This window comes from Lissotriton helveticus, chromosome 5_1 (genome assembly GCF_964261635.1).
Source record: "Lissotriton helveticus chromosome 5_1, aLisHel1.1, whole genome shotgun sequence".
Classification (NCBI taxonomy): domain Eukaryota; kingdom Metazoa; phylum Chordata; class Amphibia; order Caudata; family Salamandridae; genus Lissotriton; species Lissotriton helveticus.
This window is the reverse complement of record NC_136065.1, coordinates 151,316,340-151,388,428: the sequence shown is the minus strand read 5'-3', so window position 1 is coordinate 151,388,428 and position 72,089 is coordinate 151,316,340.

The window sequence follows — 72,089 nt, the reverse complement described above, 5'->3', positions numbered from 1 at the left end:
GTCAGGGAGGAAGATATGATGAGCGACCTCATCAAATTCCTGCTTCTGAATACCGGACTTTGCGATTGTATGCAGGAGATGCTAGGTTTCGACAATGTATTCCCTATTTGTTTCATCTCCTGTTTGAAAGCGATCTGTCTGGACTGTCATATGCAGTGAACCACATCTTGAAAAGTGGTATACACATGCAAAACATCTCGGCAAGTGACTTTATGGATACAGTCAATGTCCAAGACAGTATTTTGGATTCTCACCTGGTTAATCTCATGGCGTGTCAGCGTGGTACTAATGAGTACTGGTACCGTCGTCATGGTGATTTAAAATGTATGCTGAGGAACTTAGGAACTCCCACATGGTTCCTCACTCTGAGCTGTGCCGAGTATGGCTGGGAAGACTTACTTGAATTTCTACGAGAGGCAAATGGAAACATCGAAAACATCGAATTCAAGACACCCGGAGAACTGTGGTCTTTGGATCCAGTCAATGTATGCCGGTACTTCAATCATAGATTTGAAGCTATGATGTCTTTCATCATGAATAAGAAGAATCCACCTCTTGGAGAGGTGTTGGATTTCTTCTGGAGAAAGGAGTACCAAGCAAGAGGTGCTCCTCACATACATATGCTGTTGTGGATCAAGGATGCACCTAAATTTGGAACAGATCCAGAAGACTCAGTGATGAGTTTCATACAACAGTATTCTACGTGTGCTGTTCCAAACGCAAAGGAGAAGAAAAGCCTAAGAGAAAAAGTTCTACGTTTCCAAAGCCATCGTTGTGGAAAGTACTGTCGTCGTAAATTCCGAAACAAGGACAAGTTCTATACCAAATGTTGTTTCGGCTTTCCACGACCGGTGATTTCTAAAGGAAGAGTAAACAGTTTGATGTCTTCGCTGCGACATAATGTGATGAAGAAATCACCTGAAAACACATACAATTTGAAGAGGAACGAAGAGTCCAAGTACATCAACGACTACAACCCGGTGATTTTGTCCATGTGGAATGCTAACATGGATATACAGTTTGTGGCTGATAACTGTATGGCTGTGGCTCGGTATGTGACATCTTACATCACCAAAAAAGAGAAGACAGAATTGAAGGATATTTGGGAGGACATTTCCCATGAAAAGAGCCTCAGTAAGAAGTTGTACAGTTTCAGTCTGAAGATGTTGTCGCATCGAGAAATCGGAGCTTACGAATGTTCTGACCGGTTGTCTTCAGCAAGTCTCTATGCCAAATCTAGGAGTATCGTTTGGGCGAGTCTTGGTCTTGCTGCAACGCGTAATCGAGTTCTGAAACCTGTGCGGGAAATTGAGTATTTGGCGGAAAAGGAGCCAAACAGTACCGACATTTTGAAGAGCAACATGTTGGATACATATTATCCAAATCGAAGCAGTCACCTCGAGAATGTTTGTCTGTATGAGGTTCTTCATAATTTCATATTCAAGAGGAACATCAAAAAAGATACTGAGAAAGGAGTGTATGCTGTAATTGGAAGTGAGGGATGTCTGGTCAAGCAAAGAAAATGCCACTTGGTAAACCATCGAAAATTGAGTGGCGAATCTCCTGAAAAAAAGGAGTTTTTCTATTTAGCACTTTTGCAACTTTTCAAGCCTTGGCGTGCAGAAGAGGAACTGCTTGGAGATTTCCTCTGTTACGAAGACTCTTTCACTGCCGCCAAGGAGACCATAGAATGTCCTGCTTTTCCCAAATATGTAGAAATGTTGAATGTGGAAATCGAGCAGGAAGCAACGATTGCAGCCGAGATTGCCAGAGACAGTTCTCAGGACAGTCAGAGTTCTGCTTCATTGAGTCAGGATCCACTAGGAGGACCTGTTATAGAAAATGAAGCTGCCACTGCTATGAATGAAGTGGAAAGAGCCATGGCACATGCTCAGGAGGATGCGGTTAACTTAGAAGAGTTGGAAAGACAACTCAACGTTGAGCAGAGGAAAATATATGACGAAGTTACCATGCAAATTGATCATGGATTAAGTCATGAGAAGAAAGAGTGCTCATGTACGTCGTTGAAGCCTGTCCGACTCTACGTGAGTGGAGAAGCGGGAACTGGAAAAAGTTTCCTTATTAAAGCAATTTCATGTTATTTGCAGGAAAGGACTGAGTCATCGCTGTCTTGTGTTGTCACCGCTCCAACTGGACTGGCAGCACATAACATTAAAGGGATTACTTTACATCGTTTACTGATGCTGCCAGTGGAGCATGACAACAAATTACAATATCACAAGCTATCTGGAGATGCTTGTTGTGAAGTTTCAAGAATCTTGAGGAAAATGAAACTTCTTATCATTGACGAAGTAAGCATGGTTTCCAATGTCATGCTTGCCTTTGTGCATTTGAGAATGCAAGAAGTTCTCAAAACAGAGTATGATGTGTTATTTGGTGGCAAACACATCATTGTTTTCGGAGATCTTCTGCAGCTGACACCAGTGAAAGGGCAACCTGTGTTCAAAATGCTCACGCATGAAGATACCAGGAAGTGCCTAGGGAGCATTGGCAACGTCAATATATGGTTAAACTTCAATTATGCTGAACTGCATGAAAATATGCGTCAGGCGAAGGATGAAGTTTACAAGAATATTCTACAAGATGTTAGAATAGGAAAAGTGACCAAGCATGGGAAAGAAGCTTTACATGCACGATTACTGTCAAATTTATATCCAGAACAAGATGTTGTGCCTGAGAATATTTTTCAGAAAATTACTGAGAAGAAATCTGGAATATGTTTGATGCCAACTCTTGCAGAATGTGCCATCTTCAACAACAAAATGTTGAATTTAGAAAAGCAAGAGATTGTGAAACTGGAAGCTATTGACAGAGTAGAGCATATGGGATCAACAATTATTTTGTCTGAGAATTTGAAATCAAAATTGGATTCATTAGAGAAGACTATATCTAAAACTGCAGGTTTTGAAAAGAGTCTGAATGTGTGCTTGAACTGCCGTATAATTTTAAGAAGGAATTTACATGTTGAAAGAGTTCTGGTAAATGGATCAATGGGTAATGTTGTTGATTTTGTGAAATACAGAAATAGAGATGGAATTGAATTTTTAAAAATTAAATTTGATGGCATTGAGGAAGTACAGCTAATTGGTCGTTGTTCTGCTAGATTTTTGCTTGTAAAAGACTTATATGTTCGCCGTAAGCAGTTTCCTGTTTGCTTGGCATATGCGGTGACAATCCATAAATCGCAAGGTTTAAGTGTAGACAGTGCATTGGTGAATATTGGCAGTTCTGTGTTCAAGGAGGGTATGGCATATGTGGCATTGTCAAGAGTTAGAACTTTATCGGGATTGTACTTGATTGAGTGTGATGTCACAAACATTTGTGCGGATCTAGATTGTGTTAAGGAATACAATAGGTTGAGAAGAGAGTATGCGCCACATTTGCCTCAATATCCTTTGTTTGAGAAACGTGTGGTAGGCCGGAAACGAAGAAATGTGACCAATACTGGGGAGGTTGTAGCAAAAAGACGAAAAGTCGATGAACCTGAAATTATAAGCAGAAACAAAAAGGATTCTGTTGAAGATGTTGTTGGTTTTCAATTTGAAAACACTTCTGGTGTCAACTGCTATGCTAATGTAGTGGTTAATGTTTTGTTTTCTCTAGAAAATGTAAAAGAAGAGATTGTGGTCAATTCTGATCAAAGATTATGCAGTTTGTTAAATTCTGTGTTAGAGAAATGTAGCACTGATAGAACAAAAATAGAAAGTGTGTCTGAAATTCGAAATCTGTTAGACAGATGTTCAGGCCAAACACAATTCTCTCAAAATATTCAGCAAGATTGTCAGGAGTTTTTAATGTATATGCTTGATGTATTGCATGCTGAAGGTGTAGATGTAGATCACCTGTTTGGGCTTTCTTATCAATGGCAGCATGACTGCGAGAACTGTAGGGTATCAAGTACTACTAGTGTAGACTCAGAAAGATTTATATATTTAACTTTGCCAGACAGTAAATCAGTCTCCTTTAATAAGCTAGTAAAAGCAGCTGATCACAACATGGAATGTAGCCAATGTAAATCTGAAATGATGTCAACATTATTTATACGAACATATGGCCAGTATGTCATTTTAATGTTCCAACGATGTAGGCCTGATGGAACAAAATTGACAACTTTAATTAAAAATGTTGTGGCTTCACAGTTGTCAATATCAGGAAGGACTTTTGTAACTGTAGCAATTATATATCATGACGGTCCTTCAATAACATCAGGACATTACACAGCTTATTTAAAGTCTAGAAATGGCTGGTCATTCTGCAACGATTCTGTTTTAATTTTCAAAAAAAAATTGCTGTATGACCTTAAAAATTCTTACCTGGTGTTTTTAAAACCAACATTTTAGGGAAAGAATCTCGGGATGTGCTCTGAGGAATTTCAAGAAGTTCTAATGGCTCCTACACGATTTGGCCTTGAGGATAAGTGTAGTACAGAGACATAACTTCTTACCATAACACTGGACATCATGGAAAAATAACTGCACTTTGAATGAGTTCAGAAAAACTATTTCTTTTTATAAGCTAATTCAAGCAGTCAATCAAAACATGGAGTAGAGGGAATGTAAGTCTGCAATGCTGTCTACTGTTTTATATTGCTTTGTGATTAAAAGTGATGTAGAGAATTAAATAATTGTAGTAGTCATAGAGGTAGTGTAAGTCTGCTTCATAGTAAGCAGTATCAGTGTCATAGGAAATGTAGAACATGAGTGAGCAAGAAGGGTAAGATATTAGTAGTCCAGGATTGTGAAAATGATCTTCAACATTTTAATTCTGAAAGTTGCGGAAATACAACATGACGGGATTGGCTTACAAGAATTCCAAGAGTTATAAATGGCTCTGACATGATTTGGCCTTGTGGAAACGTGTGGTAGAGAGCGAGAAGTCATTTATTGTATGTAACATATTTTTCAAAACTATGGAGGTTTTCTTTCAGAAAGTGGCGGGCTGAAAGTAATAACAGCACAACAGAGTGTAAGCTGTTCATAGGACATCCTTCGACGTCATGGAAAGTAAGTTAACTTTAAGGAGTTCTGAATTCTGATTTGTTATGTTGTATGGGTTTTTTAAACACAATCATTTTGATTGTGTTTTTTTTCCCCGCTGTTATATGATGAATACCTTCAAGTCACTGTTTTAGTGAAATTTGATACATTCTGAGAACAGCAAAAATAAACCATTTAACATGTATAATTAATTCTGTACTGTTTGCATTTATGATGTACATGTAGAACTGTGTAGGAGGCATGGAGAAGGTGAGGCTTCTGTAAGTGTCAAAGTTGTTGCGTACAGTGCTCATATTCTACGTAGTCTTTCATATGATAGACTACATTTCCACAATGAGATACCTAAGCAAAGGAAACACAGGTGATATGATTGTGGAATGAGCAAAAAAAATTGCACGTTTTTCAATTATATTACCTGTGTTTCCTAACATTACACATCACATTGTGTAGATGAGGTTTAGGCCTGTTCCTGGAGACAGAGGAGGTCTGACATTTGTTCAAGAGTGCAGTGGACATGACTCACTTCGTTGGTAGGCCTGCACATGTATTATCTCCTCTGTATTCTTCAACAAACCTAAATTTCATCTGCAACTCTGAGTAGGACTTACCTGAAACAAATCTGTGGATAGGTTACACCTTATCGGCATCTTGAAACAATCATTTAAAATGTTAGGGTCAGATTTATGATGGCCGTGCGCCTCTTTTGCTCCGCTGTGGGTCACTTTTGTGTAAAAGATGCACCATGTTGCAAGATAGGTTTCAGTTCATCTCCAGCAAGATACCATCAGTTTAAAATGTATATAATTAGCACTGTGTAGGGGGCATGCAGAAGCTGAAGCTTTTGTAAGTGTCAAAGTTGTTGCATGCAGTGCTGCACTTCTGGGTACTGTTTCATATGCTGGACTACATCTGCACTATGAGATACCTAAGCAAAGGCAACACAGGTTGCCCTGCAGGAAGAGCGGTTAGCGCTCTAGTGTTGTACTTCCTGGAGGCTACTTAGGCTGAGCAGGGCTGCAGCGCGCTGCGGGAAGGAGGCAGTGGCAGTGTCCCCGACCCGTTTTGTGTTCAGACCTTGGGCAGTAAGATAAAGAAAGCGCTCGTTTTTAAAACTTACTTATTGTATGCTGTTATTCTAGAAAACTTGATTTGCGCCTGTGATTATTGTGACTTTTTAAAATACACTTTCCCCCTGCACCACACGCCTTACTGACAGTTGCTGGAGCCGCCTCCCTGCATCTCCTCGTAGGGGCACTTCCGGTTGCCCTGCAGGAAGAGCGGTTAGCGCTCTAGTGTTGTACTTCCTGGAGGCTACTTAGGCTGAGCAGGGCTGCAGCGCGCTGCGGGAAGGAGGCAGTGGCAGTGTCCCCGACCCGTTTTGTGTTCAGACCTTGGGCAGTAAGATAAAGAAAGCGCTCGTTTTTAAAACTTACGTATTGTATGCTGTTATTCTAGAAAACTTGATTTGCGCCTGTGATTATTGTGACTTTTTAAAATACACTTTCCCCCTGCACCACACGCCTTACTGACAGTTGCTGGAGCCGCCTCCCTGCATCTCCTCGTAGGGGCACTTCCGGTTGCCCTGCAGGAAGAGCGGTTAGCGCTCTAGTGTTGTACTTCCTGGAGGCTACTTAGGCTGAGCAGGGCTGCAGCGCGCTGCGGGAAGGAGGCAGTGGCAGTGTCCCCGACCCGTTTTGTGTTCAGACCTTGGGCAGTAAGATAAAGAAAGCGCTCATTTTTAAAACTTACTTATTGTATGCTGTTATTCTAGAAAACTTGATTTGCGCCTGTGATTATTGTGACTTTTTAAAATACACTTTCCCCCTGCACCACACGCCTTACTGACAGTTGCTGGAGCCGCCTCCCTGCATCTCCTCGTAGGGGCACTTCCGGTTGCCCTGCAGGAAGAGCGGTTAGCGCTCTAGTGTTGTACTTCCTGGAGGCTACTTAGGCTGAGCAGCTCTTCGGGCGCGCAGCGATCGCGCGCAGCCCGCCGAAGACCCGCCAAAGAGCTGCCCGTCTGCGCCCGTCCGCGCTAAGGCAGCGCCAGGTGCCAGTCATCCTGGTCTTTCCCTCTGCTGGTGTAGTGGTAAGATGTGCTATTCCAAAGCTGAGCTCTTGGGTCTTCAGCACCCTACTTGTTCCTGTGCTAGACGCAACCCGGCCCATATACGACATCCCCTATTAAATCCCTCTCAATTATGCTCCACTATAAAAACTAAACCCAAACTTCCCAAGATCCACACTTTCAGGATAGGTCATCTTAATGTTAGATCTATGCATAAGCATCATTCCGAAATTTCTGACCTTCTTACTGACCACTCTCTCGATGCCCTGTTCATGACTGAGACGTGGCTTCTCGATGAAATGGACTCGGTCTGCAACTTAGCGACCCCCACGGGATATACCATTCACACGGTGAATAGGAGCACGAGAGGGGGGGGGTTGGCGCTTATAATCAGATCCCATCTTGATTGCCAGCTTAGCAAAGTGGACATTAAAGGCAGTGAAAGCGCACGGTTCTCAATCAAAGTTAACCCACAGTTCTGCGCAACGGGCCTTTTGATCTATAGACCCCCTGGCGCTGATACTCCTTTTATTAATTCACTTTTACAGTTTTTGGACACTAACATTCTTAAAACAGCTAATTTTACGATCATAGGTGATCTCAATCTTCATCTTGACAGGGAATCCGAGCCCAAGATTACCACTTTTCTTGCTGATCTTGCGGCCTTTCAACTTAATCAATTTGTGACTGGCCCCACCCATAGAGCGGGACACCTTCTTGACCCCATATTTTCCAACATCACTAGCTGTTCCGTAGGATTGCCAATCCCTATGACCTGGACTGATCACCATCTAGTTACTCTGTCCATTTCTTGTAACCTGAGACCTGTAGCGGTGCCTACCCCATTAGTCCAGAAACGGCCATGGAGAAAACTTCGTCTTGAAGATCTACACAATCTCCTGGTATTAAATCCCCCACCCCCTAGTGAAGATCTGGACGTAGGTTATGATCAGTTCTGCCTCTGGATCACCCAGGCACTGGATACCTTGATCCCAGCTAGATGTACCAAGGTCCGCACCCATACAACCAGCCCTTGGTATAATATCGAATTAGCAACTCTGAAAAAGGAATGCAAAAAGGCAGAGAGGTGCTGGAGAAAAAACTACGATGTTAACCTCAAACAGGATTATGTCCTGCTCCAAAAAACTTACCATCGTAAGGTTTGCAGAACTAGGGCGGCATATTATGCCAATGAAATCAGTAACAGCTCCAACACCTCGAAAGCTGTATTTAAAATCCTGAAAGACCTTACTGCAAAAAAAAACGTTAACACCACTATCATTTCTCCTGACCTTTGTAATAATATGGCTAATTTCTTCACTAATAAAATCAAGAAAATTTATGACACCTTTCCTAAATATCCGCAGACATTGGCTAGCTTTGACCCTACCAGGCCCTCTCTCTCCTCTCTACCTACGCTCGAGCGAGAGAGTTTCCTCAAAATCTGCAAAAAGATTAAATCTGGCTCCCCGGCCGATCCCCTAAAACCGGATACCTTTTGTGAAGCCCACGAATTTATCATCGAACACATCCGTGACATCATCAATATGTCCCTTTCGACCGCTAAAGTTCCCTCCAAATGGAAGCAGGCTTGGGTTTCCCCCATTCTAAAAAAACCCACTTTAGATCCCTTGCTTCCTGAGAACTTCAGACCCATCTCCTTGCTTCCCTGGCCTGCCAAAATCATCGAGGCACATGTCAACAACATTTTATCCGACTTCCTCCTCACCAATAACATCTTGGATGACTCCCAACACGGGTTTAGAGCGGGTCATAGCACCGAGACCGCCTTGCTCAGTGTTTCAGAGGATCTCCGTACCATTCTCGACACCGGCGGTACGGCAGCACTGGTCCTGCTGGACCTTAGTGCTGCCTTCGATACGGTGTCGCACGAGGTCCTCTTGACGAGATTGGAGGAAGTCGGTATTACAGGGACAGCTCTGGGATGGTTTAGAGACTTCCTCGCCAACAGGTCTTTCAGAGTCTCTACCCCCCCTACATCTCTGAGGAACATAGCATTGGACAGGGAGTGCCGCAAGGCTCTTCCCTGAGCCCCACCCTGTTCAATGTATATGTCCGCCCTTTGGCGGAGGTGGCTAAAAGAAACGGTCTGGCACTTGTATCCTATGCAGATGATACCCAGTTGGTGGTGTCACTTAATGACAGCAGTGGTCTGGAGGCTCATCACTTTAAACAGACACTTACTGACATCACCGACTGGATGACGGCGAATTTCCTTCAATTAAATGCCGGGAAAACGGAGATATTGCTCCTGGGTAAAAACACTTCGACCTGGGGTGACAACTGGTGGCCTGATGTCTTAGGCCCACCCCCTATGCCGAAGGAATGCGTCAAAAATTTGGGAGTCTGGGTGGACTGTGCTTTAAAGTTCACTCACCACACTAAAAAAGTAGCTGCCACGTGCTTTGGCATTTTGCGTAACATCAGGCCCATTCTGAAGTTCTTTGACTGCCGCACCCGCCAATTAATTGTCCAGGCGACCATCCTTTCCAGACTGGACTATGCCAGCTCTCTTTTATTGGGGGCAAATCTAGCTGAAATCACTAGATTGCAGAGAGTTCAGAATGCGGCAGCCAGGGCTCTGGTAGGTCTCCCGCGCTATTCTTCGGTATCTGGAGCCTTGAGAAAACTGCACTGGCTCCCGGTGGGCAAAAGGGTCCAGTTTAAGGCATTGTGCCTAGCTTTTAAAATTCTTAAAACCTCCTCTCCCCCAATGCTTTGCCCGCTTTTGTCAGAATACATCCCTAGAAGATCGCTCCGTTCAGAGGGGCAGCATCTTGCAATCATTCTCCGCACCAGACTGGCCAGAGTGGGCGGCCGTTCCTTTAGCTTTCTGGCGGCCAAGTTATGGAATAGCCTGCCTGAAGCTATCCGTGGGATACAGGATCTCTTAGCCTTCAGAAAGGCTGTCAAAACCCATCTTTTTCAATAACTTTTCCATTTTATAACTCATCTCTTCTTTAACTGTTCCATTTCTGCGCCTCTCTTCTTCTGTAAACTGTTTGTTCACAGCGCCGGGACGCCCCTTGGCTGAGGCAGCCGTGCGCTATACAAATCACCATAACATTAACATTAACATTAACAGGTGATGTGATTGTGAAATGAGGAAAAGAAACTCCACATTTTTCAATTACATCACCTGTGTTTCCTAAGTTTACGAATGACATTGTGCAGATGAAGTTTAGGTCTGTCCACGGACACAGAAGAGGTCTGGCCTTTGTTCAAGAGTGAAGTGGACATGATTTACTTCATTGGTAGGCCTTCACATGTATTATCTCCTCTGTATTCTTCAACAAGCATAAATTTGATATGCAATCCTGAGTAGGCCTCACCTTAAACAAACCTCTGGAGAGGCCACACCTTATCGTCATCCTGAATCAATCATTTCAAATGTTAGGGACAGATTTATGATAGGTGTATGCCTCTTTTGCGCCACTGTGCGTCACTTTTGTGATGCAGCGGCGGTGCAAAAGATTTGCTATGAGGCGACAAAATTACAAATTGATGCATCTAGGCAGATGTGTCATGCTGTAAAAAACCCGTGCCACATGAAACCGATGCAGCAGTGATGCAAAAGATGCACCATGTTGCAAGACAGGCCTGACTTCATCTCCAACAAGATAAGAAGCTAAGTCTTCTGTAAATGTCAAAATTGTTGTATATACTGCTCAACTTCTATGTACTCTTTGATATGCTAGACTCCATCTGCACTATGAGATACCTAACCAAAGGCAACACAGGTGATGTGATTGTGAAATGAGGAAAAGAAACTCCACATTTTTCAATTACATCACCAGTGTTTCCTAAGTTTACGAATGACATTGTGCAGATGAACTTTAGGTCTGTCCACGGACACAGAAGAGGTCTGGCCTTTGTTCAAGAGTGAAGTGGACATGGCTTACTTCATTGGTAGGCCTTCACATGTATTATGTCCTCTGTTCTCTTCAACAACTCGAAATTTCATTTGGAACCCTGAGTAGGCCTCACCTCAAACAAACCTCTGGATAGGACACATCTTATTGGCATCCTGAAACAATCATTTAAAATGTTAGTGTCTTGCGACACTTTTGTAAGACAACAGCAGTGCAAAAGATGCACCATGTTTTAAGATAGGCCTCACTTCATCTGCATCAAGATACTGTTAGTTTAAAATGTATATCTTTAGGACTGTGTAGGGGGCCTGGAGAAGCAGAAGCTTCTGTAAGTGTCAAAGTTGTTGAAAAACTGTTTGTCCTTCAATCTTTTCCCTTGTCTTTTCTAATTTTTAAATACATGTTTTAATATTTTTCAAATGTTTGTTCTCTCTTTCACAGATTGAAAGTATAAAAATAAAAAGTGAGTAAGTTAACGACAATTATAAGGTAAATGTTTTGTACTCTTTTCGTTACATTTCTATCACATTCACCTACTATTAGTTCCACAGCTTCATTTCTTTAACCCTCAGTTTCCTGCCTTTGCTACTTTCCTCATTCCTTTCTCTATTACCTACTTACTCAACTCCTTCCACTCTTTTTCTCAGTCCCTCTCTTCTCATAGTTCCTCACTCTTGTTCACTCACTCCGTCTCTATTACTCTTAGTGTCTTTGACTGATCACTCTTTCACTACTTGTTCATAATGCTTTCTCTGTGTAGTTGAAGCACACTAAGGGGCATATTATGAACACAGCCAATAAAATTATTGCTGTTTTTATTGGCAGAAAACTCTGCAAAAGTGGTTTTAGCGGCAGTTTTCTGCCGCAAAAGCGGCTTTAGCGACACATTTCTGCCGATAAAAGCTGCAAAACTTTTATTGGCTATGTTGATGATATGGCTCTATGTTATTTACATTTCTTTGCTGTTTCAATTAATCTTTTTCTGTTATTTTTTCTTTTCTGTTTTCTGTTTTTTCTCTCTGTTATTCCACATGTTTTAATCTTATTTTGAACATTCACTCACATTCTCCAAGAAACTCTTCTTTGTTATTGTTCTACTCTCTTTTTTTTCTTTCACTTCCTTTTTTATTTTGTTTTTCACAATTATACCCTCTTCCATCTTTTCTTCGGTAAATAGATCTATTAAACAGTATCTCTGGTTTACTCCCTATAGCTGTCTTTCTTTTAACATTACTCTCTGTTTACTTCCCTTATACTAACTCTTCTTTTTTTTTTTTTTTTTGGTTCGCTCCCGGTTCGCGAACCGGGAAGCGAACGGGGAAGCGAACCAAAAGAAATAGAGCTTGCCAGAGTGCTAAACATTCTAGCAATTTTTTTTGAAAGGGGAGGTAGTTCTGAAAAGAACTTTTTTTTAAATGTTTTTGTTGTTTTATATTTTTTTTTTATTTTTCTGAACATTTTTTGTTTTTTTTGTATTTTTTGAACAGTTTTATGTTTTTTTTGGTTTTTGATGGAGGGGAAACAACAAAAAACAGGCATTGGAAAGGGCTCAACAGGAGCAACAAAAAAAATTACTGTCTGGGGCGTTTAGGGCAATTGTGATTTTCATAAGCTCGGTTGATTAAGGTAATACTCATATTGCCACAAGACAGTAATGCACCACAATACAAGCAGGTAAACTTCATATGGACAAAGTTGTCCTGAATGTTTGGCACGGTTTCCCGTGCCTCTGCTGCTGTCAAAGATATCTGTGATGATGACCTGGCCACAGGAGTTGTTGGGTTGTCCTGCTGGTCACGCATCTCTGCCCGGCTGTAGTTTAATGGATGCCACCTGCTCATGTGACGATGCATGGTGTAGTTACCGAAGCTATACTTTTTTAAGGTGCCTCTAGATAACTTCTCCTTACATATGAGGCAGGTGACATATCTGGCATTTACTTTCTTCTGCCCTTCAGGGATCGAAAAAAACTGCCAAATAAAACTGGTTTTCTGATGAGAAACCCGGGGCTGCTCTTGTAAAAATTGTGGTCCTTCTGTCTCCTCTTCCTCTTGCTCATCCTCTTCCTCCTCTGTGTTGCTGATGAACTGGGGAGGTGGTCCTCTCTTCCCATGAGGAGGTGGTGGTGGTGGTGGGGGTCCACCAGCTGAAGCTACCAATGAAGCCATTGCTGAAATATCAAAAAAGGTCTTCCTCTCACAAAGATGAAAGTCAGAGTGAGGAAAGAAGGAGGGGTTTTCATCATTTGGGAAAAACAATAGTTCTAAACCAATGAAAAGTGTTATTTTTAGGTCACCTGACCTAGCCGTACATCATTATGAAACCAAAAGTGAAATGAACCAATGAAAAGTTTTATTAACAAGTCACATGACCTGTTACGCTTATGTTACGTGCTGCGGAACGCGCCCCTGATCGCTTCCGGGGAGCTGCGCTTTGCGTCTCAGTTCGCGTACCGGAGCACTTCAGGGTGCGCTAACGCGGCGCGTCATAAGACGCATTACGCGACAACGTGATACGTCGCGCTTCCGCGACGCGTCACGATGTTGATTTCTAACGCGGCAGTTGCGCAAACGGAACGTTTACCGGTTCGCGGACCGGGTCGCGGCATCAAATTGAGCTAACGGGAAGCTTCCCAGTTCGCGAACCGGGAGCGAAGAAAAAAAAATATTTAAAAAAAAAATTATTAATAAACATATAACATATATTTTTGGATTTAAAGAAGAATACATTTTACCGCTACAGATATTAGCTTTTAAAAAACCAATGAAATTCACTGAAAAAAACATAGGTTATAGACCATATATAGTTAGGAATTAGCATTTACAAAACCTTGAAAATTCACTGAAAAAACCATAGGTTATAGACCATATATAGTTAGGAATTAGCATTTAAAAAACCTTATTTTACTCACACAAAACCATTGAAATTCCATATATAGTTAGTTGTACTAACTATATATCGCGCACCCGCAATCCACTGCTGATCATGTCACATATTACATCATTCATGACATGGTCAGTGACATCACTGATGACATCACTGATGACATCTCAAATGACATCACTGATGACATCACTGATGACATCTCAAATGACATCACTGATGACATCACTGATGACAACATCCAGTGACTGTATTTTTCTGTAAAGTTAAAATATGTCTTACATATTGAAGAATGAGTGGATGTATAAGTGTCTTGATGAAGGATTTAGTAGGGGCATGACTGACTGTATGAGTGACTGATTAAATGTGTCTCACTGAGTGCATGGGTTAGTGACTAAACTGTCTTAATTTGTGCATCATTATGTCTGTTGTTCTGTAAACTGCTGCATGTGTTGATCAGTAGCTATATGATTAACTATATGGGTTATTGATTGGTTGCCCAAGCATTTGTATGGGAGACTGAGTGTGTGTGTGGGTGGCTGGGAGGTGTATGACTCTCTGCATAGATGTGTGAGCAGTTGATTCACTAGATGTATGGGTTCAAAAGTGCATGTGGAAACAGCTGTATGGGCGGTTGACTGTGTGCATGAGTGTATTGGTGAGTGAATGGATATCTCAGTGCTACATGTCAAAGTAAGTACATATGTAAAATACAGTACATGTGAGAGTTGACATATATAAATAACTGTGCATAAGAGCCAGTGAATGTGTGAGTGGCTGTATGGATCATTGTGAACTTGTATCCAGGATTGTATAAGTGAGTAAATATGTTTTAGTATATGTTTGAATAAGTAAGGTGTGTATAACTGTATAGTTGAGGAAATGGAGGTGTGATTGATTCTTCGCATGACTGACTAGGTGTGTGAGTAACTCCATGGATGAGTGACAGTCTGTGAGTGTATGTTTATACTGAGTGTATCTAAGATTATATAAGAGTCTGAAGAGGTTCATCATAATATCACATGAATGATGACATCAGTGATGTGATCAGTAATGTCAAATGAGATGTCATCAGTGATGTCATCAGTGATGTCATTTGAGATGTCATCAGTGATGTCATCAGTGATGTCAAATGAGATGTCATCAGTGATGTCATTTGATATGTCATTTGAGATGTCATCAGTGATGTCATCAGTGATGTCATCAGTGATGTCATTAGTGATGTCATTTGAGATGACATCAGTGATGTCATCAGTGATGTCATTTGAGATGTCATCAGTGATGTCATCAGTGATGTCATTTGAGATGTCATCAGTGATGTCATCAGTGATGTCATTTGAGATGTCATCAGTGATGTCATCAGTGATGTCACTGACCATGTCATGAATGATGTAATATGTGACATGATCAGCAGTGGATTGCGGGTGCACGATATATAGTTAGTACAACTAACTATATATGGAATTTCAATGGTTTTGTGTGAGTAAAATAAGGTTTTTTAAATGCTAATTCCTAACTATATATGGTCTATAACCTATGGTTTTTTCAGTGAATTTTCAAGGTTTTGTAAATGCTAATTCCTAACTATATATGGTCTATAACCTATGGTTTTTTCAGTGAATATATATATATATATATATATATATATATATATATATATATACATATATGCATCAATCAAACGGACTGTAAAGCTGAGCCATGCATGTGGTCGTAGCGATTGATCAGAGGTTTTTCTCGAACTTTACTGACTACTTGAATACATTTGGATTATACTGGCTGAGCATGATGGAATATTTATATGGTGGTCAAAAAAATATATTTCTGTTTTGGAGTAATAAGATATACGATTTTCGATTTGGAAGACTTGTCTGGAATATAATATTAGGCCCTGATAAAGTCGCTGGTTTAATTACCAGCAGACGCAACACATGTTGGCTATATGTTTGAACCTTTTTTGGAGATTTTTAGGAATTGGAAAGGAAACATCAAATTTGTAATATTTACTACATGAACATTTGCAACAAACAAAAGAAAGAATCTTTACAATGACGAACTTGTGTGAAAATCTAATTTAATAATGAGCGCTCAGGGTTGCCTTTGAGCAGATATTAGTTTATGCTTTCGAACAACAACTGTTTAATTCAGTATTCACTTGATGGACGGGATCATTAGATGACAGGAAAAGTCCAATTTCTTCTGCCAAATGTGTTAAGAGTTATATCCAAAAGGAACATAGCCACAGCACTAATGTCCCACAGCTTTTTTTTGCAATGACTGCAGCTAGGAAATTTTAACACTCATATTTCATACTTGACTAAAACATTTTGATATCAAAGGCTACAATATCAAAAAATGAAGTATCCTGCACGTGCCCACTCTGATCATGAACAACAGGGGAGCTGCACTGCAGAAAAGTGCACCGAGGTACAACAGGTGTGTGCTTCCAGTTAATGTGCCCTCAGGGCATTTTGATATCATAGAACAGGCCGAAGATGTGTGTGCAGTCACTTCTATTATATGGATTATCTTAGTGCACATGAAAATTGTGGCATTCCATCATTTCTTTGGGGTGTGACACCACACAAGTGAGCAAACACGTTATGGTAGATTTACTAAGGTTTCAACTTTTACATCATTGTTGTATCCCTTTTATGGTGAAGCCCTGACACAAAATCCTTTTTGGCATTTACTAAGTCATGCAAAGCCACTTTGTGTTGCTTTGCTTGGCTTTGCATGGCTTAGTAAATGCTTAGTGTGCATTACATTCCAATAGGGAGGCAAGGATGGACTTTCACATGCACCCACCCAAGGATTTTGCCACATTCCCAAATTTACTCAGACCAGTAAACTTGGGAATGCATCAAAATGCTCCACTTCCCTGAAGCAAGCATAACAAGGTGAACACCTGTATTTATTCTCATTGCTTCCCCTTTGCTATGTGTGCTGCATTCTGCATCATGCATAGAAAGAAGAAAATTGAAAAGATATGGGGAGAGGATGTGGCCTAATAGCTAGAGCGGTCGACCTCCAATCTAGGGACCTGAGTTCGAGTCTCAGTAAGGACGCGCAACATCCTGTGATTCTGGGCAAATCACTTATTCTCCCCGTGCCCAACAAAAATAATGTGCCCTCATTTAACACAACTAGTGCTCGTGTAAAGCGCTCTGACACCTTCGGGTCAAGTTCACGCTATATAAAAAGCACAAAAACAATCGTGCCTGTAATACAAGCACCCTTTTGCACTAATGTGCAAGGATGCCTGTGATGAAGCTAGGTAGTCACAAATGTGCCAGTGCAGGAAGAGAGCTAAAGAGTACCATATCTTGGTAGATATGGCACTTAGGGTGCCCAATGCAGAATATATGCCATGGAGATCAGGTATAACTGCCAACCTTTCAATGTGGTCTCCGAGCCACATCATCGGCCTGAAGATGAGTTCCCCAGAAACTGTGAATCCTGCACAAACACTTTTTTGTCCTAGGATCGCAAATGTAAGTGGTGCAGTACTAATCATATCAACTAGTTATTGGGACATTGGAATTGGTCAAGTACAATAAAGGCTGACTTCCCCTCTCTGGCACATGTAATCAGGTCCACTGAGGAAGACTAAAGTCCTCACAAGGATGGCTAAGTCCTCTGAGAGTACCCTGAAAGGTTAGTGTGTTGCAGTGCTTGATTTGTAAAAAAAAAGTAATTGTGAGGGACCTCGTCAGGAGCTACTGCAGCTCGCTCCCCCCATTGCTTCTGCCAGCAGTATCTATGACAATATAAACACAACTACTACTCATAACACTCCTACAAGTGTGACAATTCAGATTATTCCAGGCCCTCAAAAGTATAAGAATGGATTGGGCATCAGGTATTACTCATTTTGTGTGTATATTGAATTAATAAACAACTTTTGTAAATAAGATAAACAGGGCCACCATGTGGCAAACTGTCATAGGTGGTGGTGTGGAAAATTAAGTGTTGGGGCTGAGCGCTGGAAACCCCAGGCTCAAATTGAGCACTGGTGTGTTGGTGTACATGAACATATCTTAACCCCTTCCGCGCTCATGACGAGCTCAGATCGTCATGAGTGACGACGCTTGTACGCTCATGATGAGCTGAGCTCGTCACGTAACGCGGTTTTTAAAAAAACGCAGCGTGCAGCGGGAAAACCGCTAGTGCGCATGCAGTTAATAGGGGCCCCAAACATGCTAACAGTATCTGGAAACACCTGCACTCCCAGCTGCACTTTCTTTGCACCTTGGACTCAACCTGCAATAAACCCCACCCCTTTTTGTAATACACTTTCTCCTGCCTGCCTACTATGGTCTTTCTCCACTTCGACCTTAGGATAATTGTTAGGTTTCCAACTTATGAGAGTTTTTCACATTCTTTTCCTTTTACTCACAGACTTTTAACCCTCACTTTTTTGGCTCATTCTTCACACACCCATCATGTTCTTCAACCCCTCAATTTCAATACCAACCATAATTTGTTTCTTCTCCCTGCCTCTCTGCAACTCTCACCTTCATGCAGATCTAGCTCTTCTTTTGTTATATCTCTGTTTGCTCTCAGTAATATGTAGCTGGCGCAAAAGTAAAACCTTCCCTTATAAAAACCTGCTGATCTCGAAACTGCATTAATAAAGCTGGGCAAGGTTCTCTGGATTCATCCAAATTTGCACCACACAACAGGGTGTTTCCATCTTCTAGGCAGATCATTCATGAATACTTATTTAACTAAGATGTCTCTTTTCCGTGTAAACCAAACCATTACAGCATGTCTCTCAGCCATCTGATCTGCAAGAACAGAGATCTCAAGTTACCCAGTTCCATGCGTGAGCAGAGCATTCGGTCCGGGTTTTTTCGCTTCTTGCTGGGATTTGCAGTCATGTATAATATATTATGAAACCAAGACAAAACATCAAAGAATTTAAATTCCCTCAGGCTCCTTTAATGTTTTTGAGGCATAAGGCACCACCCACTCCTGGGATTTATCTCCTTGCAACAGAGTGCCTCTTAATCCACAACCACTTGCATCCACAGCAATGTTACATTCTCAGACCAACTCAAAATTTAAAAAAAGGGGCATTGACCAATTACACTTTGAGATCAGCAAAGGGATAGTTCTTCTTAACCCCCTCCCACATTTCTTTGTTCTTGTTTACAGTAATTTCTCTTTTGTATCCAGAACTGGAGCATTCACCACTGCCTTTGCATGATCTTGCTTTGGTTTAATACCACTGTTGGAAATACAGAGTCCCAAATACTCAACTTCATCGCACTTTTAGTCTGCATTTTGACTTGAATTGGATAAATGTTCTTTCTCATCTCAACGAAAGATCAAAATATCAAAATCAAAAATATCATTTTGAAATAGGAATGCTCTATTGCTACCCTCCAGCAGCGCTTCCTTCATTAAAAACTGGAACACTAATGTCGCACTGGTAAACTGAAAGGCATCTTGCAAAATTGAAACATACCTTCTGGGGTCACGAATGCCGAAACATGGCGAGATCCCTCATCCAACTAAACCTAGTGATAAGCACTGGCTTAATCTAATGTGGAAAACAGTAGTACCAGCCAATGTGGACAATAAATTGTGCAAATTTGACAAGGGATGTCTAGCTATTCAAATCTCATTATTCAGAGTTCTAAGGTCCACACACAGTCTGAGCTCTCCTGAATATTTTAATGCGATGACAACTGGTAAAACCCATGGTGGCAACAGGTTTAATACATTTTTTGTCACATAAATATTTCAACCTCACTTTCTACTTTCACCTGTATGTGAGGGGCACAGTACAAACTGTGGGCCTCATTTATGAGAAATGACACATGGCTGCGTGAAAGCAGTGATGCGTCACTTCTCAGTGCGCCCTCCTTGTGACATACCTGATGCGTCATATTTAATGTATGACGAATCATGTCTCATGGAGTTACAGATAAAGCGCAAAAGTGACGCATTGCTTGAGTGTGTCACAAAAGTGACACAACTCCAGCAATGCTTCCTTTCACATGGGGCAAGCCCCATGTGAAAGGGCCTGCATCAGCCTTATGCCTGCTGTGCGGCAGGCGCAAGATTTTGACGCAACGGCGTCCTAGAAGTGACACAGTGAAATCTCATAGATTTCACTGCGTCACTTCTATGAGGCTTTTTGCGGGGGAACGCCCCCCCTTGCATACATTATACCTGACGCAGGTATAATGTAGCGCAGGGGTTTACAAGGTGACGCATCTGCTTGGATGCGCACTTTGTAAATAGTGCGCAACTGGAGGCATGTTTTACGCCGCCAATGCGTCACAAAAAGTGACGCATCGGAACGGTAAAACTGACACACGGCCTCATAAATGAGGCCCTGGGTGTCTAAATGGAACAGCATTGGCCAGTAAAACCACTTTGTTCGTCATTCACATTTCGCAAAGCATAGACTGATGGTACAGCATTGGGGACTAACTTTATATTTAAAACCTGTTAATGAGGCCATTCAAAAATGGGATTACCTTTGGGGCTGACAGATCTTTCCTTGAGTTAGTCTATCACCAAATCGAATGTCAGCCAATAAGTAACCCTAAGATTCAATGTTATGACCCGCATATTCCCAAAGATGTACATTAGGAGGTATCAACCTTTTATCTTTACAATTGTTTTCCCACAAGGCCTTACTAATTATGCTGTACCAAATGCATAAATCCACCATGACCTCTACGCTTTTCTTATTAATGTCAATTTCACAATTAGGAAAAATCTTTATGCCTCCAGCCCCCCCAAAAAGTATTGCATTATGATTAAGTCCTTCATCATTATCCACTTCAACACAGTTAACATTCTTTTCAGCTTTGTCCTTGCAAACTCTTCCTAAGTACTCATTTTCCCAGAAGCGTTTGCAGGATTTCTCAAATGTGGGACATCATTTAAAATTACCCAAGTGTAAATTGCTTACACATCAATAGCATATATATTTTTTTAAATTCCTGCTAGACTCAATTTTTTCTTTTCCTTATCATTCTTGATAGAATTAATGCTTGCACCAGATTCTGCATGGTTCTAATCCCCACCACCATTGACACCACTTCCTCTGATTTCTTGTACAAACTTCTCCTATTCCTCAATTATCTTGACAATACTGACAGTAGCATTAGGAGTAATTTCTGATCCCACCCAAAGTCTCTATTCAACGTTTTTGCTTTTAGTCTTCATCATGACCTGTTCTCTCAAAACCTGCTAATAGGTTATGGTTAAAAATTCACAGGATGCATCAAGTGCCCCAGGGGGCAATACAATCTCCTCAATTCTTTCATCATCCCTCTGTGCACTTTGGTAAAATGGGAATCTTTCCATGACAGTATTGACCTTTCTGCCATACTTGTCACTGAGTTGCTTGACAGCATAATCAAACACATTAATATTGCCCAGGTTACTTAAAGATGGTAAGTATTAGAATTATTTTAGTCCCAGCCCATCCAAGGTATGTTTCAATAGGGGTAGTTTTCTTTGGGGTCGACAATCACATCCTTCCAAAACATCCACATAAGTTAAAAACACTGGATACCAGAGCTCCCAGTTTATTGGCGGGTCACCTTTTCCTTACAGGAATAAAGGTGGTGCAGCAATACTGGCCATTTTGCTTATAGATTTTTAATTGTGGGATGGAAATACAAAAATACCAGCACTCAAATATATAAACAAATGTTACCCAAATACATTCATCAACTGACACATCACCTGTCTGAGTGTCAAAACTAGTTTTGAAATCTATAAAGTATTCCCGCATCGAATTGATGCACCCTTAACAAACGGCTGGTAAAAAAGTGCAGAAATACTTTAATTAAGATTTCCTTAGAAAATATATTTTTTTAAATGGCCATCACGTGTTCCATGTGCGTGTGTTTTTTTAAGGTTGGTTGGGCTGTCGGCTGTAGTCTCGCAACGATCCCATTCAAATAAAATGCCCTCCACATCTGATCATTTGTCTTTAGAGTTGGACAGGCTTGTTTCGAAGCAACAAACCCAACGTAAAATGGCTGTTGAAGATGAAGCGCACTGCCATCAGGAACATTTCCTGGCAACATAATTTATCTACATAAGCGCCTAGGACACACATCCACACATGAATGTAAGGCCCAACAGATTATGTTTTATCATTTCTTTGTGATTTCATTGTTATATTTCATCAATATTTTACAAATGCATCATATAGTACTCAATATATAGTGTATTTCAGTATAAATATACATCTTCAATATTCTGAATGCAGGTCAACATGAAAAACTACAATGATAAATTTAAAACACACTCCATTGAATCCTCACTCATAACAATTTGTTTTCTTTCTTTCTTTGGTGGGGGATGCTGTGTTTAAAAATATTTTTTGGTTTAAACACACATGAACTTCCTTGTGCATCAGGCAGTATTCAGGCTACAATAAAAATGTAAAATGAACTCTGGTGAATAATGTTCCTACTGGTGAGAGTTTGGAGTATTGTCTAGGGGCAGTTTTGGCTCATCGTAAAGTAGCACTGAGTGTTAAGGTGCCTGCTGTAAAGAACATGTACAATGCGTGAATAAACTATAAATAGCACTATAAAAAAATTAAATGTATGTAGGAGAAAAGCTATAGAGAGATGAGGTGCAATTTTGGAGAGTGGTAGTGAGGGAATTCATGAAGAAGGAGGTTATGAGGGAGGAGAGCACCCAGAAAAAATATTATAATGGCCACCACCAGCACTTGAACCTGCCCTTGCTGGGAGTTTTAGCCCCCCCGAAGTTTGAGTCTAGTTACGCCCCTGGTCATTGCTACCAAAGAGGCGGGGCTCACCCAAAACTCTTCATTTTCTTAGGTTTAAGCTGATCCAGTGCAGGTTTTAATTTTGCATGCTCAGACTTTTAGTCCTGCTTTTATTATGCACATACAGGAGTACAATTCACAGATTGAAAAGAAAAAAAAACACGTATGAGCTCCTCTTATATGGACATGTGAAAAGCTCTTACCCCTACACCAGCGTGGAAGCGTATGATTTGCACTCCAAAAATCACAAAGAAATAGGAATTTTTACCATCATTCTGCAATTTCAAACTTACTTATTCCAGCATTAGGTGTATGTTCTCGGTAATTTCTAGTTCCAATGGCTGAGTAAATTATATTTGGCCTATCTCTTCAAATACAGAGGTCAGTCTGACGTTTACTTGCATAACTGCTGAGTTTCACAAGTCTGTGAGTGGTGAGCGGCTCTAGTTCCGTTTTTTTCTTTATTCTGGGACTCGTAGTTCTCGGTTTCTATATATATAAAAAAGAATGTATGTCTGTCTGCCTGTTTGTCCTTTATGCATTACTACACCATTCATCCGATGGCCATGAAACTTTGGGAAGTAGTTGAGTACACGCCCGCGAAGGTTTCTAGCATAACATTTTTTTAAATATCGGCCCCCCAGGGCCCTCATAATCTTTTGAATACTGCTGTACGCACCAGACGGAAAAACAACAAATTGCGTATCCACAAGCACTTGAATAAATAAATAGAATTAAAACTCCATTCATCCGATCGCCATGAAACTTTGGGAAGTTGTTAAGTACACTCCCGCGAAGGTTTCTGGCATACATTTTTTTAAAATATCAGCCCCCCCAGGGCCCTCATAATCTTTCGAATACTGATGTACGCACAAGACGGAAAAACAAAACATTGTGTATCCACAAGCACTCGAATAAATAAATAGAATTAAAACAGCTTTCATCCGATCGCAAGGAAACTTTGGGAAGTTGTTGAGTACACTCCCGCGAAGGGTTCTGGCATAAAATGTTTTTAAATATCGGCCCCCAAGGGCCCACATAATCTTTCGAATACTGATGTACGCACAAGACGGAAAAACTAAAAATCGTGTATCCACAAGCACTCAAATAAATAAATAGAATTGAAACAGCATTCATAGAATCGCCAGGAAACTTTGGAAAGTTGTTGAGTACACTCCCATGAAGGTTTCTGTTATACAATTTTTTTTAAATATCGGCCCCCTGGGGCCCTCATAATCTTTCGAATACTGATGTATGCACCAGACGGAAAAAAAAAATTGTGTATCCACAAGCACTCGAATAAATAAATAGAATTAAAACGATACTTTGAAATGTTTTCCATATTAAAATGAATACGTTTCTTTCAATAAATTTGACACAATGTAAATTGAATGTTATCATAACGAGTTTCCTTGAATTTCCTTTCTTCGGAGATCACAGCAACGCGTGACGGGTAAGCTAGTTTATTTAATAAAATAGACAAGACTACAAGTCCCAGAAATAAAAATAAAACTTAAGTTGGAGAAGTCAGTCAACCACAGACTCGGAAACTTGGAAGGGCTCAGGCTGTATTTTTCAGACCCTAACCAATTGATCGTTCCCAAGTGAGCACCTCGCATCAACTCTAGGACTTCACTGGTCGGTGAAAAGCCATAGCTAAAGCACAACGGCCTAAACCTCTGACTTCTCATTCAGCGTAAACTAGTTCCAACTAGACTTTAAAGTACCACTTCCCAAGCACAGGGATTTAAAACAGGCCTCTGTATACCTTGTGGTGCAAGGGGGCCACTCTTTAGGGCAGCCCCACTCAAAGTCAGGACTATGAATATCTGTGACATATGGTAGTTTGATGGGCCCTTTAACACATTCTGCAGTGGGGCCCCATCGCTTTGTGTTACATCACTGCTGCAGCCTACTTGGTATAATGGGGGGTCAAACTTCCAATATGCGGTAAGCACGTTTCTTGTAACTGCCTCTGTATTCATTCTGACGTTACACTGGTCAGTGCTGAAGTCCCAGGGCAGCAAAGGCATTTTTTGAGGTGACTTGGGTAACTCTCCAATAACCTTTGCTCATGTGTTTGATTATTTCCCAGGAATTCTGCTTTGTGAATAAAATTCTCACGAAAAGCCAAAGAAGGGAATATATTTACCTAGCTGCCAAGTGACCCCATGATGCAGGTGGCACATCCTAGCCAGCCCTAACTTTTCAGCTAGCCACTCTTTGTATTCTGGGGAATACAGTTCCACTTTCAACATTGTGTAGTCTAACAAATTCCCAGTATAAAAATTGATTTTGGCTCAAAAGCCAGGATTTCTTGGCACACAAGAAGCTGGGCCATATGACATCTATTTTTGAACCATCTTAACATCAATCAATCAATCAATCAGGACACTTGTAAAGTGCTGTACATACCTGTGAGGGTCTCAAGGCGCTGAGGGGGGGGGTGGGGGGCGCTGCTACTGATCGAAGAGCCAGGTCTTGAGTAGTCTACTGAAGGCCAGTAGGTATTGGGTCTGCCGTAGGTTGGTGGGGAGGGTGTTCCAGGCCTTGGTGGCAAGGTGGGAGAAGGATCTGCCTCCGGCTGTCGTTCTTCGGATGTGGGGGACAGCGGCGAGGGCTAGGTCGGCAGAGCGGAGCTTGCGCGTAGGGGTGTAGAAACTGAGTCGTCTGTTGAGGTACGTTGGGCCGGTGTCATGGAGGGCTTTTGGGCGTGGGTGAGGAGCTTGAAGGTTATCCTCTTGTTGACGGGGAGACAGTGTAGGTCTCTCAGGTGGGGGGTAATGTGTTTGCAGTGAGGGATGTCAAGGATCAGACGTGCTGAGGGGTTTTGGATGCGTTGCATCCGTCTCAGGAGTTTGGTCGATGCTCCTGTGTAGAGGGCGTTGCCGTAGTCCAGCCTGCTGGTGACGAGGGCCTCTGTGACTGTTTTTCTTGTTTCAGTGGGTATCCATTTGAAGATCCTGCGTAGCATTCGGAGGGTTTTGAACCAGGAGGAAGAGATGGCGTTGACCTGCTTGGTCATGGTGAGTGTGAAGTCGAGGATGACCCCTAGGTTGCGTGCGTGGCCTGTGGGAGTCGGAGCGGTTCCCAGTGCGGTCGGCCACCAGGAGTCATCCCAGGCCGAAGGGGAACATATAGTCTACATGTGAAAAAAACATTTTCCTTAGTTGGATGAAAATGTTTATTGGTACTACTTTTATAAACAACATAATAATCAAGTAGAGTGCATGCACAATAGAGTTTTTTGATTACTGTGGAATTTCATGGCTGAACATGCATTTATTCTGTTTGGTTTGCATTTCATTTGCATTTATTTACGTTGGTCACATAGCTCGTAAGTGTTCTTATGCCATGTATCATACCTTCAAGTCCTGGCTTTTTAGTACATTGCATTCTAATACTTGTCCTACAAATTGTAATTTTGTCATTACAAGTTTAAAAGCTGGTGTCTGCAAAATAACGTAATTTGACAAAAAAATGTGAAACTATGCAATGGTGTGAAAGGAGGTTTTTACGCAATCTCAAACGAGCATTTGAGACAAAGGCATTCATTGTTTAAAACAGTCATGGGGTTTACTGGGAGAATGCTCATTTGAGGAAAAAATAGGTCAGAGTTTAGAAAATGTATGCTTGACCCATTCTGCTCGCAAAGAAAAGGTGCCACACAGTGTTATGCAAATTTTGTTGAGTACCAAACACACCTCTGTCAAGAGTCCCAGCTCCATGTGACTAGTTGCTCCATGCAGGTTTTTTCCTTTGCATTCTAGGACTTTGGTTTTATTTAAATCTTTATAAAATCAAGACTTCAGTTCCCGGAATGCAATGAGAAAACTTGTTTTGGAGCAGGTAGTCTTATACAGATATGTGCATCCTGACAGCTAAACAAAATCGGTGAATGAAACTAACATTAATGTCCACAAGCACACTAATACAATTTCAAAATCAATTTAATACAAAAGAGGAACGTTTAATAAATGAAATTATTCACAATTGAATTAAGAGAAGAGGAGCAATGAGTGCCAAGAAACCACAAATTATATGTAAGTGTAATTGCATTTATATAGCGCTTACTACCCCTGATGTGGCATCGGATTGCTTTTTCTGCAACTAGCACGCTACTCTGGAACCCATAAAAGATTAGTGGTGAATTAGTATAGTGAACATATGAAAGTAATTTGAGTGGTGGATATGTTAGTCAGTTATTTGGATTGAGAAGGATAGTGGAGGGATAGAAGAGGGAAAAAAGGATTGCATTAATATAGCACTTGCTACCCCTCATGGGGTGTTGAAGCACTTTTTCGGTGAGTTGCACGCTACCATGGAACCCAGAAAGGATTAGTGTTGAATTAGTAGAGTGAAAATATGAAAGTAATTTGAGTACTGGATATGCTACTTAGTTATTTGGATTGAGAAGGATAGTGGAGGGATGGAGAAGGGAAAAAGATTTGCATTTATATCTGGCAACCGAGTTGTGAATCCACTGTAGTCTTTTCATGGTTGTTAGAAGGTGAGCAATAGTGGAGACTGTTGGCGAAATTGAGTTTGGACAAAATACAGAAGATGGTAGCCTGGACCTTGTGTGGAAAATCATAAATGGGGGAAGATTTGACGTAGATTTTTATAGTAACAAAGCTTGAGCTTGCTAGTTTGTCCACTTGGGCATTCATTGATAGCTTGCAGTTCATGGTCATTCTGGAGTTTCTTACTTCCTTCAATAGTTTAGGCGGTTTTCACAGATCTTCAGTCCACATAGTGAGGGGGTCATATTGTTTCCAATTGTCACATGTGAGTATTTCCATTTTGGAAGCATTCATTTTGAGAAGGCTCCACGTCAGTCATTGAGCCACAGCTCTGAGACAACTGAAAATTGGCGAGTTTCCATTGTTTTTGGGGCATTGCAGTTGAAGGAGCATTTGAGTGTCCTCTATATAGTTATAGCACGTGAGGTGAAATTGAAGAATCAGTGCCAGTGATGACTTCATATAGATGTTGAAAAGCATGAGCGAGATAATAGAGCCTTGAGGGACCCCTGCTTTTCTAAAGTACGATCTGGACAAGAAAGGTGGGGTATGCATGATATTAGTCCTGTTGCAAAGGTAGGATGCAATCCAGTCCAAAGCAGTCCCCTCTATGCCGGCTTTGTGGAGTCTTTGTATCAGAGTGTCATGATCATTTGTGTCAAAGGCAGCCGAGAGGTTCAAGAGAAGTAGGGCAGCAATCCAGTTGCAGTCAACTGTGTTCTTCTGATTCTGTGCTCCTCCTGGATAGAATTCCATTTGGAAATCTAAAAGTATGGCATTGTCTTCAATATATTGTGACATCTGGGCGAAAGCTGCTCTTTCTATCAGTTCGCACAGGACAGGTCCATTTGAAATCGGTCTGTAGTTGTCAGGGTTCAGCAGGTCCAAGTTTGTTTTCTTCAGTAATTGGTGTATATATGACTTTCCGTGTTCTTCTGGAAATATTCCCATAGTTAAGAAGTTGTTGACAATTCTCCTTACTGTAGTGGCAGCAGAGGTTGTTAGAAGAATTGTCTTGAAGGTTTGCGGTGGACACGGGTCAGATGGGAGACCTGTTTGCTTTGAGCAGGTCCATAAATTCATTGTGTGAAATGTGTTGGAAGGAACGGAGAGGTTGAGTTAGAGTATTCTTGGATTGTAGCTTTGTAAATTGGCTAGGTCTGATGCTTTGTCTCCGTTTTAAGTATGAGTCCAACGTGTCTGCTTTGTCCGTGTGATGATTTGCCAGTCTGTCTGTGAACTCTTGAGTAACGGTATGAGCTGCTTCTAGGAAATTTGGTTTACGAAATTCATTGAGAATTTTATAGAATTCTTTATTTGCACATTTAGCATTTTGAATTCTTTCTGAATAGTATTTTCTCTTCGCTTTTTTAATAGCTGACTTGTACAATCTGTTAATGTTTTGTAGACGAAGTTTGTCTTGGTTGCCGTTTCTTTAGAGCCAGGCACATTGCAGCTTTCTAATTTGTTGTTTTATCTCTTTTATCTCTGTATTTCTCCAAGGTGCTTGTTTTCTTTTGCTCTGTTGTGTGACTTTTAGTGGTGCATACCACTGCTGTAGCTGCAGACATGGGAGCAGAAAGGATTTGGATGTAGGCATTGAGATATCTTGTTTTTTACTTTTACAGTAGTTAAGGTGGGTTGCTAATAAGTCCAAATTACCCCATATGGCAAGGCATACAACAGAGAATGGTCTAAACTGGATAGTTTTGCAATTCACCAGATTCCACGTGCTCGAAATCTTAGAAAGACCAAACATGGGTATACCTAATGAAGGCGTGGTTTTTCACCAGTGAATGTTTTAATGCATGAATTCATATCTGCTATGAGGCCTGGATCCAGCAAATCAACCACAACAGATACTCAACATAAAAATTGTTCCATAAGAGGCATTCAATTGTACTTCCATGTATTACATGCACAATCTTAACTTACTGGAGGTCCTGAAGGGAATGATGGTGGCCATCCTGATAAAAAAAAGATGGAGTATCGCTCACCTTAGACCCAGGCCTTCCTATGATTATCTTTGAAAAGGGACATAGGTGGGAGTTCAGACTGACCAGGAGTGAATAGGTCTCATGTAGGTGGACGGGTTGCACCAGTGATATGTTTACCTTCTGACTCAAATTTTTTTCTTGAGGTACAGCTCCTCTAGAGACAGAAGGGTAGGATGTTGAAACTGGCAAGGTCTTTACAAAGTTTGAATCTTGGGGTCTTGGTGAAGCCTTGAGTTTTGGTGCTAAAAGCTTTGAGAAGAATAAACGTGAAAACCACAGCTGCCAAAGCCCCCCTCAACTTTGACCACTTGTGTTTTTAGGTCTTGAAGAGACATGTTGTATATAATTTGCATATCATTTGTGGGCTTTAGCCTACACATACGCTCCAATTTGCTGGCTCCATCATCGATTTCCTATTATTTCTCCCCATTTGTCCATGGCATACATGTGTTATGCATCTTCCTGTGTTTAGCCCTCCCCGAGAGCATGGATCAATTACTACTATCCATCCACTACTCTGATTTTAGTAGCTTTTTTAGGAACCCCTTTTTTCTTTGAATTTGAGCACTCTACAGGATTGCTTGTGTTTTCATTCACTCCGAGTGCTGTTTCTGTAAACAGGCCTGTAAATCTTGTTCTTATCTGAACACATTTGCTGTGCATTAAGAGACCGAGATCAAATGTCAGATGCTGTTTTCCGAGGGTGCCTGTTCTGTGCTCCAAACCCATTCTGCTTTGCTGCTTGACCTGGCACCCCTCCATCCTCCCTTATTGCTGCTTGCCCTCTCTGTCCACCATTGCTTGTTATTGTTGTCAGCCGCTGTATACAGCTCCTCCCATCTGAGTCACGCGTTCATCCTTTTATTCTTTCTTCACCTCTCTGACTCTTTCCTCTTTCTCTTTTCATGACCAGGGAGTGCAAAAAGACTTGTGCCCTGGTTGTAAGACTTCCTCTTTCGATCCATTTTGTACAGAATTTTATGTGTTCTTGATGTATTTTGAAGGCCCACCCCAGTTTCTAGAGCCACAGTTTTGAGGATTAGTCTTTCTGGTTCATGTCTTGTACGTGAATATTTTTATAGTGAAAATTTAGCCAAGTTCAAAGCAGTCCTGCATGAGGCCAGTAGCCAAGCTAACACAGTCAGTGAACGCTGAAGGATATTGCAGAATTATGTAAGGAGAGCAACTTTCTGTGGGTCATCTGTCTTTGGCATGCGTCTATTTATTGGACTTTAAGGTGAAATCCAGTACTCATTGTTTTAACCTGCATGTTCAGAGTGTAGTGGCGGACTATGTTTGTGTCTCCTGTGTGCTCTAGATCCCGTAAGTTGATTCTAATGGGCCTAACAGGTGTAAGGAGGTGGGTGATGGTGGCAGGGTCCTTATACTGCAAATTAAGGGGTTTATTACGATGTCACGCAGACTTGGGTTCGCACAACTCCGACACAGAAATGGGCCCGGACGACCTCCGGTCGGTGGTCCTGACCACCTAATTATGATGTGACCGCACATGGTGCATGGTGCATTTACATACTTACAGTTCCCTATCGGAGCATAAGCTACGGCCGTAAACCAGCCATAGCAAAAGCTCCCATAGGGAAATGGGAGGTTGTGTTCATTCCTGCACGGGGTGGATGGCACTCCAGGGTGCCTGCCACATGGTGCGGGAATCAACAAAGGGACACCTTATCACCCCCCAACTGGAGGTCACAAACAGAAGGGGGCCCTGCTAGGGCATCGTAATCCGGACGGCGTAAAACACCATCCATATGGATTACCAGACGGTCTCTGACGGACCGACGGGCTCCTTGAGCCCGTCGGAAGCCAGCCGGAATGATGGGCCGGTTTCACTTCTAACCACCTTAATTGTAATTAGACAGTCAGAAGTGAAACCGATGATCTCAGTCAGAAAGCCTAAGGTCGGAGGCTTTCCCAACACAATCGACTCAGCCCCTAAGACTCAGAGAGGGCAGGTGTTTATGTGAACAGTTTCTTTTCCTTCGAGTGTGTGAGGTGTAATTATTCCTGCTTATGCAGAATAATAGTGTATTAAAATATTTGCATGTGTAGAAACTGCCTATTTAAGTATCTCTTAAAATAAATGCCCGTTCACTCCAGCACAGCTGCTGTCATCACACGCATCTCATCTTGCATAGTGGTGCACACTACAGAGACAAATTCAAATAGTTTCTCCAGTGTAAATATTTGTGTTTTTCCTGGGCTCGTCATTGAGGGCTGGTGTGAATTGTGGTTTCCTTTCACACTGCAGGAACTCATTACATGATGATGAATAAAGAATCTGTAAACAGCTGCGGTTGGAACATAGAACAACTTTCACACCATTGAAATGGGTGCGTGAGCAGTGCAAAGACCGCGAGAGGCTTGCAGCATTAATAATTCAAAGTATATTTAATTCAGTCAGTCAGTAACTTTATTTCGGCCAACTGGCACTATAAAAGTGCATCGTTACAATCATCAGCTAACAAGTAGAAATAAATGACAGTAAAATGTACAATCATGTATCTACAGACTTGACAGTAAAAAAATAATGGAGAACTACTATCATAAAATCGGTTAAAAACAGATGTCAAATTCATTGAGGCTAGTGATTATTAAGATAAAGCAAAGGGTAAATCAGAGAACTAGGGCAAAGCTCCCAATTAGCTGGACCCACAATGGTTTGTTAAAATAGCGTACATAAAACACTCCACAGAGTCACTTAAGAAAGCCCCTGCGCCTGTGCCACATACTGTTTAAGAAGCGTGAAACGGCAAAAACAATTGGAGAGTGGGTTTCATATTTTAATATTCTATAGGCCTCTTGATAGTGCCTAAACCCTAGGTTTCTGCATATTGGAGCTAGCCATCGTTTACGTGGTAAATGGTATTCAGGGCAAATGAACAGCACATGAGTTTCTGACTCTACCCTGTGTTTACATGCCTGGCAGTCTTCCTTTTACTCTGTAGCCCATTTGCTGGAAAACCTCATTAGTGGGAGGGTCAAAATTCTGAATTGAATGTACAATTTCCTGGCAAGTGTGGGATAGATCACATCCAGGCAGGGTTCTTTACTATATTCAGCCTTTACTACTGTCAACCGACCACCGGCACCCCTTTCCTGCAGGGTAGATAGATTGTAATACCTGTAATGCCGCACAAGGTCTAACCTGGATATTAGTGGGCACGCTAAGTCTGGCGTTTTCCAGAGGTCGTGCCTGCCTAGCCTAGCGCAGAGGTCCCTTATATGAACAAGCCACGATATTGTCTTGTTGGTTAAATTAGTTAGGACCTCCCTGAGCTCTGCTCTGTAGCAGGACAATTCCGGTGTCGCCCATACCCTACGCCAGAATGTAATAGGCCTAAGTGCAATCCCTTCATCAATGGGCTGCAAGCCTAAGTCCATGCGGAGGGAGACTAAGGAGATACTACGAGGAAGGCCCAATAGTTGCCTCATGAAGTTGTGCTCTATTTTCACGAGGTTGGGGGACCTACAGTGCCCCCACAGTTCAGCCCCATATCGGGTGGCCCCCCCTGGCTTGAGCTTTATATATTTCAAAAACAGGGGCAGCTGGCTTGAACCTGGAGGTTCTGTGTATTTTCATGCCCCCCCACCATCTGTGTTAACTTGAGACTTGCCTTGGCCAGTTGAGTTTTCCACTCAAAATGTTCTGATAGTGTAATGCCCAGGTACTCGAATGTTCTCACTCTTTCCAGGGGTGTACCATCTAGGGAGGGGTTTAAGCGGATAGTTTTGGGGGGATTGAAGATCATAAATTTGGTCTTGGTTAAATTGATCTCCAAGCCCCTCAAATTGCAAAACTCAGCGAAACCATCCAGAGTGCGTTGTATACCTGTTGGTGTGTTGGACTACAACAAAGTGTTGTCCGCGAACATCAACATGGGAACCTTCCCCGAGACTAACCTTGGTGCATCGTTGTCTTTAACACTATTTAGGTGTTCGATGAGCCCATTGATGTAAAGACAAAATAGAGTGGGGGCAAGTACGCATTCCTGGCGTACCCCCTTTTTAACAGGGAAGCATGTAGATAGTTCACCATATTTTTCACATCTTACTTGTGAATAGTTACCTGCGTGTAGTCTCTCTAACACGTCAAGGAGGTAAGGTGGAATCCTAAGGTCGTGTAGTACTTTCCAGAGTCTTTCCCTGGGAAATAAGTCAAAGGTCGACTTCAGGTCGATGAATATGAGGTAGAGGCTGCCACCCTCTATACTCACCGTCTTCCAGTAAAGTAGTTGGAGTCTGAATATCTGGTCGACAGTTGACGTACTTGCCCTGAAGCCAGCCTGCTATGGGCCTAATATCTCCATCTCCTCTATCCACCCCTGTATTCGGTTTAAGAGGACCCGTCCCATCAGTTTTTGGGTGGTGTCTAATAAACTGATGGGCCTATAGTTTGAGGGTAGGAGAGGGCAACCTTTTTTATGTATGGGGACTATCTCAGCCCCACGCCAATTGTCCAGGGGGTCCATACCCTTCAGGGTGGCGTTAAACAGAACGCACAGATAGGGGACCCAGATTTTGGGCTCCGACCTGAAGAGATCCCCAGGTAGTTTGTCTAGGCCGGGTGCTTTGTTGGGCTGCAATTTAATAATGGCATGCTCCACTTCGACCAGGGTAATCTCACACAACCCCTCCGGTTGGAACTCCTGGGAAGGCCTTGGAGAGTCTGTGAAAGCACCCACTTCATTCTGCTCATCATACAGTGCCCCAAAGTATGTTTCCCAAACTTCGGGTGCTACATTGGGTGATAGGGCAGGTCGCCCTCCCCTGTCCCCAGAGCTTACTATTGACCAAAATGATTTCAGATCTTTGTCATTCAGAGCAATCCTAAGGGCTTCCCACTTCTACGCTTCCCAAATTTTCTTCTCTGCTTGAGTAATCCCCTTATACCTCGCCTTGTTTGATTACTGGCCTAACCTTTGCCTTTACTGCGTTTAAAAGATCCTGTTTGGCTTTGCAACAGTTTGCGTTAAACCAGGGACATTTGGGGCAATTATTTTCCCTTGGTTTTGTCAGCGGGTGAAAGAGATCAAGCAATTTTGCCGTTAGCTGCTCCTGAATTTTTACTGGCCTGTCCTGTGACCCTGCTTGAATCTCACCTCGTCCTACCTCCCACATTTTAGTAAGCAATGGTAGTGCTAGCTGATATATGTTAGCTAATTTAGGCAGGGATTGCTGGATGTGGCTCCATCTAACTCTCCGCCTATTATTAGATAGCATTAGTGCATTAAGCTCTCTAATAGATGCTGGTGGGGGGTTGGACATGCCCATGCTCCCTACTTTCAGAGTCATTATCAATCAATCAATCAATCAATGAAAGCATTTATAAAGCGCACTACTCACCCGAAGGGTCTCAAGGCGCTAGGGGAGGGGGGGGTTCGCTACTGCTCGAACAGCCAGGTCTTGAGCTGCTTCCTGAAGGCGAGGTGGTCCTGGGTCAGGCGGAGGTGGGTCGGGAGCGAGTTCCAAGTCTTGGCGGCCAGGTAGGAGAAGGACCTTCCTCCTCTGGTGGCTCTTCGGAAGCGGGGGACGGCGGCGAGGGCGTGGCCGGTCGATCGAAGCTGGCGTGTGGGAGCGTAGAAGTTGAGGCGGCTGTTGAGGTATCCTGGTCCTTGGTTGTGAAGGGCTTTGTGTGCGTGGGTGAGGAGACGGAAGGTGATTCTCTTGTTGACCAGGAGCCAGTGAAGGTCTCGCAGGTGTCCGGATATGTGACTGCGGCGGGGGATGTTCAGGATAAGACGTGCTGAGGCATTCTGGATCCGCTGGAGCCTCTTCTGGAGTTTGGCGGTGGTACCGGCGTAGAGGGAGTTGCCGTAGTCCAGATAACTGGTGACGAGGGCCTGGGTGACGGTCTTCCTGGTTTCGGTGGGGATCCACCGGAAGATCTTGCGTAGCATGCGCAGGATGTTGAAGCATGACGAGGAGACGGCGTTGATTTGTCTGGTCATGGAGAGGGAGGAGTCCAGGATGAAGCCCAGGTTGCGTGCGTGGCCTGTTGGTTTGGGTGCGCTGCCCAGGGCGGGGGGCCACCAGGAGTCGTCCCAGGCGGAGGGTGAAGATCCCAGGATGAGGACTTCCGTCTTGTCCGAGTTCAGTTTCAGGCGGCTGTTCATCATCCACTTGGCTACGTCTGTCATCCCTTCGTGTGGGTTGGCTCTGGCGGTGGCGGGGTCGTTGGTGAGGGAGAGGATCAGCTGGGTATCGTCGGCATAGGAGATGATGTTGAGGTTGTGTTGGCGTGCGATGGCTGCGAGGGGGCTCATGTAGACGTTGAAGAGGGTTGGGCTGAGCGAGGAGCCTTGAGGGACGCCGCAGATGACTTCGGTGGCTTCTGATCTGAACGGGGGGAGGCGGACTCTCTGTGTCCTTCCGGCGAGGAAGGAGATGATCCACTCCAATGCCTTCTCCTGGATTCCGACGTTGCTGAGGCGCTGCACTAGGGTACGGTGGCAGACAGTGTCGAAAGCCGCGGAGAGGTCTAGGAGGATGAGGGCCGCTGTTTCTCCGTTGTCGAGCAGAGCTCGGATGTCATCGGTGGCTGCGATCAGGGCGGTCTTGGTGCTGTGGTTGGCCCGGAATCCAGACTGCGAGAGGTCGAGGGATCCGTTTGTCACGAGGAAGGCGGCCAGCTGTTTGTTGACGGTCTTCTCGATGACTTTTGCAGGAAACGGGAGCAGCGAGATGGGGCGGTAGTTCTTGAGGACGGTGGGGTCGGCTGATGGCTTCTTGAGTAGGGCTCTGAGTTCGGCGTGCTTCCAGCTCTCCGGGAAGGTAGCGGTGTCGAAGGAGGTGTTGATGATGTCCTGCAGGTGGGGTGCGATGACAGCGTCGGCTTTGTTGAAGACGTGGTGAGGGCAGGGGTCGGTCGGAGATCCAGAGTGGATGGAGTTCATCGTGCGGACGGTGTCTTCGGTGCTGATCGGGGTCCAGGCGCGGAGGGTGGTGGTGGGGGGCGGTGGTTCGGTCGTGGCGTGCGTTGGTTGAGTGCTGAAGCTGTTGTGTATGTCCGCGATCTTGTTGTAGAAGTAGGCGGCGAGGGAGTTGCAGAGGTCTTGTGAGGGGGTGGTGTCGTTGATTCCGGCGTTGGGGTTGGAGAGCTCTTTAACCATGTTGAAGAGTTCCTTGTTGTTGTGTGCGTTGTTGTCCAGTCGTTCCTTGAATGCAGTTTTCTTGGTGGCGTGAATCAGTTGGTGGTGTTTTCGGGTGGCGAGCTTGAGGGCAGTCATGTTGTCCTGCATTGGGTCTCTGCGCCAGGCTTTCTCGAGGGCTCAGCAGTTCCTCATGGAGCTCTTGAGTTCGTCGGTGAACCATGGGGCTTTCTTGCTGCCGGGTCTGCTAGGCGGGGTCCTCAGAGGGGCGAGGTCGTCTGCGCAGTTGCTGATCCACTTTGTGAGGTTGGTGGCCGCCTGGCTGGGGTTCGATGCACCGGTGGGGGGGTTCTTGCTCAGGGAGGTCGCGAGCTGGTCGGCAGTGATCTTGTTCCAGCTTCTGCGTGCAACCTGTTGCTGGTGGTGGTGGATCGTGGTCCTTCTGAAGCTGTAGTGGATGCAGCTGTGGTCCGTCCAGTGGAGTCCGGAGGCGTGGCTGAAGGTGATGTCCTTGCTGGATGAGAACACGGGGTCGAGTGTGTGTCCGGCGTAGTGGGTGGGGGTGGTCACCAGCTTCTTGAGTCCGAGGTTTGCGAGGTTGTCCAGCAGGGTGGTGGTGTTGCGGTCGTTGTTGTTCTCCAGGTGGAAGTTGAGGTCCCCGAGGAGGATGTAGTCAGCAGAGGGGAGGACGTGCGGGCTGATGAAGTCGGCGATGTCTTCACTGAATTGAGTGCGGGGTCCTGGGGGTCTGTAGATGAGGGTGCCTCTGAGTGTGGTCTTGGAGTTGATGTTGATCTGGAAGTGCAGGTGTTCGGCGGGTGCGAGGGTGTCGTCGGTGTTGGTCGTGATGCGGATGGTGTTCTTGTGGATGATGGCGATGCCTCCTCCTGTCTGGTTGACGCGGTCCCTTCGGGTGATCTTGTATCCGTCCGGGATGGCGATGTCGGGCGCTGAGCAGGCGTTCATCCAGGTTTCCGTTAGGAAGGCGACGTCAGGGGCTGTGGTATCGAGCAGGTTCCAGAGCTCGACGGCGTGTCTGTGGACGGAGCGGGTGTTGAGCAGGATGCACTTCAGGTGGCTGCTGCTGGTGCTCGTCTTGGTCGGTGCTGGTGTAGTGCAGGTCCGGATGCAGGTGAACTTGCAGGAGTGGCAGCAGAAGGGTCCATGGGTGCGTCTCGGGGAGGCTCGGTAGCACTTCGGGATCCGGCCGGCGTCGAGTGCGTTGAGTTCGGTGGCGTCGTAGGTCTGGCGGGTGGGCTGGTGTCTGCGGGGGCAGGGGGTCCTGGCACTGGGCGCGGGCCAGGCGCGGACGGGCGCAGACGGGCTTACCTTTGGCGCACCTTCGGCGCTCAGTCGGCGCACCCGCTGTGCGCGTCCGCTGCGTGGTCGCTCTGGGGGCGTCATAAGTGAGGAGCCAGGAGGGCGGGTCAGCTGGGTGGCGGGAGCGGGGCGGCCAATGGGCAGGAGGGGGCGTAGTCGGTGGAGGACTGTGGCGGGAAGGAGGTCTGAGGGTGGCTCAGCGGCGGCTGGGTCGTCCGGCGGACGGGAGGAGACACAAGGATAGCAGTGGGGGGGAAGGGATACACAGAGGGCAAACAGGCAGAATAGGAGGGAAAAGACGAGTGTAGCAGCAGAGGGGAGAAGGAAAACGACGAAGGCAACAACGAGGCAGCAGGAGGGGGGGAAGACACAGAAGGCAGCAAAGAGGCAAAGCAGCAACGAGGCAGCAGCGAGGCAGCAGAGCAGGGCTCAGGCAGGCAGCGGGCAGGAGCAGCGGAGTGGGGGCGACCTCGCCTGGTGAAGGCATTGTGGTCACTATCTTGCCTCTGGTGGACGTAAAAGTCAAGGAGCCTATCCCAGGTTCTAGTCTCGACCAGGATATAGTCAAGCAAGGAGGCCTGCCCCTCTCTATTAAAAGTGAGCTGGGCCAGCCTGTCAGATTTGGTCCTCCCATTGCAAGCCCTCAGTTAGAGGGCCAAAGTGAGCGAGTTGAGTTGCATAGACAGTGGTGTCCAGGTTTTAACCGGTGTGATCTGTGGGTCGGGTATTGACCAATGCTGGTCCTCCTCAGTGGGCACACCTAAGGATGGATCAATAAAAGGCTCAAATTGGCAATTAATATCGCCTCCTATGATCAACAGAACTGCTGAGTCTAGAGTTGTCATAAAACATCCCAGTTGATCTATAGCACCGATTCCTGTCTGTTATTCACAGGTCTGGAGTTAGTAAAAGATGGAATCTGTTCGGGTTTAACGCTGAGATGTGTACCCACCCAGATGGTTAAGCCGCCTGACGGTCTCCCTCTCCCCTTCGTTGTGGCCATAATATTAAAAGAGGGAAAGCCTACTCTCTGATATTCTTCCCTGGCCCATGTCTCTTGAAATATGCAGATATCATGGTTATCCACAAAGCGTCCCCAATCTGGGCAGGGTAGTTTGTTCTTGAGTCCAGCCAAGTTCCAGGACAGGACCCGCATGCTATCACCCTGTGCTCTGGCTCTACACTGTAACTCAGTGCTGATTGCACAGAGGTCCAGAGGATCACTGGCATTGTCAGATGCCCCACTTAAGTCTCCACTCCGGCCCCTCTGAATCGCTAGAGGTGGGGCAACCAGAGCTCCTCCTCGTTGTATGGTCACTGATGGTGAGCCAAAGCACAAAGCACTAGCCGTACTACTCCCCCCAACCAAGTAAGTCCCATTGATCTCTAATGCTACCCTTTGAGCCTGCCCCAGGATTAAGGGGTTTTCCCCTTCCTGAAGCCCCTCCACCTCCCAGTCAGTCCACCTCCTCAAGACCTTCATACCTATTATTCACCCTGATGTTGAATTGGGGGCCCCTGCTGTACAGATCCCAGCTGCTCTCCTTTACGGACTCAGGGCCCATCTTTTGGGTTCTTGGTGCTACACTCTCTGCTAGCATTGTATGTTGCTGGGGATAGAAGAAGTCGAGGGAATGGAGACTGACACCTGTTGAAGCATTGTGATAGTTGGTCAGAGGGTGAAGTAAATTTCTAACAGAGTTAGGATTTTTAAAATGAATAACAACACACTCCCCTGGGTCTGTTTTCCTACGGGTTCCCACCCACCCTACTCTTCGAACCATTATTATTTCTCCTGCTCTGGCGTGCTCAAAATAATTGTATCTTGCAAGCCAAAACAGGCATTTGTTTCTAAGTTCAAGTGGGGTATCTTTTGCCTTGGGTGCAATTGGCATGGTTCCTGTCAGTATGACAACATATGTGTATATATATAGGTACATAGCATGCCGGGGGGAGATTTAGGATGCCGGGGGGAGATTTATATGGGGTAAGTGATTTTAATCAGGCGCAGTCCTAGCTACTTGATGAGCATGCTCTGGTTGCCTACTCCTGTTGCTATTGGCATCAAGGATTGGAGGTGGGGATTATCACTGTGTCTTGCAGCGGGGGGAGTACGCTCTACTCTCAGGGCCTGGCTGGGCTTACTCTTTCTCTTCTCCTGTCCGCCTATCTCTGCCCCTCCGTCTCGTTTAGTGGATGGTCCCTCCCTGGTGCACCCCTATTGTGTGTGTGTTGGAGGTGGAGTATCCCCCTCACAGCCACTTTCAGTCTCTCCCCTTAATTTCTTGGCGGTGATGTTAAGTTGTGCTGCAGATCCTACACACCCTACTACCATCGCTTTCTCAAATTTATCTAATCTAATGATTAGAGGGGCTGGTCCAGCTCTAAGTGTGGCCTTCACTTTATCGTGTAGAGCATCCATCAGGTTACATGCCCATGGTGGATAGAGAGTATCTCCACTAGCAGGTTGGTGGCTTGCCTGTTCGGGATCTTGCTCTATGCTCCTCTCATCGTTGGCCAAAGTCTCTCCACAGAGTTTTTTTTTCCTAGGGCCGACCTCAGAGGTTAGCCATTTTTGGGGTCTATCCTTGCGCTGAGCCTTTTTTGGTGGGATATCCCGGGTGGGCATCTTGCTTTGTTCGGTCTCCGGTGGTTGGGGCGTAATTACTGGTATAAGTGGGTCCAGTGTTTGAATAAATATATCTGGAGTGAGTGAGAGCCTCGGCTCCGTCAGCTCCATTTCGGTATTGACCACCCCGATGGCACTTCGTAGCATTTTATCTATTGACGTTTGTGGTGGTGGAGGAGCACAACTAGTTTTGTTTCTACTGGGACCCACCCTTTTCCCCATTATTCCACTACCTGTCTCTTGGTTCATACACCCAACTGAACCTATTCGGAACGCAGCAGTCCCCTTTTTTGGCGTGGCTCCACGCAGTCCAACATTTAACTTTATGGCCCAGTTCAGTCAAACATAAATAGAACAGTGCTATAGTTGTCTAACACCATCTCAGTCACACAGCACTGTGTCAGGGCCAAATAGTTGCTGCCTCAGAGTGTATGTCTCCAAGTCCGTGGTGATAAAATAGGTAATAGAAGGCTTACCCTCTCCTTTCTTCGCCTTGCTGGCGCCAATAGGGACTGCCAAGGGGGTTGGCCCAGCCCAGCCTCCTCCGGCCTCTGACGAGTGCAGACAGGCCCGCCCTCGGCCCGGGCTTGGCCCTGGCATGCCCGCGTGCGTCCCGCGCTGCGGGAGGCCGGCGCTGCCTAAGAGGGCCTCAGACGGCCTCTAGTGACGTCCTTGCACCGTGTCACACAAGGCATTCTGGGTCTTGTAAGCCAGTGCGGCGCGGTCCGATGTGGTGCGATGTAGCTGTGCCGCTGGCCCCCAGGAGAAGCGAGCAAGGCAGGTAGGTGCTGGGTGAAGTGTGAATTAGGCTGATTCTAGCGCGTCCCCCTTTAATTCAATTTTTTGATAAAGGAGACTGTGGATAGTTGGCATCAAAGTTATTTGCTGTGGGACCTCGGTTCTAATTCCAGTGTTGGCACTTCCACAAACATATTGTGACTTTTTAAGGACATTATCCCCCTGGTTCTCAAATACTAAATATATATACCGAAACTATGTAAGTACAAATTGTACAGAGTGTTGTCTACCCTTGTCCCAATTACATTTTCTCACACCTATCTCATAGGTCTTTTATTCGGTCCGGATCCTTCATATCATAACATTAAAAAAATGTGGGATGCTCTTGTTGAACTAAAATATTCTCTGTAAAGCGCTGCAGTGATTTTTGAAGCTTTGTCCTTTCTCTATTAACTGCTCAATAAATATATATCTCTCAATCCAAAGCTATCTATTTTCCAGTTTAATGGCACTAAAATACCCATTCTTCCAATTTGCTGTAGTTTACAATGTTAAAGTACTCATCTGGTTTTCTGTGAAAAATAAATGCCGCAGCTTACTTGCAACAAGGCGACTGCTGCCTAAGCCAAAAGGGCACATTAAAATATGACTGTGAACACTTTGCACCTGGCACATGAAAAGTATATTGACACAGTTCCCAAGGCTCTTTTCAATGTTGTAAGGGAAGAGGATATAAATATTTGGTTACTCTCTAGAAATGTTGATTAACTTGCTGCTTCAGTATATTTTTTCCTGTCAGTCCTCTTAGACGATTTTATAGAGAGGTGTGTTCAGATGTGGTCGATAGGGAAATCTACCCTATTCTGGGGCAGATTTACAAGCCCCTTGCGCCTCATTTACGCCGCTGTTGCATCACTTTTGTGACGCAGCAGTGGCGCAAATCTTGCTCCATGGTGCGGCGGTACTTACAACGTGACGCATCTGAGAGATGCGTCACGTTGAAATGCCCTGCGCCACATGTAGGCGTTCCAGTGCAGGGGGGGATGTTCCGGCACAGGAACGCCTCCTAAAAGTGGCTAAGTGAAATCTACAAGATTTCACTCAGTCACTTTTAGGCCCATGCTGTGTCAAAACCCTGCGCCTGCCTGAAGCAGGCGTAAGGATTGACGCAGCATTAACTAGATAGGGCCCCGGAGCATTGCTGAAGATGCGTCAGCAATGCGTCACTTTTAGGCACAGATGCGTCACACATCTGTGCCGTTTTTGCACCATGGTGAGCCGCATTGTAAATGCGGCGCATCCATGATGGTGGAGCTGTGGCGCACAATAACTGGCGCATCCCTGCTGATTTGCAGGGATGCGCCAGTTATTGTAAATATGACTCTCCATGTTTACTTTGTGTTTCACCTCATGGTTTTGGTCTGGACATTTTGAGTATTTTGATCTTCGCAGTGTGTGCAGAGTGCTAACCAAGTCCAAGCTCCTCTTTTCCTGTGATAAGAACTCAGACTTTGATGGGGAGAGGATCAGAAGTTTCTTGGGGGCTGTCTTTGAGTGGTTCCAACTCTTTAACCTCAAGTGCAACTCTGATAAATCCGAGGTGCTTTTCTTTCGTTGCTCCTCTGAACCGTGCTGGAAACCCTGGTGGCCTGTTTCGCCCCTAGCCTCCTCCTCTGTTGCCAAGAATCTAGGAGTGAAGGTAGACAAGGGTCTCACCCTAAAGCCACAGATCCTGTGTCTAGTGGGAAAATGTTTCGGTCTTCTGAAAATGCTTAGAAAGTTCCTGCCTTTGCTTTCTTTTGCCCACAGAAGAATCACTGTTCAGGCACTGATAGGTTCACGCCTGGATTATGCCAATGTTTTATACCTCGGCCTTCCTGAATTCCTTTTAGCGCGTTTGCAAACTGGGCAAAACTCTGCTGCTCAAGCTGTTTTTGGCCTTCATCGGAGATCCAGTGCAGGAGACCTTTTAAAAGCCCTTCATTGGCTTCCAATTCGGAAGCGTATCACTTTCAAGGCTCTTACTCTGGCCTTCAAAGCACTCCATGGCTCGGGTGCCATATACATTAGTAAACGTCTGGAGTTTTATCAGCCATCCAGGTCACTCAGGTCATCTTCTCTGGCCTTGGCCTCGGTCCCGGCAATCAGACGAGCTCGCACCGGAGGCCGCTCCTTCAAACACCTGGCGCCACAACTGTGGAATGCCATGCCTTTGTCGTTTAAGACGAATGCCAATCTATTAGCCTTCAGGAAAGATCTCAAGTCGTGGCTCTTTGTTCAGTAAGTATGTCACCTTCCCCGCCCCGCCCCCTTTTGGGTTTTTGTTAGCGCCGGGACACTCTTCGGAGTAGCTGAGCGCTATATAAAACATTTCAATAACATAACATAACAATTAAAAAACAATGTACAGGATTTAGCTAATTTAGGAAATCAAATGTATTTTGCTTGGGATCAGATGTGCATTCTAATGGCCTACATTTCTGTCTGATGTTGTACTCAGGTTTTGATTAGTTGTTTTTAGGTCTCAGCTAGACAGCACATGCACTGTCTCGGAGGCCTACCATTTGTCCATCGTTGCTCTGATATACTTCCCGTTTGTTCATTGAATGAATGCATCATACATAGCTCTTCCTGTGTTTGGCCCTCCCCCAGAGCAAGGACCAAGAACTTGTGTCCATTCACTACACCTGTTTTAGGATATGTTTTATTTTTGTCTTTGAGCACTCCTCACGTGTGTTCATGTTTTCCCTTCCTCTGTCTTCTCCCACCTGCCCCAACCCTGTTGCTTCTTTTCTTTTTCTGATCAACTTTATTTATTCTTCACCTCACCCACCCTCGCTCCTTTTCTGTACTATTTTGTAACACATTTTCTTCTTTAGCTATGGCCGGGCAGCTCCCCAGACACTGATAAAGGGCTCTCTCTGTCGCTTGTTCTCACTTGGTCTTTTATGAAGAGATACATATCAGGAGTGTTCCTGCACCGAGCGCCTTCTGACAGACAAGTATTAGTACACATGTACACCAAGGTCAGTGTCTTATGTTCAGCTAATTACAGTCATGCACTAAATTCTTGGACCCTTGCCATCCAAACTCTGACGCCAGCCACCTTCATTTCTCTACTTTGCAGTATTGTTAACAGTGCTGGGCATAGCACGCCTTTAGAAGCACAATCTTGCATGGCACATCCTGGGCCGTAAATCACACTGTAGATGCACCTTGCACAAAAACTGTCATCAGCTCAGGCTTTCCTGACTGCCGTCTGCGCTCATGAGCTGAACACAGGCAGGCGCGACTCTCCATGGCTTCAGGCTGTGCTCTGTAACTGGCCTCTGCATCGAGCTTCCCTATCCTTCCTTCCATATGAGATGGCCTCAGTCAGCTTTGAGTGATGTTTTAACTTGCCCGAGTCTGGTTCATTGTGCTTTTCTACATGACTTTCAGCCGTGCTGCTATGCAACATGCCTAAAAGACATTCAGAACGCCAATAGCTCTTGGATTATCGAGACCTATTGAATTTGCCAATGCTTGTTATCTTTGGAGTTAATAGATCCTTCGGTAAATAAGAACACATAGCCTAGTGTAAAAAAATAGCAAAAGGAAAGGAAAATGCGCTGGTGGGAATGTGAATTTGTGTGCTGTGGACCCCCCATAATTGGTAAACCATCTTCGCAAGACCCTATTAGACCTGTATGTCCCTGAATACAACTCCATCCATGTTTGTGTGGAAGTAACAATAACCCATGCCCAGGTCAAGCTTAGACATTCATGATACAAATGGCTTCTCCTAGGTTGGGAGTAGATTTCCTATGCTTTATCATTTTCAAGTGTGGATGAAAGTAGCAGCTGCCAAGCATTATACTCAACATTTGGCTGACATGAAAACAGGACATATCATTGCAATGTCCTCCAGTCCTCAGAAGAACAGACATTCAGGTGACTTCCAAGCACTCCGAATGAGGTATTGCTTCCGAGCAAGCGCTCTGACATTCAAGGGGAAGGGAGATGGTAATATACCACTACCCTCCTCTTCACATTTTGTGTTCCCATGTCACAAGTGGCATTTGCCTTAATCATCATATTCCTTTACCCTTGCCAGGCCACAGTGTTAAGTGTATACAAACCAGGACCTGTGGTGTACAAAAATCTTGTCCGCTCTCTTTAGGGGATTAAAGTGAAAATCATATTACAGAATCATTAAATGTGAAACAATTTAATCTTCCTTTCATATACCCCCACTGGCCATAATAGGCCTAAGCAGCGCACTGTTTAAAATGCCCACCTATCTATTGAACCAACTATTTCCACTTCTGGCCTGGGGCAGGCTTGTCCTTCTCCCAGCATGCACTGACGTCTGGTGGCTAGTTGTCACTTCACCAAGGTGTAGCCAGTGGTAGCTATTCTAGAGTAAATCTGGTGTAGCTCAGTCAGTCATTGCAATGGGCTAATCGTTCTGACAGCTATGTGCACCCTCTCTCCATATACTGTTTGTGAGATGCCAGAATATTAACCGTGGGGAGGCCAAGATAAGGATTCCCACAATGGTAGTACACCGTGCCTTGGGTTTTAATGCCCAAACCTGGGTGTACCCTTTGTTGCTATGGCACAAAGCAGCAGGCATTTCCTCCCAGAAAAGTAGCATATTTAATACAAGCCCAAAATTACAAACATTCGCTGCATGTATCTTTAATGAAAATGTAGAAAAGCACCTATATGAAACAATGGGTGTGTAAAGGTTAATTTTAGTATATGTGCATTTACTAAAATGACAATTGCGGCACACTTTTGTTCCAAAAATGAAAAACATTTACCAACCAAACTGCTTACACAGGCTTGGAGAGCAGGGTTAGGTTCAGTTACTTTGCAGGCTGATAAGTAAAAATTCCCCAAAACATTTCAGGTTGCAGAAAACCTTCCTCCTGGTCACATCTAAAGTTCCAATACAGCAAGGAACAGCTTCCCATATACAAGGACACGGGCAATAATGGGAGACAGTCAATCACTTCATCCAGCCCAGGGTTCTGTATAGGGCCTAGTTGGCACTGGTTTTCTGGTTCTTCTGTAAAGATGTCCTTTTCCTTCATGTTCTTCAGTCAGAGCTCAAACAGAAGTCTCAACCCTCAATGCTTTTTGATTCTTCTTTAAAGATGTCTTCCCTGTGCTTCATGTCCCCAGCACCGCAGGAGGTCGGCGGGTGTGACCTTCGAGATGCACTTCCTAAGCTTGGCCTCAAGGGAAAGCAAGCCAGCCTCAGCCTTCTCTCAGGCAGACACAGAAGTGGGTTTGATGTCTTATGGTCTTCTCCAGGTTCAGATGCATTCTGAGGTCACTGATGTGGGAACCCTTCTTACAGTAGCCACCGCTAAGTTATTGATAATAAGAGATGAAACAATCAGAAGGGCCCTTCCTGTCTTTTTACAGTATAAAACCCACAAACTCCTATTCTGGGGATCTTTCAAGTTGGCAAGACCACAGAGCTACATGTGCTCACGGTATTCTTATTCATTTTCTTACCCTCTTTCTTTAAAGTTTGTGTAAGTTAAATTACACTGCCCCTACAAAATGTAATACTTTCTTCTCTGTAAACGATTTTTTGTGCGTTTCCAGGCAACGAGGTCTCTCTCTATATTTAATAAAAACAGGCCATCTGTATGAAAATAAGCATAGACTGAGTTCACCATTTCTATGGTGTACATCAACCTGGCACTTTCAGCCTAAGCCCCACCTCATGTCTATTTCTTCCTCCACATTACACTTCCTGTTTCTTTAAATCCTAGTTGCAGGATATTTTCACACCTGTATTCTATATTTGTCACTGTTTATTATCTTTTTCCAATTGTTTCTTTTTTTCTTTTCTACCTTGATGTCTTCATAGCACAGACTCCTCATTCAAAATACAATGTTCCGGAGCACATTCAAAGGCGGCTCTCACATATAGATCCCTCTACTGATGGTCAATAGAGCTTGCCTCATTCCTCATCCAACCAACCATCTCATAAACTTTGTTCTTCTTTGGATCTTATTTTCTCATCATTTCTCTTCTCTGCTGGTTTGTACCTTTCTTTTACAGTTCCATAAAAAGTGCTCCTATCAGTGTATGTTCCTTCTATCTCTTCTCCATCAGTGAGTAATATTTCTTCTCCATCCCTCTTATGGAGAGGTCCACCCTTTGCTAATCCATCCTGTCTACCTCAATGCAATCCTCATTCCCTCATTAATGCAATTACTTCTCATCTGACTGACCATAATCAATTCTTCACCCATTCTTCTGATAAGGCTTCCTCAATGCATTGATGTTATGCCATTAATCCTGTCAAGTATTCCATAAACCACTCTCAATCCTGATCTACCCATTGTCTGCATTTCCTCTTTTGTAACCTGCGCAAAGCTTAAGGCTGTATGATAAGGATGAACATGGTCCATTAGTGTTTGGCAGAGTGGGTAAAACTTCAGTTTTGAAATCACTTGACCCAAATGATGGTGGATTAGTTGACCCACTAAATTTGAGGTTCCTCCACCACATTTACAGGTGGATGACATACCATAGGCACGGAAATCACGGGGCAGTCCACCATTAAGGGTACCAGAACTGCCTCTTGTGAGCCTTCTGACTGGCAAGCCCTTTGATAGACTTTATATCACCCTGGAAGGCAAAAGGTAAAACTGTTGACCATGGTGAACCTCTAGATTTTACCTGACCTGAGCAATAGTGTCCTCAGAAGTCATCTAGGACTCAGTACCACGCACCTTTTTTTTACCTTCCCATTTTTCTTTAAAGGCGATTTTGTCATGTTCATAGCTCCTGATCCCTTTCACCAAATTTGAATTTACTGGTGTTACTTTTCCAATTATAAATTAATGAGACTATTGATTGTGCAAGACACATACCACATGACATTACAGAAGGTCAGACTCATTTGTTTCTGGGGCCCCAGGGAGATTAAGTAACGTGCCCACAATCACAGGCTGTTGAGTTGATGCCAGGACTCAAACTAGATTTCCCAGTTTTAAAGTCAGCAGATCTGGCCGTAACACCAAATCCTGTTGCATTGCTCTTGTAGCTTCTGTTTCTCGCAGACTTCATTCAACTTCTGGAAGCTGGATTATGGAACTTTGGTAACTGGACCGCTAACAAAAGAAGTTCAGTAACATAGATTCATGTATGCTCGTCAATTAGGAGTTGCCAGAGGTCGCAGCTGCAACGCTTATACTGTAGCTTGCATGTCCTGGCAATCTGCATGTGACCCCTGTACTCAAAATGAAACCAGATTTTCTCTGATGTACTTGTTATTGGGAAAACTGCGGTTTAATAAACACAAACTCATTATGCTCTGTTTTTATTGATACTAAGACTGTGGAAAATGAATTTGAAAAGGTTTTAGGTTTCGCTTACACAGCGCTTGTGAAATCTCTTTTTTTTTTTAAAGGGGCTTAGAGCCTGCCCATTACTTACCACTGGCTGGCTCACACATGTCTCATTTTCACTCTTGTTTCCTTGCTTACTATTGGTCAGCACCTCCTCCTCGCCTCCAGCATCCTCCTGGGCTTTCAGTTGAGATTTCATCCTGCCATGGAGCCTGGACCAAGTACTGCTTCCGTTGGCCAGTGTCCTTCCACTGCAGGCACTGTTTTTCACAGCAGTGTAACTTAACTTAAAGTATAAAAAAAGTGATTATGCTCTGCGCTTGATGAACCGTATTCATGCGTTTTCCCCCTCAATCAGTAATATTCCAGTGCTGACCTACATTTAGGTGCAATTAGTGATTTGGCCTCCTAATTATCTTCAGTTTCAGCAGTCAATAGCCATTTTTTCTTGACAGATGTTCCAGATGTGCTTCTGTTAAATACAAAATATGACAATTGCAGCCAAATTCATACAGCTTGTGCTAAATAAGAAAAGAAGGAAGCCCACTCCCTGCAATTATGGATACGGAAAGAGTGTGGGTGTGGGATTCTAATGGATAAGGTGGCCACTGTCTGAGAAAGAATTAGCCCTTTGCTATAGGATGTCCCCAAGTTCCGTCAGTCTGCCTCTATGGTCATTCAAAGCCAGATTCTGGCTGCAAGATCAGCAGTGTAATTAAACCCAGCTAGGGAAGTACACCATGGCTGATGAAATATCCAAAGGAGAGGCTCGGGTATCAGCTTGATGTGAGAGTGTCAGGTGTTCTTTTGCACTAGGTAGAGTTCTCTCTCATTCTCCCCAAGGGTTAGTATAACAACCATTTACTCCACAAAGAGTCCAACACAGGATAGTAAGTCCTCTCCAGCATTTTAACATCAACTAACCTGGTTGGCACGCAGAGTCCACAACCCATCAAGAACTTGACAGATAAAAAGAGAGAACAAAACAGGACTCGCACTGGCAATCTGCAGCTTCCCACCCTTCCACTCACTCTCAGTCTCCCTCTCATGTGCGTGCTTGGTTGCATGCAGACAAAACTGCCCTCAGCCTATTCATGCTCACTGTTGCAGCCGCACTCGGGTTACCACAGCATCTCATGTATTCCAAGTGCAAATTGCTTCTAGAGAAGAGACGGTGGTGAGTGGGCTTTGGCAGGGCCGCTTACTGCTGGTGTGCTAATCTTTGTCTGGGCAATGAGAATGACAACGCACCCATTTGTACTCTGAGCACAATATTGTTTTTAAAAATTTTACTTGTTTTTTAACACGTGTCATCATGCTATTTTATTAGTGTACCTACCTGCTCTGGGGGCTCGTCAGGGGGTCCGAGAAGCCTGGTCTCAATTTTGTCATCATGCTATTTTATTAGTGTACCTACCTGCTCTGGGGGCTCGTCAGGGGGTCCGAGAAGCCTGGTCTCAATTTTGTCATCATGCTATTTTATTAGTGTACCTACCTGCTCTGGGGGCTCGTCAGGGGGTCCGAGAAGCCTGGTCTCAATTTCCTCCTTCCCGCCCTGGTCCGACGCGGTGATAGCACCGTTGCGCGCAGGGCGTGGAAGGGTAGAGACAGGCACTTCCTGTGGGGACGGTTAGCGCTCTAGTCGCCATCCCATATTGCTCATTAGGGATATAAGGCGCAGAGGAAAGGGCCGTGACGTGGTGAGTGGGCTGTGGCAGGGCCGCTTACTGCTGGCGTGCTAATCTTTGTCTGGGCAATGAGAATGATAACACAACCATTTTTACTCTGAGCACGATATTGTTTTTAAAAACGTTACTTGTTTTTTAACACGTGTCATCATGCTATTTTATTAGTGTACCTACCTGCTCTGGGGGCTCGTCAGGTGGTCCGAGAAGCCTGGTCTCAATTTCCTCCTTCCCGCCCTGGTCCGACGCGGTGATAGCACCGTTGCGCGGAGGGCGTAGAAGGGTAGAGACAGGCACTTCCTGTGGGGACGGTTAGCGCTCTAGTTGCCATCCCAGATTACTCATTAGGAATATAAGGCCGATGCTCAAACGGCCACGCAGCGGACGCGCGCAGCGGGCGTGCCGGCGGCGCACCAAAGGCGCGCCAAAGGCAAGCCTGTCTGCGCCCATCTGCGGTCGTTCGGGGGCCGGGGCCAGAAACCCTGGCCGAACTAAGGGGGTAATACAATATGGTAGGGCGGATCTACTGAATTTATGTCCCCCAATGAAGAATGCTTGTAGATATAGCATTTTGGCTACTCAAGTGAGCACGTGCCAGCATTGCTCTTTTACTTGGAATCGGGAGCAGCACAGTCAGGTGGGAAGGAGGCTTCTTTCGGGTGGTTTACTAAATTGCAGGTCCCTCAGCAAACACAACACTGAGATCTCGGAGCTTCTTGTTGATGAAAAGCTCGTCCTTTTGTTCCTTACCGAGACTTGGCTGGGGGCCAACTCAGATCCTGACATCATAGAGGCACTCCACCCTGGCTACACGATAACCAGAATCAACAGAGCAGTGGGTAGGGGTGGAGGAATTGCAGTACTCACAAGAGCTCTCTTTGAATATACCATGGACCCCATCTTGGTGAGTGACAGCGAGGCGGGTCGCTTTGTATTAAAACTAGGCCCGAATTCCTCAGTGACAGGTATCCTGATATATAGACCTCCAGGACGCTCAGGCAATTTCTGGCTGAGTTTGCTGGAGGGCATTGCCCACCTTGCTATTAGACATGACAAACTCTTGGTTTTGGGCGACCTTAATGTCCATTTTGAGGATCCCACGCATAAGGAGGCTGTTGAGTTACGCCAGGACTTGCAGTCAATGCATCTGGACCTAAAATCTTGCTCCCCCACACACCAGCAAGGACACCTGCTAGATCCGGTGTTTGCAAGCTGAGAGAATGTGGAGGTACTGACTCCGTTACCAGTTCCTTGGTCGGACCATTTTTTGGTACCTTTCATCATAGATATGTCTATAGATGAGAGTCAGAAGGGGGTAATGAGTAGGTATCCTAGTAGGAAGTGGAATAACTTTGCTCAGGATAACTTTAATAGAGAGCTGAGTGTAGGTGGCCCCCCAGGAGGCTCTCACAGTGAGACTGCTAGCAAGAATCTGGAGAGGCGTATCCTTAATGCCCTTAATAAGGTGGCACCGTTGCTCCTGAAAAAACTGGGAACAGAGAGCATAAATCCGCTCCCAGGTTTACCACCATCCTACAGCAGTCCAAGGCAGGCTGTAAGCGACTGGAGAAATCGATTTTGAGCCCAGGACAGACTGTTATATAGAGAAGGACAGAGGAAATATCAAAGCCTACTCAGAGGGGCGAAAGCCACTCACCATAAGGCCAGAATTGGGAAAGCTGAGAATTCCACAAAATAACTTTTTAAAATCTATAAGGAAATTTCCACCCTGGCTAGTTTGACAGCATCTAGCAATGACTCGGTGGAAGAATGTAATAGGGTGGCAAAACACTTCTCACAGAAGGTGAGGAATATCTACTCATCTTTTTCTGGAAACCTTACGAGTGGAGCTGATTTTGAGGAACATGTGGGATATAGCAAGACGGGGTTGAGACTGAATCACTTTACAGTCCCCCCTCCTGAGAACCTAAGGAGTATCTGTCTCAGTGTAAAATCCAGCTCTCCCAGAGACCCTGCTCCTCCTAAGGTGATGGGGGAAAGCTTGGAGATTCTTGAGTCCTATATCAGACATGTCCTTGATATCTCATTCTCCTCACATACGCTGCCAGATAATTGGAAAAGAGCTGTGGTTCTGCCTATTAGGAAGAAACCGAATGTCAGCCAGGATATCCTAGAAAATCTGCGACCCATCTCGCTGCTGCCTTATCTAGCTAAGGTAGCAGAGAAGGTGGTCAATAAACAACTTATGGCGCATTTGGAAGACGCTAGTCTCCTACACCCCTCTCAATCGGGATTTCGGGCAGGCTATTCCACGGAAACTGCTCTACTAAGGGCCACGGAAACCATCAGGCAGGGAGTGGATGCGGGACACACCATGGCACTGATAATGTTAGATCTCAGTGCAGCGTTCGACACTGTGGCGCATCACACCTTGCTGCAGTGTCTGAACAGAGGGGGTGTCTCAGGTCCAGCCCTGAGATGGCTTAAATCTTTTCCAGTAGGGCGCAGTTTCCAGGTCAGACGAGGGGCTTACTACTCCGAGGACATTGTACTGGAACAGGGGGTACCTCAGGGCTCTGCCTTGAGCCCCACCCTGTTTAATTTATACATGTCTCCCCTGGCAGAGATAGTACAGGCCTTTGGGGTAAATATAGTCTCCTATGCTGACGACACCCAGTTGCTGACCCCCCTATCCCAGGCACCTACGGCTGCGGCATCCAATTTTAGAGTATGTATGCAGGAGCTTGCCTCCTGGATGGTTAAGAACTGCCTAAAGCTCAATGGTAGCAAGACCGAGGTGCTGGTGGTAGGTGGTGATAGGTCTAGCTGGACCTCAGAATGGTGGCCTCCGAGTCTGGGTCCTACCCCTACACCTTGCACCGAGGCAAAAAATCTGGGGATCTGGGTGGACCCCTCCCTCTTTTACCACAGACATCCGTCGCTTAGTGGGGAAATGTTTTGGAGTCTTAAAAACTTTACGGAAAACATTGGATCTCCTCCCTTTGGGTGCCAGAAAGACGATGATACCTGCTCTCATTACATCTCGTCTTGACTACGGTAATTTACTCTATCTGGGAGCCTCAGCCACGAGCCTGGGGAGGGTACAGGTTCTACAGAACGCGACCGCACGGCTGGCTCTGATGCTGCCCAGAAAAGCAGCGTCAAAGCCAGCCCTTGAGTTTCTGCATTGGCTCCCTGTCAAGAAAAGAGTGATGTTTAAGACACTACTTACTTGTCATCTTATCCTTCAGAATGCGGCCCCGTCATATCTGAGAAATTTGGTCACCAGGTATGTGCCAGGAAGGTCCCGTAGATCCTTTGGGACCGGTCAGCTGGTGATTCCAAAGATAAAGAAGGCGAAAATGGGTGGTCGCTCTTTCCGCTTTCTGGCAGCACAGAACTGGAATAAACTTCCTTTATCTCTCAAGCTAGAAAGTTCGGAACCTAATTTTAGGAAACTGCTTAAAACATATCTCTTCACTGCCTAGTTTCGATCTGCTGGCCATCCGCTCCACTGCTCTCCCTCTCACTCAGCGAGGGGACATGCCGAGATGGCGTAACCAGGCGCTTTACAAATTTCCTTATTATTATTATTATTATTATTATTATTATTATTATTATTATAGCCAGAGCTGCTGACTATGGAACTTGGGAACCAGGTTTGAATCTGAGTATCTGCTCACCATCTTGTGATTCTAGGCACAACACTTTAATCTCCATCTGTCTAAAAATTACAAGTATTGGCAAAGCCAATATGTTCACCGAAGCACCAAGTGAAATCTATTGCTTTGTCAATGTATTTGACCATGCTGCGCATATCTAATACAATGCTTCCTTGGCCTTTTCCTTTGTGCTAATGCCATTTTGGCAGCCTAGCACCAATGCAGGCACCCTTGCATCGTGGTACCTTGCTGCACAAAAACAATCCTTGAGAGGACTTTTCATCTTTCTACTTGTGCTGCAGAATCCAGCACAAGTAGAAAGAGGAAAAAACGAGGAGTAATAAAGAAATTTCTAATTTTTATGCTTTACCTGAGGAGGCATAAGATTTTGGTGCATTGCCAGTTTTACAAGTCCTTGTAAATATGGGAATACATCAAAAACCATGGGAGTTGCGTGGGAACACCCGCCGGAATACCCATGGAACGCCTCGCTTGCACAGAGCTGCGGCGGCTAGTCCATTGTGGCTGAGGGGCCATGCCCCTCAACTTTTGCCCCTCATGATCGGTGTCTGTCAGGCTGAGCAAAGGTCAACATGACAGACACTGTTCATTTTCAGGTCAGGCAGCCAGGAGCTAGACATGCGCTAAATGTGCAAGCTCCTAGGTGCCTGAGCTAAACTTTGCTGGGCTGAGAATGTCATAGCTTCTGTGGGCGTGACCTCCCCAGCTAAGCAAAGGTACTTGAGGCCCTCCCCATCAGTGACGAGGGGTAGCATCACTCATTGCCTCACACCTGGGTGCTTCACTTTTAAGCCCTGAAGCGCCCAGGGTTGAGCGTCAAGCATTGACACTTCGTCACAGAGTGCAGTGGATTCATCAGTCTCACTGACCCCATCCCACTTTATGAAGACTTATGGACTGCTGCCTTCCCTCATTGGCTGTACTGCTGCCTTCCCTCATTTGATAACCATTGGCCTCCTGGGACCTTTGAGGCAGGTAAGTGTGATTTTTTTTATTGTTTGGTGTTTGCACGTATGTTTGAATATTTAGTAATTAGTGTTGTGAATGGATATGTATGTGTGCACACATGTGTGAATTCATGGTTGTGAGTGTGTATGTGTATTTACACGTGTGTGCCCCGTGCTCCCACTCCCTCCTACAATCACTGACCGGAACTGGTGCAAAGTAAGTCAGAGCAGCAATTTGCGCTTTGTTGCCTCACTCAAGATTCATGAAGCCATTCAAAGCTATGCAAAGTGGCTTTGCATGGCTTCATAAATCTGACTTGGAGGCTTGCGTCATGCATGGACCACTTTGTGTGGAGCAAATATGACATAAGCCTCTCAGAAATATGCCCCTTAGTTTTTTCGATTTCGAAACCACCTCTACAATGGTGCGAACAAACAAAACAAGCACCTGCCCAAGCTCAGTTATTAAAGAAGACAAATCTAAACACAACCTCAGTATCAAAATGCCACACCACTTTATTTATTGATGTGGAAAGAACTTCACCAGTTGCAGAACATTTGAAGAAGAGCGATTCACAACAAGGACTACCAATGAATCCATTTTTAATAGAACTAAAACCAGTCCTTTTGATGTAATGTATAACCTGTTGTTAATTTTGACATACCGGTATTATCATGTAAAATAATATATATTACACAACAATAATACAATAAAGTTGATAAAGCGTGCAGCTGCTCCAAGGAAGCGCCCCATCGCTTGTGATCAGGCTTTAATTATGGCAACTAAAGAAACATTTGGGAAACATAATTCAATTTCATCACTTTCAAACACTGACTTTATTCTATCAGATAATGTATATCATAATAGAACACAAACAAAGCCAAGTGTGATAGGCAAAAGTAGGGGAAAGTAGTTTTCACCTACACAATTGACCGCATTAGAAAGAAGGGAAGCAAATGTAAAGAGGCAAGCGAACAGCGACAAACACAAATAGGGGTGTGCCAAGTTCACGTTTCATCTTGCGTATTTGCATAAAGCTTTTGGAAAATTACACAAGATGCAAAAATAGGCATCTAGACCTTTATTTTAGATTTAAATGCATCCTCATATTTTGGATCCAAGGACACATTTTGCGCTCTAAATAGTGCTAAACATCACATAACATGGACAGTAGAACTCACATTCTGTTAGTGTTGTACCCGTGCTCGCGTTTTCCCCCAATGGTGTCCCAATTACGCAAGCCCATGTGAAACAAGGGCTCCTTGTGGAACAATTAAATCAACAAAAGTTATTGAATCATCATTTAACAATAAAACAAATCATGAACAATCAAGAAATACTGAACCATTTGTGGACAGTAACAAAGATTGTATTTGTGGCTTCATAAAAAAGAGGTCCGTGGTACCTAAAATAGGTACCAGCTCCTAGAGCACAACCTTCTGGTGAAATAAATTCACGTTTTGTACCAAAAATGTATGAATGCAGTATCTATGTTTAATTCACATATGTCCATTCATGTCCATTGATCAATATTCATTCAACACATGTTGTCAATAATCCAATGGTCGTATTCAGATATTTAAACATTTCCCTCCCGATGCATTTCGGACATCTGTCCTTCGTCAGGGGATTCCTACAAGGCAAAAACACGGTCTAAGCATTTCACCCCCGAGGTTCAGAGAATCAGTAAGCTGTATGAATCAAGTGCGTCAAAAGTAAAAAGTAAACTGAACGTGCTCAACTGAAATTGAAACGTGACCCTAATTGTCATTAATATTAACCGTGCAGTTAACGTACTCGCTGTGTTTGCTCAGAGTGCTCTGTAAAACAAAAATAGACTGGAGATTGTTCTAACCGTTTCTAAAAACACCCGGTGCTCGGTCAAAAGAACACTTTAAAAAAATATATACGTAAATCATCATCTAGTGTTCAGTGTCTAAACAGATATCCAATATTCCTCCACCAAAACTCAAGAAGTATTCAAACAAAACTTACGAGAAAGTGATGAGCGTGAGCACCCGCGTCCCACTCGTGCACTAAACAAGCGTCTGCCGGCTGTGTTTAAATCAAAGCGTAGACATAGATGACGGACGTGCTGATGTGTGAGGACCTACCAAAACTATGGCGGCCATATTGTAAGGGTCTGCAAAAGTAGCCAGTGCGTACGTGCAACTATTGTGAAGTGAATTGGGTGCTATGTGCGTTTATAACTTTCATGCAAAATATCATGAGAGAGCCTACGGGCCAACTGTAACAGCATTGCTTATACTCTAAATGCAAATGAAAAATGTAAACAATAATCAACATAAACATAACGTTAAAAAATGAAATACAGGCAAGTTTTCAAATATCCTCAGGTCATTTACAGGTAACAAGTAAACTCCATCCGATCATTGAGACCGGACGGCTTCATGGATTGAAGAAACTTTATCCAGTGGTTCTCACGTTGCAGTAAAAAATCATTATTGTCTCTGCCATCCCGTTTTTTCACCACTTCCACAGCAGCGAACCGCAGTTGGCTGATGTTATGTCGGTTGTCTTTGAAATGTACCGCAAGGTTCGATTTGAGGTTAACTGTTCTTATATTACTTTTATGTTCATTAATCCTCACTTTAAGTTTCCTTGATGTTTTGCCAGTGTACACCAAGCCACACGGGCATTTAATGATGTAGATCACATTCTCGGTGTCACAGGTCGCATTCAGTTTGAGATTGATGTTGGTGCCCTTCAGGGGGTGTTTCAGTGTGGGACCTTTGATCATATTGTTGCAGTTTTTGCAATTCAAACACGGCATGTTGCCCTTATATGTGATACACTCACGTTGACCAGGATGAGTGATAATCTCTTTCAAATTTCTGCCTCTTTTGTAGGCGAATAATGGTTGTTGGTTGAAAATGCCATTAAAATCTTGTTCTCCACTAATGATGGGCCAATGCCGTAGAATTGAAGCCTTGTATGTTTTAGAAACTTCAGAAAATTTGGACACAATGACTGGTCTTTTGGTTTCTTCTTTGATGCTCATCGTAAGTGTATCCTGCCTTGTGAAACTATCACATCGTTCCTTGGCGTTATTCAGAATGCTCTCTGGGTATCCTCTATGTGCAAAACGTCTAAGCATTAGTTGTGCTTGTGATTCATATTCGGATTCATTGGAATATCCGAATATGAATCACAAGCACAACTAATGCTTAGACGTTTTGCACATAGAGGATACCCAGAGAGCATTCTGAATAACGCCAAGGAACGATGTGATAGTTTCACAAGGCAGGATACACTTACGATGAGCATCAAAGAAGAAACCAAAAGACCAGTCATTGTGTCCAAATTTTCTGAAGTTTCTAAAACATACAAGGCTTCAATTCTACGGCATTGGCCCATCATTAGTGGAGAACAAGATTTTAATGGCATTTTCAACCAACAACCATTATTCGCCTACAAAAGAGGCAGAAATTTGAAAGAGATTATCACTCATCCTGGTCAACGTGAGTGTATCACATATAAGGGCAACATGCCGTGTTTGAATTGCAAAAACTGCAACAATATGATCAAAGGTCCCACACTGAAACACCCCCTGAAGGGCACCAACATCAATCTCAAACTGAATGCGACCTGTGACACCGAGAATGTGATCTACATCATTAAATGCCCGTGTGGCTTGGTGTACACTGGCAAAACATCAAGGAAACTTAAAGTGAGGATTAATGAACATAAAAGTAATATAAGAACAGTTAACCTCAAATCGAACCTTGCGGTACATTTCAAAGACAACCGACATAACATCAGCCAACTGCGGTTCGCTGCTGTGGAAGTGGTGAAAAAACGGGATGGCAGAGACAATAATGATTTTTTACTGCAACGTGAGAACCACTGGATAAAGTTTCTTCAATCCATGAAGCCGTCCGGTCTCAATGATCGGATGGAGTTTACTTGTTACCTGTAAATGACCTGAGGATATTTGAAAACTTGCCTGTATTTCATTTTTTAACGTTATGTTTATGTTGATTATTGTTTACATTTTTCATTTGCATTTAGAGTATAAGCAATGCTGTTACAGTTGGCCCGTAGGCTCTCTCATGATATTTTGCATGAAAGTTATAAACGCACATAGCACCCAATTCACTTCACAATAGTTGCACGTACGCACTGGCTACTTTTGCAGACCCTTACAATATGGCCGCCATAGTTTTGGTAGGTCCTCACACATCAGCACGTCCGTCATCTATGTCTACGCTTTGATTTAAACACAGCCGGCAGACGCTTGTTTAGTGCACGAGTGGGACGCGGGTGCTCACGCTCATCACTTTCTCGTAAGTTTTGTTTGAATACTTCTTGAGTTTTGGTGGAGGAATATTGGATATCTGTTTAGACACTGAACACTAGATGATGATTTACGTATATATTTTTTTAAAGTGTTCTTTTGACCGAGCACCGGGTGTTTTTAGAAACGGTTAGAACAATCTCCAGTCTATTTTTGTTTTACAGAGCACTCTGAGCAAACACAGCGAGTACGTTAACTGCACGGTTAATATTAATGACAATTAGGGTCACGTTTCAATTTCAGTTGAGCACGTTCAGTTTACTTTTTACTTTTGACGCACTTGATTCATACAGCTTACTGATTCTCTGAACCTCGGGGGTGAAATGCTTAGACCGTGTTTTTGCCTTGTAGGAATCCCCTGACGAAGGACAGATGTCCGAAATGCATCGGGAGGGAAATGTTTAAATATCTGAATACGACCATTGGATTATTGACAACATGTGTTGAATGAATATTGATCAATGGACATGAATGGACATATGTGAATTAAACATAGATACTGCATTCATACATTTTTGGTACAAAACGTGAATTTATTTCACCAGAAGGTTGTGCTCTAGGAGCTGGTACCTATTTTAGGTACCACGGACCACATTGGATTACGACACCTCTATGTCAGGGGGTGATATCCTGGAAGCACACCACAGCAATACAATTTGAAATTCAATCGAGGTGTGCGTGACCCATACCACATTCATAAAAAAGAGCTCAGTGCTCAGGTGATCACACAGTGAGTGATAGAGGAACAGTGCAATAGTGTGTAGAATGTAACCGGCAATGTGACCATGATCATCAAAATTCTGAAGTTCGAACACATTTTTGGTTCTTATGACTCGGGGACACAAACAGGTCATAGGAATTTAGTTCCAATTGTCGTGTAGTTTCTACAAATCTATATAGGATCTGCATATTTAGACAACATAAACTAAGGGACTGGTGTCCAGACTGATTCCAGAAACCCCCCAAAGGATATGTTAGTCTGTACAGCTAGCTCACAGTGCCACTATAAGCCCCACAACCATACCAAGGAGCGAATAGTTTCTGTCAACTATCGAACATGACAACCCTGAACCCACAGCGATCATGGAAACAGTACAGTACTTTTCAATCAGTCACTTGTGCTCTCTTCTCCACAGAGAGGCATACAGAATAAACAGAGGGGATGTTTTCAATAGGCATTTATTGAACCAGCGTCATTCTAGTATAAAATACGTGTGCTGCAACAAACATTAGACAGAAACCGATATATACGATTATAAGCATCAACATAGTAAATAAAAGTTAGAATTCTGCCATGGTGCTAAAACACTGAGGGGCAAATTTATGAAGGCCTTGCGCCGCCGGTGCGTCATTTTTAACATGGGAAAAAGTGACGCACCGGCGGCGCAAGGCCTTCATAAATCTGCCCATGAATATATGCAGGCATATAGCTACATGGCAGTAATCATGCGTGCTCCTAAGATGCAAAACCTAACTGAATGTACCTAAGTGTACCTAGCATGTATGTAGGAGTATAGCCAAGAATCCCCTTAGGAAAGAGCCAACCCCATTACGTGATGAGAAAGAACGAAGGACCCCGTCTTGGTCTCGAGTTGGACACCCCACGAGGAATGTCAGACCACCGCACTCTGGAGTGTCTGCGTTCAGGGCCTTCCGCATCTCATCTCAGAATGGAAGCTTCTACTCTGATTTTCCCAGCAAAGATGAGGTACTTATGTACCCGAAAGGTACCCTCTGGGGTTTTACCTAGATGTGTCCAGGTACTGTGGGCCTGTCGTCCAAGGATGACAATAGCAGTGACTTTTGTACACAGTTATTATGTAGAAGATGGTAATCCTGCAGTGATACTAAGAATCCTCATACATAATATATGAGGCTAGTTTTCTAAGAAAACCACACAACATTTATTCAGCACCTAACTAGGTAAAAGGTCAGCGCCAGCGCCATTATGTAGAGCAAGGTAGGATAAATGTAGCTAAAAGGTTGTGCAGCTCCCTCGGCCTATATAGGGATACATTGGGGTCATAACACCATTACCCTTGTCCTCAACAGCATTTCGACACATGGTGATTTAAAAGGGTCATGATCAGGACACTGAAGTTTTATGCGAATCAGTGCAGAGCGTTGGAGTAGAAGTGAAGAGTACAGGCCTATAAAGCCAGGAAAAATCTACCAGGAAAAATATGATATGCTCCGAATTGAGTACGTTTCCAAGAATAAATCAGGGAAAATCAGGAAAATATTTGGGCTACAAAATGCCTGGGGTTACTATGATGAAGTGTGTTTTTATGAGACCAGAATTGCTAAAGTCAGAAGAGGGTAGACCACACCATGCCTACTGGCCTTCCCAATTCTTGTTTAATGTGTGCTTTGCTGCATTTTTTCTGATGCGTGTCTGATTGTACCTATGTTAGGAATGTTTATGTGTGTGCTTGTGTTTTAGGAATGTGTGCCAGCTTGTATGAACCATTAATATGTTTGTGATTGTGAACATGTTATGTACACATACCTGCCATTGTCTGCCAATAATAGGTTAAAAAGGTGAGTGAGGGCAGAGCGCCCAAAGTTGAGGAGGATGTGGACACATATAAATTAGAGAGTCATCAGTGCACACAGGTGAGGAAGGGAATGCTAGACATAGGTTACAGGAGGCTTTGTATCAATCTATTATTGGGAACTAGGTACATAAATGTGAGTGGGGGCTGAGTTCCTGCAAGTGAGAAGGTTTTGGGTGTATCTAGACGGGATCCTGGTTTACAAACAGATGAAGGGCTGTTTGCACACAGGTAAAGGGTAGGTGTGAATGGTTTAGTGAGAGATTGGTGCATACAGTTTGTAGGACTATATACATACACAGCTAAGAAGGGATATAATTCCACATATGAGAGGCGGTTCGGTATACAGAGTTTAAAGCAAAGTACAGCAGCCGCGGCCGGTAGTGGGAGTACCTGCCGGGCGGTGATGAGAGAGCACAAGTTTGGAAAAAAATGTATAAGTACGCCATATTTACAAGCACGTAGTTAGTTAACATGTACTTTGCACCAGAGTGTTTATATTTAGAAGTGAAATACACCGAGTGTCTTATATTCAGTGGTGAAATGCATAGAATGTTTAAGTAGAGTAACAATAATCATAACTGTGTGAGACTAATGTAGAAATGTTTGGGATGAATATGAAAACCTCACGTTCTCATGTTACAGGAATAATGTAAGAGTTGAATGTAACTCTAAAACCCAGTATTTTGTGTAGGCCTCATGGCAATTCACAAGCAAATCTAAACGTGCTGCTAAAATAATGTGAGACAAGGTTGACATGGTTCTTTCAAAATGTACTATTGAACTTAGGGTTAAAAGTATATGCTTTATAGATGTGTTATTTTAGAAACGTATGCTAGTTAAGAATGTTTGCTGTTTAAATCACGTTAACGTTTTAAGAGTGCAGGAACCTGCTGCATGTAAATCAAGTAGGCCAGAGCAGATAATGTCATGTAGTTTAAATCGTCATGTGCTCGTTAGAGGAGAGGTCGTGAGGTGTCCAGTATGGAGCTCTGAGAGTGTTTTATGGCCTAAGATATGGTGAAGTCTGGAATTTGAGGCCCACTGCAGGACGAGCTGTATGCAGGTGCGAGGGTCCTAATCAGCTCGAATGAAAGGGACTTTGTTCAGTGGCGCCTTGCGCAGGCCTGTAGGAGTTTCCAGGAATTTCAGGGGGGTATCAGCGCACTGAAGAAGAAGCCTGGGAACCAAGGTCAACTTTAACGAGGGTCTTCAAGAGTACCATCATGGAGTTTGCCGCGGAAAGATGTACCACGTGAGGGGCGTCCCAAGGGGCGTTTCTATTGGAAATGTGATTTGGTATTAGGGAAAGTGACCCGGGAGGAGAGCAGAGCAGATGATTTTGGGAGCCTAAGGAAGCGGATGGGTAGGCAGATAGGCTGATCAGGAGAGACCCATTATCTGAGAAGAGACAAGGAGAAGTGCGTGATCTTCTTAGGAAATCACCACGGCTGACACCTAGAGGGTTAAGATCTTGCTAAGTAGGGATGTCATTTAGTGTAGTGTAGGGACAGACTAACCTTAATTTTCCTTTCTGTAATGACTTTGAGGTTGCAACTTGTATTCATTTTGGCAACGCTCATGTTGTTAGAGCTTGTACTTATTATTTTGTTCTTCAGACTCAGACTATTCAAGAAGTTCATGTTCATAGTGATACCGATATACCTTTTGAATCTCATTTTGAGAAGTTTGTATCTTCAGTTATCTTTGACTTTATATTAAATCTTTAAAACTTAATTTTGGTCAGTGGTCATTTAGAGTGGTGTAAGTTCTTAAATTGATTTTTTATTGTGAGATTACCTTTTACTCAAGACAGGTACCAACGATTCAGTCGACAGGAAATGGGATTTGGTAAGATAATTAGTAACCAGTAATCCCGCGTTAGCAGTTGGTAGCAGAGTGAGGATGGTTATCTTCTTGAGGAAGGTAATCTAGAGAGGTTAGTTTACCCCAAGGCCCGAGACGTCGAGAGACGAGCAGCGGAAGAATCGTGTGCCGAAAGGTGCAGACGGTGCGAGAAAAGCAGCAGTATCGGAGAGTGAGTATAAAAAGGGTCATGCGTGAACAGATTGCGGTGTTTTGTGTTGTATTTGTATTGTAATGTCTTGCGGAGTTGAATGCCTGTAGTGTGAAAGAGAGAAGGTTGTGAGCGCGCGCAACCTGGTAAACTGGTAAACCTGGTAAACGGGTGAACTGGTGAAATCTTAAGTTCAGGCCAGAGCTTAAGTGGTTTTGGGTGTATCGAACATCCAGGGTAGTTGTCGACCATAGTACGGAGGTCACGAGGTACCATTGACCGCCGTGGATCCAAGATAGGGGGAGTGTAAGAGTGAGTGTATGAGTAACGGACGCTGGTCGAAAGTTACTGCGTGTGAGTAACCTATCGGAGAAGGCGATTGTCTGGAAGTAAACGGAAAGACATTTCGCCAAGATAGGGTGACAACTACAGAAAGACTGTGGGCGTACAGTCAAAGAAAGGTGATCGCTTGGACGGAAGTAATCATTTTTCAGAGTATGAATGGGATGCGTGCATGACCGAGGAGACGAGCTGAGAAAGGAGGGGAACTGCTGCGAAGGGGGACGGGTGACGTCGACTAGAGCCGCGCTCTGATTGAGCGGTTGGTGTGACGTTAGCTAGAGCCGCGCTCTGGTTGGGCGGCTAGAGTGACGTCGGAGGAAAGCCGCGTACGGATAGGCCAGTTAGTGAGAACGGCGCTGAGATTGGTGGAATATTATCAGGAAGTAAACAAACGCGGAGAAAAGAGAAATCATGAAGTGTTTTAAGTGTTTGAAAGGGATTTTTAAACGTAAACGAAGTGAACATTATTACGGGGAAGAGGCTCCCCCAGAGGGTACGCCAGCTCATTATATGGCAACGAATGTGGGGCTGCATACGATATTGTGGATTGGGGCTTGGAATAAGCTTACGGAAGGAAATGAGGAAATGCAGTTCCCGAAGTATGGAACGTTTAAGTTAGAGGTGTTACATCGGCTAAAAGCAACCATGTCCTCATTGAAACCCTCACCTAGACCAACACAGTTTGAGGCTCTTAATGCATGGATTAAGGCTGCACACGACCGAAATTTGAACAGGCGTCAACAAAGGCTGACGCGATCGGTAAGGGCAGTGCGAGATTCCAAATGGGATGAGGAGGAAAAGCGTTGGAGGGTACAGACTATTGAGGTGGAAAAAATGTATCCGATGAGGGAGGTGTCTGGAGGAGGAAACCTCATGGAAGAAGACGAGGAAAGCGAGTCGGAGGACAATCTGATAAACAGATTGTTAATGGATAGACCACCTCCGAGAGTGGAGTTAATAGAAGATAGAGGGCTCGCAAGGGAAGACGGGAATGAGATAGAGGGATATACACCACTCCCTATATCGGAATGGACACCTAGCAAAGGCGGAGAAACACCTCCAAACAACACTGTACAGAGTGTAGTGGGAAGGTTTGTGGTGCAGAAAACGCCAACCACAGAAAGGGTTGAGTCTGTGGGATTGCCAGACGCTCTTCAAGTGCCTGTTACCATAGGACCCATAGTTTCGATCTATAATTCTGAGAGAGATAGAGGGGAACAACAAAGGCAATTGGATAGGGAAAGGATTGAGATGGAAAGGAGGAATAATGTGACGAATGCATGGAAACAATTACCAGGTTCGGTAACGTGGAACACCCCATTAGACACAACTGTCGGTCCCAATTCAGAACAGGGAGGTCCGAGAGGACCAATGGATCTAAGGGGACCGCGGCCAAGATCTTTTTCAGAGTTAAGAGCTGATTTGAGGGAATGGGACGGGTCCATAGTATCTCCGAGTAACAGGACAAGAACGGAACCAGAGTGGGAAAGCAGGGGTAACGGGACTGTATCTCATTGTGGGGCCAGCGAGAGTAGTCAGAGCCGGGAAGGCCAAAGTCAAGAGAATAGAGGGGATGCATGTCCTACAAATCAGAGAGAACAGCCGGAACAAAATACTAGGATTGTAGAATGTGAGGAAATGTCCCGTCTCTGGGGGAACGGAGGAGATGAGGCGGTACGGGCTTTCCAGAATAGGTTTAGGTGCCTTCATCATACCCTAGGGGAAGACGTTCAACATTGGAGAAAGGAGAACAGCGATAGGTCCCGCCACGCCTCGAATACTCAGGAAGCACAGGGAAGTAGGGAAGAAAGAGGGAGTAATAGAACCTCTTATCCTCAATCCCGTGAAACTAGCCAGGATGGAGAGAGAGAGGCTGGGAGGCATGAAGGAGTGTTTCACCACCCACCCCGAGAAGACGGAAAGGCATGGGACTTAGAGAGATGGGAACAGGGGAGGACTCCCTATAATTCACCAATACCTAAACGTAGATCTCGGAGCTGGGATGGGAGAGATGCAGATGGAGGAGCTAAATTGAGTGTCTTGAAAGCTGAAATAAAGGCAAAAAGGCTTGATGTTACCAGTTTAAAATCAGATGTTGATGAGATAATAGATGGAACATTGCCTTTGGAGAGGATAGAATTGTATGAACAGGATGAGTTATTGTTCATGGCAAAGGATATTACTAGGAAAGCTAGAACGGTTCATGAAAAACTGACCGATTTGGCAGACAAGTATGCCGTGGATTTGTCTAGGACAAGGGCATTGCAGAGCAACCACAGATTACAGTACGCAGACCAAAATCTAGATGAGAAGAGAACTGCTGGATTAAAAACACACATAAGAGAGTTGGTAACAGGGATAAGAGTGTGGAGAGAACTGGATAAATGGGAAGAAAGGTGGTCGAAAAAGGGCACAGTTAGGCGAAGTACTAATGTGATGACCCCTGAGGGAAGGGTAATGCAGATGGAGGCATTCCCTTTGCGAGAAATATCAAATGGAAATTATGTACATGTGCCCTGGAGTAGAGGAGACTTAGCCGCATTTACCAACTCATTTCCGAAGTTGCGGGACAACCCAGTCGAGTGGTATAAGCAGGTAGAGAGGTTTGTTAAAATTTCGAAAGTACTGTGGATAGATTTGAACACGTTGTTTGACATCGTGGTCCCATCTGATCTGTGGACCCCTTGTAAGACTAGTGTCGAATGGCCAAATGCTGAACCATTGAGGGATGTTCGAACAAATGGACCATCTGAGATTGTCATGCGAAAGTATGAAAGGGTAATAGCATGGCTGAAAGATAAGGTACCACCACAGGATATAGATTGGGTAAAAATAGACCGAACAAGGCAGGAACCCAAGGAGACAGTTCACGAGTTTTATGAAAGATTGTTGAAAACATTCAAGCAATACAGTGGACTAGATGTAATGGATCCCAAAGACATAGGGCAGTTCGTGTCAAAGTTTGTCTTGGGGTTGAGACCTGATATTTGTTTGATGATACAGCAACATTTAATCTGTTGGCAGAACAAACCACTAGATGAGATTTTACGATATGCGAGGTACTGCAGTGACGAGATAGATTCTAAAGCCAAGAATCTAAAGGAGAAATTGATGGTGGTGCAAATGCAGTCCGCTGGGAAGGGTGGCCAGCAGAAGCAGGGGATGGGACGAAAACCAAATGGTCAGAACAAGGATAATGAAGAAGGGCAGAGACCTAGGATAGATTTTGCCACTTTAAAGAAAACGACAAAGTGTCATCTGTGTCACCAGGTGGGGCATTGGCGACGCGAGTGTCCCTTTAACCCTGAAAACGGAGAGCAAGAAGTAGAAGAGCAGGTCCAAGAAGACCCAGTGCAAAAAGTGACAGTCCCAAGCAGTAAGGTGGCCAAAGGGGGGACTTCGGCTCCACGGGCCCAATTCCCACAGCCACCGAAGATAACAGCTGGAGGAAAGGTCTTTAAACAAATGCCTCTGTTTATCGAGGAAGAAAAATGTTATTACATTGATCCATTGACAGGACAACGGGTGAGCAGTGAAGAGGACTGTACCCTCGGGGCAGTTCTAGAAGTGGATCAGAGAGGGCCATTTGTTGAGGCAGAAGTGGCAGGGTGTCCCACTACGTTCTTAGTGGACACTGGAGCTACTCGTTCGACTCTGAGATCAGCGGTAGTTCCAGACTTGCCGATGTCAGGGGAAACAATTCAGGTGGTAGGAGTCGCAAATAAGAGAATGACTAGTCCTTTGACAGAACCAGTATCTGTGAAAATAGGAAATCATATGAACGAACATCAGTTTGTGGTTTGTGACTCGAGTCCGGTATGTCTGTTAGGTAGGGATTTGTTATGCAAATTGAATTGCACCATATACTGCACCCCACAAGGAGTGGAGGTACAGACTACCGACGATGATGCTACCTTTAAGGTGGCCAATTCAAAATTCTGTGTAGAACTATATCCTACTCTGACTGTAGAAGATCTTCCACAAGACTTAAGAGATGCAGTGGCGTCAGAGGTGTGGGATTTCACAGGAGAAGATATAGGATTGATTAAAGGGGTAGAACCGGTAAAAATTCTGGTAAAACCAAATGTTGAGTTTCCAAGAACGCCTCAATACAAATTGTCCCAGGAAACGATTGCAGGAATAAAGCCTGTGATCGAGTCAATGATACAGCAGGGAATACTGAAGGAAATCGTGGGCAGTCCTTGTAACTCCCCGATTATGGGTTTGCAGAAACCTAGCGGGAAGTTTAGGATAGTTCAGGATTTACGAAAAATTAACAACATAGTCGTTTCATGTTGTCCCGTGGTACCGAATCCATCAGTAATATTGTTTCAAATACCATGTCAAGCAGAATGGTTCACAGTGATAGATCTTTGTCAGGCTTTCTTTTCAATCCCATTGGATGAAGAGAGCAGGTACCTTTTTGCGTTTAAAATGGAAGATCGCGTTTTAACATGGTGTCGAATTCCACAAGGATTCACAGACAGTCCATCCATCTTTAATCAGTTGTTGAAGAAGAATCTTGAGAATCTAGTACTGCCACAGAACTCGGTTCTGGTACAGTACATAGATGACCTACTTGTTGCGTCAGAGACAGAGGAAGCTTGTAAAGTAGATTCAATTGCCTTACTGAATCATTTAGCTGAAAATGGACATAAGGTATCTCCGAGCAAGTTACAGTATTGTCTGACAGAAGTACAGTATCTAGGGCACAGGTTAGAAAAAGGGAAACGTAAGGTGTCCCCAGAGAGGATTGAGGCGATAATGAAAATGAATGCGCCTACAACACAGAGAGAAGTTAGGATGTTCTTAGGAATGGTGGGTTACTGCCGACAGTGGATAGTTAACTTTTCACTGAAAGCAAAGCCCTTACAGAAACTGACGCACAAGGAGGTGAGTGATCCGGTACCATGGGATGAAGAATGTCTGGTGGCGTTTTTACAGCTGAGAGACGATTTATGTCGTGCTCCGGCTCTGGGAATGCCAGATTATGAAAAGTCGTTTTCACTCTATTGCTGTGAGAGAGAGGGATGTGCTTTGTCAGTCTTGGCACAGACCCACGGTAATGCCCGTAGACCAGTTGCATATTTTTCGGCTACATTAGATCCAGTAGCCGCAGCGTTGCCCGGATGTCTCAAATCCGTTGCTGCAACGGGTGTCAGCATTGAAAGGAGCGAGAGTATTGTGATGGGACATCCAGTAGTGGTGTATGTACCACATTCAGTTGAATTGTTAATGACCAGGACGAAGACGCAGCATCTGACCAATAGCAGGCTCACGCGTTATGAGCAAGTTATACTTGCCGCAGAAAACGTGACTCTCAGGAGATGCTCTGTCTTGAATCCTGCTACTTTGATGCCATTACCTACTGTAATAGAAGGCGAAGGATGTGAAGACCACGATTGCCTTGATGTGACTGAACTATGCACGAAACCCAGACCAGATATTGTGGATGAGCCATTGTCTGACCCCGATGAAATTTACTTTGTTGATGGCTCATGTTTAAGAGACGATACTGGTCGGTTGAGAGCAGCTTATGCTGTTTGTACCATTACTGGAGTTGTGGAAGCCGCTTGCCTGGAAGGAGTACATTCCGCACAGGTAGCAGAGATTATTGCCCTAACTCGTGCCTGCATAGCAGGAAATGGAAAGAGAGTCACCATCTACACGGACAGCCAATATGGTTTCGGTGTGGTTCATGATTTCGGGCAGTTGTGGTCTCAGAGGGGTTACATGACCTCCTCTGGTTCGCCCATTCGAAATGGAGAATTTGTGCGATTGCTGATAGAAGCATTACAAGGTCCTGTTGATATTGCAGTGGTGAAGTGTGTAGCTCATACTAAGAATACAGATTTTGTGTCACAAGGTAATAGATATGCTGATGAAGTCGCACGCTATTGTGCGGAACAAAGTTATTCTTTCTCAAAGGTGGAAATAGAAGGTATTGAAGGCATCAGGACAAGGAGAAACAGATTGGACCAAGGAAGAAAGGGCACAACAACGAAAAGGAAGTATTGGTCCAATTGCTTTGGATAAGGAGAAACGGGGGAAACTGTGCATTCACAGGAGTTACTCCTATTATGAAAACGTTTATGTAGGACAAGTCAATTGCGAACATGCCTTTCAATTGGAGTACTACTCTAAGAACTTCATGAAAGGGATGCAAGCAATACCAAATGTATATTTTGTATGTGGAAGGTATGCCTATGTGAAGTTACCAGATAATTGGTACGGATCATGCTATCTGGCTGTTGTCTTCCCTAAAAAATATCATGTTGAGAATTTAGACACGCCTAAGAAAGAAATATCAACTAGATGGAAGCGAGGGCTGGGTGCAGCAGAAGTAGTTGGAGATGTAATAGGTGCTGCATTCCCTTTCTTAGGATTGATAATGAATGACATTAAGATCAGGAGGTTAGCTACAGTCGTAGATAGACTGTCTGCCAGTACTGCAAGATCCTTGATGCTGATAGAGGGGGAGATGCAATCGATTAGGGCAATGGTTCTTCAGAACCGACTTGCTTTAGATGTTCTGTTAGCAAAAGAGGGAGGAGTCTGTAGGGCCTTGAAGGTCCAGGAATGTTGTACTTACATTCCAGACAATTCAAAGCCTCTAGAGAAGTATATACAAAACATCACTGCCATACACTACGAAATTGAGGACCTGACAAGGGTAAATGTGTGGGAAAAAGTAGGCCATGGAATGGGTAAAGTTGGAAGTTGGTTTGCCAACTTAGGAAAGGGTATCGTTTGGTACATATTGAAGCCCATCATCATAGTAGTGATTTGTGTAATCACTTTGTGGGGATTGGTGCGTTTGTATCAATGGTATAGAGCAAATAGGTTACAGAGAGCTATGAAGAAACAGGAAGAAGAGTTGACAGCGATGCAGGACACCCAATACAAAAGTCTGAAAGCATTAGAGGGTATGAAAAGAAGTGGTACTGTCCTGACTTCACTTTAAAGGGTTCTACATTTTAGTGTCATGGTGATGATGACCCCTGAAGGTCATCAAAGGGGGGACTGAGAGAGCACAAGTTTGGAAAAAAATGTATAAGTACGCCATATTTACAAGCACGTAGTTAGTTAACATGTACTTTGCACCAGAGTGTTTATATTTAGAAGTGAAATACACCGAGTGTCTTATATTCAGTGGTGAAATGCATAGAATGTTTAAGTAGAGTAACAATAATCATAACTGTGTGAGACTAATGTAGAAATGTTTGGGATGAATATGAAAACCTCACGTTCTCATGTTACAGGAATAATGTAAGAGTTGAATGTAACTCTAAAACCCAGTATTTTGTGTAGGCCTCATGGCAATTCACAAGCAAATCTAAACGTGCTGCTAAAATAATGTGAGACAAGGTTGACATGGTTCTTTCAAAATGTACTATTGAACTTAGGGTTAAAAGTATATGCTTTATAGATGTGTTATTTTAGAAACGTATGCTAGTTAAGAATGTTTGCTGTTTAAATAACGTTAACGTTTTAAGAGTGCAGGAACCTGCTGCATGTAAATCAAGTAGGCCAGAGCAGATAATGTCATGTAGTTTAAATCGTCATGTGCTCGTTAGAGGAGAGGTCGTGAGGTGTCCAGTATGGAGCTCTGAGAGTGTTTTATGGCCTAAGATATGGTGAAGTCTGGAATTTGAGGCCCACTGCAGGACGAGCTGTATGCAGGTGCGAGGGTCCTAATCAGCTCGAATGAAAGGGACTTTGTTCAGTGGCGCCTTGCGCAGGCCTGTAGGAGTTTCCAGGAATTTCAGGGGGGTATCAGCGCACTGAAGAAGAAGCCTGGGAACCAAGGTCAACTTTAACGAGGGACTTCAAGAGTACCATCATGGAGTTTGCCGCGGAAAGATGTACCACGTGAGGGGCGTCCCAAGGGGCGTTTCTATTGGAAATGTGATTTGGTATTAGGGAAAGTGACCCGGGAGGAGAGCAGAGCAGATGATTTTGGGAGCCTAAGGAAGCGGATGGGTAGGCAGATAGGCTGATCAGGAGAGACCCATTATCTGAGAAGAGACAAGGAGAAGTGCGTGATCTTCTTAGGAAATCACCACGGCTGACACCTAGAGGGTTAAGATCTTGCTAAGTAGGGATGTCATTTAGTGTAGTGTAGGGACAGACTAACCTTAATTTTCCTTTCTGTAATGACTTTGAGGTTGCAACTTGTATTCATTTTGGCAACGCTCATGTTGTTAGAGCTTGTACTTATTATTTTGTTCTTCAGACTCAGACTATTCAAGAAGTTCATG